Source organism: Microtus oregoni, unplaced genomic scaffold (assembly GCF_018167655.1).
Source record: "Microtus oregoni isolate MIOR12 unplaced genomic scaffold, Mior012 000011F_ref0000422, whole genome shotgun sequence".
NCBI lineage: Eukaryota > Metazoa > Chordata > Mammalia > Rodentia > Cricetidae > Microtus > Microtus oregoni.
This window is the reverse complement of record NW_024543070.1, coordinates 50,630,379-50,691,326: the sequence shown is the minus strand read 5'-3', so window position 1 is coordinate 50,691,326 and position 60,948 is coordinate 50,630,379. Positions and strand designations below refer to the sequence as shown.

General features: G+C 42.7%; 2 protein-coding genes and 1 non-coding gene across 4 annotated transcripts in view; 2 read left to right on the top strand and 1 right to left on the bottom strand.

Moving 5' to 3' along the window:
* The first annotated feature begins 260 nt into the window (after positions 1–260).
* On the top strand, positions 261–45,017 carry Ddx46 (DEAD-box helicase 46). 2 transcript variants are annotated; one of them, XM_041659892.1, is made up of 23 exons: positions 261–463; positions 4,247–4,435; positions 5,490–5,633; positions 8,025–8,121; positions 10,741–10,906; positions 12,765–12,916; positions 13,723–13,836; positions 14,921–15,086; positions 15,641–15,761; positions 17,513–17,688; positions 18,528–18,649; positions 22,358–22,436; positions 24,086–24,168; positions 26,404–26,568; positions 27,005–27,167; positions 28,512–28,705; positions 34,112–34,249; positions 34,827–34,976; positions 37,141–37,314; positions 38,592–38,810; positions 39,621–39,765; positions 40,322–40,395; positions 42,356–45,017. In XM_041659892.1, exons 1-23 carry the CDS (start codon positions 447–449, stop codon positions 42,401–42,403), a joined length of 3,096 nt encoding a protein of 1,031 aa, XP_041515826.1. In that variant the 5' UTR covers positions 261–446; the 3' UTR covers positions 42,404–45,017. The 2 variants fall into 2 exon arrangements, with proteins under 2 accessions (XP_041515826.1, XP_041515825.1); XM_041659891.1 differs by having other exon boundaries at positions 37,141–37,317.
* Positions 40,028–40,133, bottom strand: LOC121453730. The gene has a single exon (XR_005975051.1). It is a non-coding gene; the product is annotated as a U6 spliceosomal RNA (small nuclear RNA).
* A 7,501-nt stretch (positions 45,018–52,518) lies between the features above and the next one.
* Positions 52,519–60,948, top strand: part of CUNH5orf24 (chromosome unknown C5orf24 homolog) — a 10,735-nt gene continuing 2,305 nt past the window's right edge. Inside the window, exons 1-2 of the mRNA XM_041660077.1 lie at positions 52,519–52,876; positions 59,005–60,948. The exon at positions 59,005–60,948 is cut by the window's right edge and continues 2,305 nt beyond it. Coding sequence (XP_041516011.1) covers positions 59,008–59,574 — 567 coding nt within the window. The 5' untranslated portion in view covers positions 52,519–52,876; positions 59,005–59,007 and the 3' untranslated portion in view covers positions 59,575–60,948. The remainder of the gene's footprint in view (positions 52,877–59,004) is intronic.

Sequence of the window (60,948 nt, the reverse complement as noted above, 5' to 3'; positions counted from 1 at the left end):
CTCAGTCTGTGGAACTTGTCACACATAATCTACTGGGGTTGGTGTGGCAGTAGAGGGATCACAAGAGTAAAGTTCTGGCGCAGGGCTACTCAGAAGTTTCTGGCAGGGCTGACCTGGCTGAGGTCCCACTCCATCGCATCATCCAGATTGCACGAGGAATCCCGGCGAGCCACTGCAGGCGCGGCAGGCGTCGCGCGGCCTCCAGCCGGTGGGCGGCGCTGTGGGGAAGCAGCAACTTCCTTCCGCCTCTGCTTCCTTCCGCGCCCGGCGCCAGCACATCCTGTTTTCGTTGGCCGCACGCTGATGGCGGTCCCTGCCGGACCTCTGGCCAGTGCGTAGGGCCGGTCCTCGCTCGGCACCAAGAGGGCTTGTCGCCCCCCTCCTTTGTCCTCTTGACAAGCCTGCGCATCGTCTCCCAGGGCGCAGAACTTCTCGTGGCCGGCAGCATGGGCCGGGAGTCTCGGTGAGTCCGCGGGCGAGCGGTTTCTTGGGCTCCGAGGGGAGCGGGTGAAGGTGGCGGCGCGGCGGGTGTGGGGCGGCCCCACTTGTGGCCGCTGAGGAGCCGGTCACCTCGGCTGCGAGGAGGAGCTGCTGGCGCGCAGGGCCGCAGAGTCCCCTGTACTTGCCACAGCCGGGTCGACCCCTGACCTGGAGCAGCCTTCCGCAGCTCAGGCCGCCCGGTCACCGACGAGCAGCTTCATCACCTCCGTCAGCCCTGACCCCGGCTTGCACTCCCTCTTCGCTTCGCCTTTGCAAGGTTGCTTACTCCGCTCTATAGTTTACTCTCGTGCGCGCGTCGTCTTCCTAAGTCATTTAAAAGGAGCGTGTGGGCAGACTTTTTTTTTTTTAACCGCACCTGCAATATGTGTAGGACCGACTCTTATTGGGTTGCCATAAACACTTTTTTTTTTGTTTGTTTGTTTTTCGAGACAGGGTTTCTCTGTGGTTTTGGAGTCTGTCCTGGAACTAGCTCTTGTAGACCAGGCTGGTCTCGAACTCACAGAGATCCGCCTGCCTCTGCCTCCCAAGTGCTGGGATTAAAGGCGTGAGCCACCACCGCCCGGCTGCAATAAACACTTGTTTCATGGACATTTACTTCTCAGATAGATTCCGTATTACTTTGTTACCGCTTCTTGTCTTTTTAAAACTGTTCACTTGCGCACCTTATTATAACTATAATTATAATTAAAGATTCTTCAAAACTTTAGGATGTTGATAACAGGTTCAAGACCTTGAGGTTATTATTATTATCTTGAAAGATGACTGAAGTGTATGTAGCCGGTCTGAAAGATACTTTGGTTCAGTGCCTAGGGAGGATGACAATTTTGCATTGTTTTAGTGCTAAATCACTTTACCGGGGTCATTATGACTTAGGTTCAGGAACTGAGCAAAGTGTGAGTGGAGCACCGTGAAATTCTGCGGATATAAAAGCCAGTAGCGGCATCTGGATAAAGGCAAAGGCTGTACCACCTTGACTACAGACAGTTCATGTGACTGTCTTTCAAGTTTCCCGAAGACGCTGTTCTTCATCTGGCTACTACTATACCAGAAATCTGGAAGCAATATTTGGCCCATTCTCACCCACGCTGCTCATTTCTAGTTAGATTCTGCACTGTTTTCCCATTCCTGCCTCTGACTTTTGTTTTTTCGGGACCGTTTTTCTCTGTGTAACTATGGGGCCTGTCATGGAGCTCAGCCTGTCTTGACCAGGCTGGCCTCTGCCTCCCAAGTGCTGGGACTAAAGGTGTGCACCATCACTGCCAGGCACCTGAATTGCCTTTCTTGATCCTGCCATTATAATTATTATATTTGTATTGCTGGAACCAGAGTGACCCTTTAAAAATAACGATAAGAACTTGCCATTTTTTGCCTTAGTTTCCATTGGATCTTTAGAGATGAAATTCTGGCTCCCCAGACCTTTCCTACAAAGGCCCATTTCACCCATCTTACTTTTATACTGTTATTTTTTTTTATTTTTTATACTGTTATTTTTTATGCCATACTTGGCTGATGTTCTTGTTTGTTCAGGGAGCAGTGGTGGCTCAGAGGTGAGGGAGAGCAGGGTGCTCGAGAACAGCACCAAGCGCAGTTTTTGTACATACCGAGCTTTCCTGAAAGATTGGAGAGAGGTAGGAGGAGATAGATCCTGAGAAGGCCCAGAAAGTGAATGGATTAACTCCTGTGAATGGCAGCCTCTTGAGGAAGCTGCTGTGAGTTGATCTTGGGGCCTCACACATGTCAGGGGTGGACCACACAGCCTGTGCACCCAGCACAGCCTCAGTTTTCTGCTTATTCTGTTCAAATGTGAAGACATCCAGCTCTTCCTGGTGCCCTCATACTTGACATTCAGTTCATCAGTAAATCTAGTCAGTGCTCGTGCTCTGGGCTGTGTTTTTGTTTTCTTTGCAGATCTTGATATATCTCAGCAGTTGTCATTGTCTCTTAACCTGGATGGTTAAATGGGTTCCTTTCTTCCTTCCTTCCTTCCTTCCTTCCTTCCTTCTTTCCAGGGTTTCTATGTGTAATCCTGGCTGTTGTCGAACTCACTGATGTTTGCCTGCTTCTGTCTCCCACCTCCTGTGTTTAAAGGTGTATGCCACCAATGCCTGGTTTAAATTTTTTTAAACTTTTTTTTTTTTTTTTTTTTTTGACACATGGTTTCTCTGTGTAACTGGCTGTTCTGGAACTCACTTAGTACACTAGGCTGTCCTCGAAACTCGCTGAGATCTGCCTTCCTCTGCCTCCCAAGTGCTGGGATTAAAGGTGTGCGCCACTTCCTTCCAGCTTATTATCTATTTTCTTGTAAGAAAATTTATTCATGGGTCTGGAGAGATGGTTGAGTGGTTGAAAGCACCTGTTTTTCACCCAGGGGATTTAATTCTAGCCCCCCCCCCCCCCCCCATGGCTCACAGATGCCTATGACGCCAGTTCTGGGGGATCTGATTCCTCTTTCTGGTTGCTTAGGTACCTGCACAGATGGGATGCACACACACATACTGAGGCACATGAATATACACATACATAAATTGAAAGTGTGATATACGTGATCTTTCCTCAGTCTTAGTAGCTGGCACTGCAGGAGTCTGCCATTGTTTGTGGCCCAGTAGCTTTCCATCGTACTCAATAAAAGACGTAATCATTGTAAGACCCTCTGACTACTTCGTTATTTCTCTGATCTCCTGAGTGGTTTTTCTTTTTTCTTTTTCTTCTCTTTGAGACAGAGTCTCACTATGTAGTCCTGGTTAGACTGGAACTAATGCTGCCTGTTTCTGCTTCCTAGTTGGTGGGATTAAGTTGTGTGCCGCTACACTAGACTACTGTCTTAACTTGTTTAACCATATTCCTTGCTGCTATTCCTTCATGTGCCAGTCCAGATTCCTTCCCATGAGTTTACTTGTGTGCCGTTTGCCTGGAAGGTCTCCCCTGTATGTCCACATGATTCCTGCTTTCATTTCCTTCGAGGATCTCTAAAAATGTTACTTTATTAGTGACATTTATTAGTGACAACTCAAGTTGTCTGATAGAAGATGTCAGTGTCGGGGACCAGCTTCAACAAAAATACAACTTGCCAGGTTAGGTGGGTGGGAATCAGAAATATAAGTAAATAGCACTGGGAGGGAGTTTTAGTGAATATTAAAATCCTTGCATTGAATTTTCCTTACACTTTTATCCCCCCCCAACACGGGGGGGGGGGGGGGAGAAGACAACAAAATACTTCTTTAACATGATACAAAGGACAACTCAACAGTTAATTGCTTTAACACTTTGGGACATTAAGTCAATAGCATTTTGTTGTTTAGGTGGTGAAGCCATTCTAGACAAGTGTCCTGAAGGCAGCCACTCCCAGTGTCATACTTCCTATTCACTTTCTTTTATTCTGAGCAAGTTGTCTGTCTCCAGTGCAGTACTTGACACGTGGTGGTGCACTTCTTCACTTGCCTGTGGTCTCTTCTTTTCCAGAATATAAACTCCTCTGAAGAGCTGCCATTCCAGCCCTTTTGACAGGTTTTTATGTTGTAGCCCAGATTTCAAACCCTGACCTCAAACCCCTGATAGTGATCCTCCTGCCTCAGCCTCCCAAGTGCTGTGCATGAGGTACTGTGTGTGGCATCTTTCGAGACTTCCCCTGCATATGTACTGTGGCGTAGTTCATTTTCTCCTAATCAAACATGTTTTAATTTGCTACACATAGAAGTAAAATACAAGCTGCTTGCTAAGTTTACTCTTTGGTTCGGTACAATTCTAGCCACTACCGCAAACGCTCGGCATCACGAGGACGGTCTGGAAGTCGGTCTCGGAGTCGTTCACCCTCTGACAAAAGAAGTAAACGTGGAGATGACAGACGCTCTAGGAGTAGAGATAGAGACAGGAGGAGAGAGAGGTCTCGCAGCAGGGACAAAAGAAGATCACGGTCCAGGGACAGGAAGCGCCTGAGGTAAGACATTCTTCTGAAGACCACTGGTTCCTGACAGATGGAACCGTTGAAATCAGAGAGTTTCCCACATTCAGTCAATACATATTAACTGAATTGATCATTTAACTTTTTGTTTTGTTTTGTTTTGGAGACAGGGTTTCTCTGTAGCTTTGGAGCCTGTCTTACAACTAGCTCTTGTAGACCAGGCTGGCCTTGAATTCACAAAGATCCACCTGCCACCTCCTCCTGAGTGCTGGGATTAAAGGGGTGCACCACCACCGCCGACCTTTTTTGTTTTTTTTGAGACAGGGTTTCTTTGTAGCTTTAGAGCCTGTCCTGGAACTTACTCTCTTCTGTAGACCAGACTGGCCTTGAACTCTCAGAGATCTGCCTGTCTCTGCCTCCCAAGTACTGGGATTAAAGGCATGTGCCACCATTGCCTGACTGATATTTGAGTTTTTATATGAAAATAAAATAGTAAGATTTTTAGATCAAGAACTTTGAAGCTGGGCATGGTCGTATACGCCTTTAATCCGAGCACTAGGGAATCAAAGGCAGGTGGATCTCTTATGTTCCAAGCTAGTGCGATCAAAAAAAAAAAAAGATATAGTGAATTGTCCATATTTTCTAGATGAGGAAGTGGGGTGCGTGGAGTTGGGGTGCACGCAGTGACCAGCAGCTCACTGGTCTTTTAGCACAGGTTCTGTGCATCTTCTTGCTGGGCTCGAGCTTCCCCCGCTGCTGGGGTTAAGGTCTTGCACAGCTCATTGAGTGCCCCAGAGCTGTGCTGCAGTCCCAGCTGTGTGCTGTCCGTGAGAATTGGCTTTGCTATAGTTGGTGGATTTAAAGTGTTTATTGTTATAACTTGTTATGTTTGTTAGCAGATATCATTGTATCCTCACGTTTCCATTGATCTTTGTAAGAACTAGCCTCACTTGTGTCCTGTTTAGCTGAATTGAGAATGTTGCTCTAATGTTGATTCTAATTTTAAGAAACTGTTTTCAGTTTGGGACAGCCATAATCTGAAATAATAACTCCCTTTGGCCACAAAACAAATGAAATTTCTTCTTTTCAGGCGCTCCAGAAGTAGAGAGCGAGACAGAAGCCGAGAGCGAAGAAGATCTCGGAGCCGAGATAGGAGGCGCTCAAGGAGTAGAAGCCGGGGCCGGCGATCCCGGTCCTCCAGTCCTGGCAGCAAAAGCAAGAAGGCTGAGAATAGGTAACACTGTCAGTGGCCCTATCTGCTGTGTAATTGTACAGTTCATCCTTATCAGTAATGCAGAGCCTGACTCTTGATATCAACTGTTGGCAGAACTTTTATTTATTAGGTCATGGGGCTTATAATTCAGCTGGAGATTAGTGGATTCTGCTGGTTTTAAACACTACAGTGTACCCTTATTTAGTATATATTATTAATGGTGAGAACTTTTGTAAATATCTCTGTGGGAATTGAGTGTCTTTTGTGGAGGCAGCGATGAGTATTGAAGTGGGTGTGCTGGTTGCCAGCTAGGCAAGCCCTCGGTATTTGTTACATCCTTGGCATCAGTTTCTGTGCCTTGGAGATTGCTTTCTCAGACAGTTAAGATGTTTGTTGACAACTTTTTAAAAGATTCTTATTATTCCTGTATACTCGTGTGTGTGCCAGTGGAGGCAGGAGGCCTCCTGCTGGGGGTGTGGGAATAGTTTTTTCTCTCTTCTATTTTTCTTTTTCCTGAGACAGTGCAGGATTGAGGCACATGCCACCACTTCCAAGCTTTTTTTCTTAATGTGGGGATTGTGTGTGTGTGTTGTATATGTTCATGTGTGTATACTTGCCTGTGTGTGCACATGTGAAGAACTGTACTTCCTCAAATGTCTTATTTATTTTTTAAGATTTATTTATTATGTATACAGTGTTCTGTCTGTCTGTATGCTTGCAGGCCAGAAGAGGGCACCAGAGAACTCAGTACCTCTGGAAGAACAGTCAGTGCTCTAAACCTCTCTGGCCCACCATCTTTTTTTTTTTTTTTTTTTTTTTTTTTAAGAGAGTGCTTTTCTGAATGTGCTGTGGAGGTTTTCAGTGAGTTCCTGGGAAACTAATCTCATGTCTAACTTTCCCTGGGGTGTGGACCCATATTCAGGATCTCAGGCCTGAGCAACAAGCAGCAATTTACCCACTGAGCTGTCTCCCCCCCGATTTTATTAAATTTAACATATCTATGTTTTTGAACTTCTTAGCAGACGTGAATAGAAGGATATTTTACAAATTTATCGTAAGACTAGAAATAGGGCTGAGCGATGGCCGTCAGTACTCATATTTGAGATTTTAGTCCAACCCCAAGCCCTCAGGTTAATAAAGTTAGGGCATGGTGTGCACTTGTAATCCCAGAGATAGGGAGGAGACAGGCTTACCAGTGGGTCTTGCTGTCCAGCCAGTCTAGCCCAAATCTAGCCAGTGAGAGACCCTGTCTCAACAAATAAGGTTGACAGCTTCTAAGGCATGCTACCCCAGATTGTCCTTTAGACTCTGTTACACACATGCATGCACACATATGAACACATGTACAAACATTCCTGTACTAAAGAACATACACATTAGAAAGGCAAAAGACAAATTAGATGGCAAAAAAAGTTAACTGGTCAATCTTATAGTTTTTGTTGGAAAATGTCTTTTCGTCTCTGAGTATGTTTGTCAAATTTGAAAGGCTATCCAGAAATTACTCAGAAACACCAGTCATGAATAGAGAGGAGAGATGGGATATTTGAGTTTTAGGTATATGAATGTTTTGCCTGCATATGTGTCTGGATTCCTGCATACAAGACCTGCGCAGACCAGAAGAGACCCGCTTCAGCTGGTGTCACTTCATGTGGCTGCTGGGAACTGAACTTGGATCTTCTTCAAGAACACAGCGCACCTTACAGCTGAGCCAACTCGTTAGCCTGATGTCAATTAATTTTTTTATGCCATTAAAATTAAGCCATTTTACTAGAGGCATAGGTCAAATTTTAAATCCATTGTGATTGTATTATTACATATATGAATTACTAAAATTTTGCAATCCTAAGTTTTTTATTTTTTGATTTTTCGAGACAGGGTTTCTCTGTGGTTTTGGAGCCTGTCCTGGAACTAGCTCTTGTAGACCAGGCTGGCCTCGAACTCCCAGAGATCCGCCTGCCTCTGGAGTGCTGGGATTAAAGGCGTGCACCGCCACCGCCCGCTAATCCTAAGTTTTGTAATTGTTTTTCTTAGACAGATTTCCTCATGTTTAGTAATGTTTTTTATTAGTGTTAAAAGATTACTTTCTTCTTATTCCAGGTATTTTTTGTTGGACTATGACAATGTGCTGATTATTGGAGAAATAAGAAAATGAGATCCAAGTCTGTTAAATAGTCTAAAATGAGTATTGCAGGACCTTCAGCCGGCTCAGTGGTAAAGATGCTTGCCGCTGAGGTTTGAGCTGACTTTGATCCCTCATTGCCAATGGAGGAGAGATTTGACTCCTGCAAGTTGTCCCCTGACCTCCACAGGCATTGTCACACATACACATTACTAAATATGTCATACAGTGAAGAAGAAGTGATGCTTGTGTTTCCCAGTGCTGATATCTTACTCTCTTTTGTTCTTTGGTAGGTCTAGATCCAAAGAGAAAGCAGAAGGTGGGGACAGTTCTAAAGAGAAGAAAAAGGACAAAGACGACAAGGAAGATGAGAAGGAGAAGGATGCTGGGGTATGTTCAGCTTGGAACAGGTCTGCAATGGCAGTCTTGTTTTCACAACAGACCAGGCTGGCCTCGAACTCACAGAGATCCTCCTGCCTCTGCCTCTCGGGTACTGGGATTAAAGATATGTGCCACTACCACCCAGTGAAAAAATTTAGTTTTTTCCAAATTGGTTAAGTGTATTTATTTATTTATCGGTCTTCTGCCTGCATGTATGTTTGCAAGCCAGAAGAGGGCACAAGATCTGATTAGAGATGGTTGTGAGCTACCATGTGGTTGCTGAGGACCTTTGGAACAGCAGGCACTGCTCTTAACCACTGAGCTCCCTGGAAAATAATTGTTTCTTATTCTTTTTTTTTTTTTTTTTTTTTTTGGAGAGGGGTTTTGAGACAGGGTTTCTCTGTGTAACCGAGCCTTGGCTGTCTCTCTGTAGACCAGGCTGGCCTTGAATTCACATAGATCTGTTTGCCTCTTTCCCATGTGCTGGAGTTATAGGAGTGTGCCACTATACCTGACTGATAATTTTTCCTTTTCTTTTCTCTTCTCCCCCCCCCCCCCAAAAAAAAAAACAGGGTTTCTCTGTAGCTTTGGAGCCTGTCCTGGAACTAGCTCTTGTATACCAGGCTGGCCTCGAACTCACAGAGATCCCTCTGTCTCCCGAGTGCTGGGATTAAAGGTATGTGCCACCACTGCCAGCTGATAATTATTATCTTAATGATATTCTTTTTCTTAAGTTTTACTTTTAAGTAATTTATAACAGTAATATAAAATAAGCAGATAAAAGTCTTGAAGAATACTTCTGAAAACATTGCATATTTATGTTACCTGTTTTTACTTAGAAAATGTGATCAGTCCATATAAAAAGTATCAAATTAGCCTAAAAACTATATACAGATTTTAGTCATCTGGGACCAGCACAGTGGTTTAGCTGGAAAAGCAGTTATTATGGAAGCCTAGACCTGAGTTTGAATGAAACCCACATGAAGGTGGGAAGAAAGGCAGACGACACATTGTCTGCTGCACCCATGCTGTGGTGTGTGCAGCCCACTGTCATGCATATGTAAATAAATCAAAATGAAAAGGGTTAAGGCACACAATGGTGTGCTTTCCTTTCTCATATCCTTGCCAAGGTTGGGATGTCATTTTTATCAGTCTAATAGGACATAATTATTTTTAAGATTTATTTATTTATTAAGCATACAATGTATTGCTGGCAAGGAAGGCATCAGGTCTCATTACAGATGGTTGTGAGCTACCATGTGGTTGCTGGGAATTGAACTCGGGACCTCTGGAAAAGCAGCCAGTGCTCCTACCTTCTGAGCCATCTCTCTAGCCCCAGGACATAATAATTGTATGGATGTAGTCGGACTTTCTTTAACAGATAATAGCACAGAGACTTACTAATTAGGAAAGCTTGGCCTTAGCTTAGGCTTTTTCCCTAACTCAGATTAGCTTGTTTCTAGTGATCTGTTCTGTCACCTGCCTCGGTTACCTCTCCTCTGTACATAATGGCCAACTTTCAGTGCCTCGCTGGTGTCCTGTCCCCTTCTCTTCTTCCCATAATCCTCTGTCTCTCCCCTGGAAGTCCTGCCTATTCTCTCCTGTGCCTAGCTATTGGCCATTCAGCTCTTTATTAAAGCAGTCAGAAGGCCCCTTTGGAGAGACACATCTTTACAGTATACAGAAAGATTATCCCATAACATAAGTGTTTTTTTAAATTTTGGATTATTATTTTATATTATGAGTATTGTGTGTGTGCCTGCTGCCTGCATAGGCCAGAATAGGGTGCCAGATCTTTAGGAACTGGTGTTAACTGATGGTTATAAACCGTTAGGAGTCAAACTTGATCCTCCTGGAAGAGCAGTCATTGCTCTTAACTGCTGAGCTAACTCTCTAGTCTCATTTATTATATTTCTTTATTGAACGTGCCTTTTGTTATGACTCTTCCTTGTTTTCTCTTTTCATCGCTCCTTCCCTCACTGCCTTTCTTTCTCAGGGTCTTGCTATATATCGCTCAGACTGGCCTGGAACTAACCCTAGCCTTCTGCAGTTATAGGTGCTAACGACCAGGAGTAACTTTGTAATTCCAAAATTATATTATATTTTGTGGGGGTTACACACATGGCGTGCCATGGCACAAGTGTAGCCCTCAAGTTAACTTTTAAGAGTTGATTGTCTACTTCCACTATATGAGTTATCCATATTGAACTGAAACGATCATTCTTGTTAACAGGTGCCTTTATCTCCTGAGCCATCCATCCCACTGGCCTTGCTTTTAATATAATAGGAGGGTTAATTATAAAGATGGGTGATTACTAAAGCTGGTTTGCATTTAGGAATGTATACACACATCCATTTTTCTTTTTTTATACTTTTGAGAACTTATTAAAACCTCATATAAGCTGTGCAGTGGTGGTGCACGCCTTTAATCCCAACACTCGGGAGGAAGAGGCAGGTGGGTTTGAGGCCAGCCTGGTCTACAGAGTAAGTTTTAGGAAAGACTTCGTAGCTACTGAGAAACCTGTTTCAGAAATAAACAAAACAAACAAATAAAAATCTCATGTGGACTACACTTGCTAATTCTGATTTTGGTTTTCCCTCTTTCTTTTTCTCTTTCCCTCCCCAAAGAACTTTGACCAGAATAAGCTGGAGGAAGAAATGAGAAAACGAAAAGAAAGAGTTGAAAAATGGCGAGAAGAGCAGCGTAAAAAGGCCATGGAAAACATAGGGGAATTGAAGAAGGAAATCGAGGAAATGAAACAAGGGAAAAAGTGGAGTTTAGAAGATGATGATGGTATATTTGGGAAGTGGGTGATGTTCGTTTTTAAAATTGTGGAAAATGTGCCAATGTTGTATTTACATTTTAACATTTTTACCCGTCTTCCCTGTTGAACAGAGAGAGGGTCAAAGCCAGGGCTTTCGGCATGTCTACCTAATGCTCTAGCCCTGAGCTAGTTCCCTAGGTCTACTTTAACCCTCTCAGGCACAGAATGGTAAGTCTAGTTATTTGCAGTACATTCGGTACTGCATAGCCCTCATCACTGTCCATTTCCAGAGCTCTTTAATCATCCCGTGTGGAAACTCGACCCATTGAAGATCTCACCATCCTGCCTCCACACTGCTTTCTGTCTCAGAGAAGTGGCCTATGTTCCTCCATATGCAGCCATACTATTGGTGTTTTTCTGTGTCTGGCTTTTTAGTTTGTCATATTGTATTGAAGTTTCATTCATATTGAATTATTACTCTACTTCTGTGTGGCCTGAGTATATGTACATGACATGGTCTCTCTATATTATCCACAGATGGCCTAGAATTTTCTGTATCAACCAGGCTGGCCTTGAACTCTGCTTTCCAAGTGCTGCAATTAAAAGTGTGGCCATTATTCCTGGAAATATTTTCTTTTCCTGTTTAAGACAGGCTTCCTCTTTCTAACCTTGGCAGGCCTTGAGTTTGTGAGTCTCCTACTTCAGTCTCCCAAACACTGGGACTGTGTACTGGGCTGGTTTATTTTTTCACTGACTGTTGATGCTTGAGTTGTTTGCACAGAAATAGTTGACTTTCTTTTACAACTTTTGTGGGTTTTTTTTTTTTTTTTTTTGTAACTCTTTGTACCTAGAGGCAGATTTTCTGGATACATACTAAGCTAAGGTTATTGTAGTTTTAGTCATAGGGTCTCACTGCTGTTGTAGCCAGCCTGGAGCTTCTGTACTCAAGTGACTCTTCCCTTAATGCCCTGAGTAGTTGGGACTGTAGGGATAAGTCACTGTGCCTGGCCATATTGAGATTTTTAAAGACCTCCTTCAATTACAAAGTAGCATCCAGTAAGAATCACTGATTTTACTTGAGAACACACAGTTGTCACTTGCAGAGTTTGTAGATGGCGCTAGAGTATTTTCCCTCAGTGCAGCTGTTAATGAGAGTAAGCGCCCCCTCATGGTTCCCAATCATCAAGAACTCTAGCCAAGAATCCAGCCCACTCTTCTGCTCTGTGAGAAAAGAGCACCAAGGCACATACGTGTATACATTCACATGTTTGTCTTTAAAAAGAGAAGTACACTTCTAACTTTTTATGATTTAAGAGAGAAACATTTCTCCTGCCTTGTCTTGTGCTTCTGAGGCTTAAACCCAGGGCTTAGCAGGTGCTGTCAGTGCACTGCCCCACTGCAGTAATGGAAGTAATAGAATGGAAGTGGCATGTCTCCTCTTTAAAAAAGAATTGTAAATGGGCTGGAGAGATGACTCAGAGGTTGAGGGCACAGACTTCTCTTCCACAGTTTCTAAGTTCAATTCCCAGAAACCACATGGCTCACAACCATCTGTAGTGAAATCAAATGACTTCTGATGTTCAGAAGGAGATAGAGCGCTCATGTACATAAATGAGTATATCTTAAAAATTTTTAAATTATTTTTATAATTATTGAATTATTTAAAATCATTAGTTTGTGCTTATGTGTAACTGCATTCGCATGCTTACACACACACAGAGATCAGAGCACAGCTTCCAGGAATTAGTTCTCCTTCCATCATGGGATGTGGACTTGGCCTCGGTTGTCAGACTTATGCAACACAAGTTTTTCCCCACTGAGCCTGTCACTGGCTGTGTATTTCCCTTTGAAATGTGTGTACAAAGAAAATACGCTCTGCCGTTTTAGATGATGAAGATGATCCTGCAGAGGCTGAAAAGGAAGGGAATGAAATGGAGGGCGAGGAGTTAGATCCATTAGATGCCTACATGGAGGAAGTGAAAGAAGAAGTGAAGAAGTTTAACATGAGGAGTGTGAAAGGCGGTGCGGGCAATGAGAAGGTATGCGGCTAGCTGCCGGGAGCGCTGCCTTTATTGCTGTTGTTCTCTTGGCCTGCAGGTTTGTTATTGGGGATTCTAACATCAAGTGATCATGGGGTAAAAAAGCGGGCTGTATTGCTGGGGTTGTTACGTGAAACCACCTGAGTCTGTTAAACAATCTTAAGAATTTATTTAGGTATAAAGTGGGGTAAACACTCACTGATAGAGATTAGACTCTGCCACGATCCAGCTGCTGTGTCCTGCTGTTCTGTCCAGGGGAGCTGGGGTCCAACCTCCTGAGCAAGAAAGTGAGAGTGCATTCTCCCTCCCCATCAGCTTCTAAGGGTCACTACTCATATCAGACAAGGCCTTGCCCTATGGCTTTCTGCCCCAAGGTCATTGGCTAAATGGATCGAAATTCTACAACAGTGATAGCAGCAAGCCTTTAATCCCAGCACTGGGAGGCAGAGGCAGGCAGATCCCTGAGTCTACAAAATGAGTTTCAGGATAGCCAGGGCTACAGAGAAACCCTTTCTCTAAAAAGCAAAAAGCAAAAACAAGCAAAAAATTGTTGTATAAACTTACACATATAAACTTATATGTATAAACTTACAGTTTTGTATTAGTGTATCTATAAACTATTGTGTAGACACATTGACAAGTTTGCAGAAAACCAAAGCTTTCTTGGTCTTCTTAAAACCTAAATCATGTTAGTTTCAATTACATTTTGTAGGATTGAACATTGTCTTTTATCTGGTGTCCACATGTTTTAAAATCTATTTTTTTTTTAAACTTTTGCAAAGTATGGTAATCCTTTTTTATTTTAGAAGTCTGGACCAACCGTCACCAAAGTGGTTACTGTGGTAACAACCAAAAAAGCAGTAGTGGATTCTGATAAGAAGAAGGGAGAGCTGATGGAGAATGACCAGGATGCCATGGAGGTGAGTCTTCAGTCTTGACTTGGTTATGCTCATGTCCTAGGAGCATTTATTGCAAACCGTCGGAGTTGATGTGCTTCGCAGTTAGTTACCAGGGCAGGATCTCAGAGTAGAGCAGCGGTGTAACTGTGTTGTGTCCTACATTTCCATTCTCTGCTTTATCAGCTCGTCTCAGGCATGCAGCAGAAAGACAAGTGAAGCAGTAAAGTGAATGGCATTTCTTCCTAGTAACCTCTAATGTAAAGGTCTAGATAATGAAAACAGCAGCAAAACCTCAGTGGTGTTTCTGAGAATTATATAGGTTTGTATTACTATTAAAACTTTGAATAGGGCTGGAGAGATGGCTCAAAGGTTAAGAGCACTGACTGCTCTTCCAGAGATACTGAGTTCAATTCCCAGCAACCACATGGTGGCTCACAACCATCTGTAATGAGATCTGGTGCCCTCTTCTGGTGTGCAAACAGAACAGTGTGTATGTAATAAATAAATAAATCTTTAAAAAAAAAACTTTGAGTAAAGAAAAAGATACTAAGTTGAAAACTTTTTTTGGTTTTTTTGAGACAGGGTTTCTCTGTAGCTTTTTGGAGCCTGTCCTGGAACTAGCTCTCGTAGACCAGGTTGGCCTCGAACTCACAGAGATCTACCTGCCTCTGCCTCCCGAGTGCTGGGATTAAAGGTGTGCGCCACCACCACCCAACTCTAAGTTGAAAACTTTTATTTATTTTTTTAGTTATAAACTGATGGGCCCATTGCTCAGGCTTCTTATTAACTCTATAACTTATATTAGTCCATTATTCTTATATATGTTAGCCATGTGGCTCAGTACCTTTTTTGGTCAGGCAGTCACATCTTGCTTGCTCTGTGACTGAGTCCTTCTTCCCAGAATTCTCCTGTTCTCCAATTGAAACCTTTTTAAGGAGTTGATTTACCTATGTTAAAAATCATGGGCATTCTTACTTGAGATTTTTAGGTTGTGCAATCTTAATTTCGTGCCTAAGAAAGAGGAGGGCTTTGATAACTGGGACTGTTTTCTTCTGGAAGGAGAAATTAATAATGGACTTCCTTTTTTTGTTCCTGAAAATTCAAGTATTCTTCAGAGGAGGAGGAAGTTGATCTTCAGACAGCCTTGACAGGCTACCAGACAAAACAGAGAAAACTTCTAGAACCAGTTGATCATGGAAAAATTGAGTATGAACCATTCAGAAAAAATTTTTATGTTGAAGTTCCAGAACTAGCAAAAATGTCTCAGGAGGGTAAGATGTTTCTGTTTGTTTGGTTATGTTATGGTGGCCTCCGGGAGAGTGTGTTCTACTCCACAGGGGTAGCGTGCATAGGCTTGGGAGCTGGAAGATGTTTTGGAAGTATCTTTAAAAAGAGCAAAATGATAGAGTCACATAGTTGTTCTTAGGGGTAGAAGTAATGTCCTTGTCATATTCGGATAGTGTTTCTGTTGGCCCTGCTGGTGTGTGAGGCAGTTGGTATGACTGCTCACCATCAGCCGGCTGTAAATGCAATCTGGGAAAATCATGCCACACCAGGTGGTTGTGTTGTTGGGCATTTATTATTCTGCTACAGTCGAAGAAAACAGGAAAACCAGAGTGTTGAAACTGGGGTATTTGCGTTGTTCTTGATTTACTGCAGCAATTGTTGCTTGGTCTCTCTGAGCTTTAGTGTTTCTCTGTAGCTCAGCTGTGGGATTTCTTTAGATAGCACTTAAACAAAGGTGAGGATGTTTGACCTTTGACCGCCTAGTGAACACAGCTGGATGGTACCAGCAGAAGAGTTTCTAACAGGCTTTGTTTTCCAGAGGTGAATGTGTTTCGATTGGAAATGGAGGGCATTACAGTTAAAGGAAAAGGTTGTCCCAAACCAATTAAGTCGTGGGTCCAGTGTGGAATTTCCATGAAGATACTAAACTCCCTCAAAAAGTAAGTGGTTGATGGTTATGTACAGTTTTCAGTGTCCTGCTACTCTCCATGTTCCTTTCACACAAATATCTCTGGATTTCAGTTATATTCGTAACTTAAAATTTTTCTCTTAGGTGGAAGTTCCCATCCCAGGTAGTTGACTGTGCTGGGGAACTAGTCTACCGTTGAGCTACATCTTAGCCCGAGGCTTTTAAAGAAATTTGTAAACGTCTTTAATGAGCTGTTGTGTAAGTGTAGAGTTGACCACTTGGAGTTTATGATCCAGTGGTATGTTTATGGGTTTGTGCAGCCATCTAGTTATAGACATTTTCATCAGTCTTCCCTGTCCTTTATCAGTCTTCTTCCATCTCCTTCACCCTAGGCAACCACTAGTGTACTTCCCATGCCTGTGGTCTGGCCCCACTGGACAGTTGATGCAGGTGGAATTACATAGTGTGTCGTCTTTCCTGACTGCTTTTTTTTTTTTTTTGTCACTTGGTAAAATCACTATTTTCAGGGTTTCACCCTGTGGAATTTCTTAGTGCTTCATTCTTTCATTGTCAATTTAAAAAATTATTTATTTTAAAAACTATCAATTTTTTGTTGTTGTTTGTCTCTTTATGTAGCTAGCCCTGGCTCTCCTGGAACTCAGTGTGTAGACAAGGTTGGCCTTGAACTCACAGATTCGTTTGCCTCTGCCTCCTTGGTGCTGGGATTAAAGGTATGCACCACCATGCTGACTTTTAAATATTTTTTTTATTTGTTTTTCATTTGTATTTTATTTTGTGCCTGGCTGCATGCTTGCTGGAGCACATGCACTGTGGCTTGTGTGGATGGAGATGAGAGGATAACTCTGGGGAGTCTGCTCTTTCTTCTGCCTTGCAGATTCCACATATCTACTCAGGTTATCTGGCCTGAGTGCAAGCACTCAATAAGCCTTCATGTCAGCCCAGCAAGATATAAACGGGGGCTTCTTTTATTCTGCCCAGTCTGAGGCTTAATATTAATTACAGATTTTTTTTGCTTATTAGCTCAGGCTTATCATTAACTAACTCTTACAACTAATTAACCCATTTCCATTAGTCTCTATATTTTTTTGTTTGTTTTGTTTTTCGAGACTGTTTCTTTATGAAACAATCCTGACTGTCCTGGAACTCACTCTGTAGACCAGGCTGGCCTCAAACTCACAGAGATCCTCCTGTCTCTGCCTCTGGAGTGCTGGGATTAAGCATGTGCTGCCACCACCTGGCCTTATTGCTCTATATTTTACATTGAGGCTTGTGACTTGTTACCTAACATCTTACTTCCCCAGAGGCTATTGGCATCTCTCTGCCTTTGCCCTTCTTTACCATGTATCTCTGCTTGGATTTCCTGCCTGGCTCTATTCTGCCTGGCTGTTGACCACATTAGCTTCATTATTAAGAAATGGTAATAAAGCCGGGCAGTGCTGGTGCATGCCTTTAATCCCAGCACTCGGGAGGCAGAGGCAGGCGGATCTCTGTGAGTTCGAGACAAGCCTGGTCTACAAGAGCTAGTTCCAGGACAGGCTCCAAAACCACAGGGAAACCCTGTCTCGGGGGAAAAAAAAAAAATGGTAATAAAACATATTCACAGCATACAGAAAGACATCCCTGCAGCACTTGGCTTTTTCTGCTGTCCACCAAATAATGTTTTATCAGGTGGATATATCACATTTAGAAGAAGTAATGTTTGTGGTTCCCTGAGAGTAGTTAATGCTCATAATTCTTGTGTTCTTTTTGTTTCTTTTTAAGGCATGGCTATGAGAAGCCCACACCAATCCAAACTCAAGCAATTCCTGCTATAATGTCTGGACGAGATTTAATTGGCATTGCCAAGACAGGAAGTGGAAAAACCATTGCCTTTCTTTTGCCCATGTTTAGACACATCATGGATCAGAGATCTTTAGAAGAAGGAGAGGGCCCAATAGGTACAAATCTTCTCATCACATCATTCTTAGAAGTGCTGTTGTTACTTCAGAAAGACCTGATTCTTGCAGTTATTAATTATGACAATAAAGATGTCTTTATGTGCATTTCCTTTATCAATATGGCAGTTTGGGGCTGATTTCCCCATACCAGCAGGTGGAATGAGAATCTTCAGAGCTCTGGAGTGACATCTTAAGAAGTACAAAAACAAGGCTGGCACAGCTCAGTTTTAAAACTGACCTGGCAGGTAGACCCCTCATGCATCTCTCTGTTTATTTATGTTGAGGTGTGTTCTCAGCCCTGTATCACTGTATTATGAAGTCGGCGTAGGAGAAGGAGAAGTGTGCTTTCCCAGTGTGCCAGGGTTTCATGTAGGATTAGGTCTTCAGATTCAGATTTCTTCGCATTTTTGCAGTTACTACTTGCATATTTGATTAGGGAAAATTACTCAGCTCTTTCTGTGGAAACACACGGCACGGTGCATTCTCTGTACCTCTCAGAGCGATGTGCTTTGGGCAGCAGCTGTGGATTCTGTAGCACAGAGTCACTTGATTCCCTTTACCCTGTGATTTGCTGTTGGAAACTATGTTGTTTTCGAGTATATTTCTGAGGTTTGAGTATGCTGTGTAATTGTTATTTCCTCATAGCACGTTCTTAAGAATCCATTTGCCCTTTACCTTGGTTTCTGCCATTACTAAGTTTTTGAAACACAGTTTTCAGATTTCCATAAAGACCAAACATTTTTCACTGAGACATGGGCCATCCTGCACAGGTCTACTTTAGTGTTTTGAAGCGTCTTCTGAAGGGTTGGGGTTAGCCTTTGACATATTTATCTTTTCAGCTGTCATCATGACTCCAACTCGAGAACTGGCTTTACAGATCACTAAAGAATGTAAGAAGTTTTCGAAGACCTTGGGACTCAGAGTGGTCTGTGTGTACGGAGGGACAGGAATCAGCGAGCAGGTAGTTAGAATAAACCACTCAGCCTTTCTATCTTTTTCAGATTGAATGTTCCAGTGAGTTAAGTAATTCTTTCATTTTAGTGTTTGTATGTAGGTAATTCCCCTTAAAATCTTAAAGGGTATTTGGTGTGAAATAATTAAAAGATTTATAAGTATAATAATTAAACAATTATAAGTGCCTGTGGTGTGCCTGTGATTCCCACATTAAGAAGACTGAGGAAGGAGGATCCCTAGCTTGAGGCCTGAGAACCATATAGAAAGAACCCTGTCCTGAGAAGGGTGCGTGTGCATGTGTAGATGGGGCATCCCTGTAACCCCAGAACTCAGAAGAAAGCAGACGCAGGAGGACCACTGCAAGTTTGAAACTGGCTTCCTATACAGAGCAAGTTCCAGGCCAGCCAGGTGTATGTGTCAAGACCTTATCTTATACCCTTGCTCCTAAGAATGCATGATGTCATGCCGGAAGCTTATGTTCTGTAGAGACTAGGCATGATGTGGCTGAATAAATAAAGCCCTTATATATTTAAATCTTGATAGCAGAGTTGAACTTAAATATTCTTTCCACAAAACACAAAAATTGATGGCTCTGTGATAAAAGATGGAACTTGATTGTGCTGATTATCTTGCCAATGTGTATATAGACCAGAAAACATCATTCGTGTTTCTAAACTCCATTCTTTTTGGTGTGTGCTGCGGATTATTGACCCAAGGGTCTGATGAATGCTATACGGGAGTTTTGGTATCAGTGAGCTACAGTTCTCTGGCTCCCAGTATGTGCACTTCATTGTTACTAATTGTTTCTCAAAACCTGGGGAATGAAGAAAAATAATAAATCTAATAAAGAATTTTGAAGTCTTTTTTTGGGGGGGGAGGTGCTGTTTTAGACAGGGTTTCTTTTTGTATCCCTGCCTGTCCTCTTTTTTATTTTTATTTATTTATTTATTAAAAATTTCCACATCCTCCCATTTCCCTCCCCCTCCCTCCACTCTCCCTCCCCCTCCCCCTCCAGTCCCTGCCTGTCCTCTTTGCGGACTGGCTTTGAACTCACAGAGATCCATCTGCCTCTGAAGTGCTGCGATTAAAGTTGTGCACCAACACTGCTGGGCTTAAAGTAGTTCTTAGCATTAATATGTGCTATGCCTAAGAATGCAGGTCTGTTTTTCCATTTTATAAGTGAAAAATTATGCAGAATGATGACATAAGTTGATCAACTAGGTTAATTAGAGCTGCAGTTTGCCTTAGGACATGGTCCTGTAATTCCCAGACCAACAGTTTCTGTCTCTGATCCATGCTGGCTTCTTTAGAAGGTGCTAACTAATGCTATGTGTTAGTGCTAGACTTTCATCTTCGTTCATAATGATATATAGCAAAATTTTAGGAAGCTTTGACTGTCTTTGATTTAGCATTTTCTCATGACAGGATCTGTCTATGTAGCTCTGACTGTTCTTTGTGGACCAGGTTGGCCTTGAACTCAGAGATCTGCCTGCCTCTGCCTCCCAAATGCTGGGATTAAAGGCATGTGCCACCACGCTTAGCAAGAAAGTGTATTTTAGAACAAGTGTTGTATGAACATGCCTTGAGAATTTTTTGCATTTTTGCTATTTTAAATATTTGAACTGTTCATTTTTGCCAGTTTATTTGACCATACAGCCTGTAGTAAGAGATACATGTATAATTTTTTTCTTTTGATTTTTTTGAGACAGGGTTTCTTTGAGAAAACCCTGGCTGTCTTAGAACTTAACTCTGTAGACCAGGTTGGACTTGAACTCAGAGAGATCCACCTGCTTCTGCCTTCCAAGTGCTGGGATTAAAGATTCCACCACTGCCCCGCTATAAAACAAATTGTGTGTATTTGTTTGTGACAGATCTTAGCCCAGGAAGGCTCTGAACTTGCTGTGTAGCTGAGGATGACCTTGATATTTCCAGATGGATCTTTCTTTCCTGTCTTCCAAGTGCTGCGCTTACTTACAGGCCTGTGTCACCACATCTGGCAAGAAAACAAACATCTTAGAGCCTTTGCAGTGAGAATGGGTTGAGCTCTGCCACAGGGGCTTTAGACAGGCAGGCAAAGATGCTGCTGCCAGGCTTACCTTAGCTTTGAGATCAGAGAAGCATCTCAGGGCTCTGTAATAGAAGAAACAAAAAAAGTTAAAACATTAACAATAGTCTGTGTGTGAGTGACTGTGTTGGCTCTGTCAGCCTTAGTTCTATTGGAAAGGAACCATTACATTTTTTCCTTTTTTTTTTGTTTATATTTTATAATTATACCTGTGTTTGTGTGCACACGTGTGCGTGTGTGTGCACGTGTGGGTCATGTATGTGTTTGAGTTTGCTTATGTGCTTGCCCACGTGCACATGCAGCACTTGAGTATAGTCAGAAGATGGATATAGGAGTCGGTTCTCTCCTTTTACCATGTGAAATCCTGGGCAGTGAACCTAAGTTGTCATCCTGGCAGCAAGCACCTTTACCACAGCCCTGTACTTTCTTAAATACTAAAACACATATAGGAAGCAGTATGTCATCTGGAATATTTGCCACTCTTGCTGGTACCTGTGCTGTAGGAGATGACTTTCAGGCCAACCAACATCCCAGAGTTGCAATTGCTTTAAGGCTGGAAAGATCATTCAGTGGTTAAGAGCACTGTCTGCTCTTCTAGAGGACTTGGGTTTGATTGCCAGTGCCCCAAGGTAACTTGCAGCCATCTGTAACTCCAGTTTCAGGAAGAGCCAGTGCCCTCTTCTGGCCTCTGCCAGCATTGTATGTACGGGATGTAGTAATGGGGCAGCAGGGCTGCGTCCCCAACACCCCAGCTGCCTGCCCGGCTAGCTTATGCCCCGAAATAATTACACGGACACTGTATTCTTTTAAACACTGCTTGGCCCATTCTCTTCTAGGCTAATTCTCACATATTAATTTAGCCCATTTCTAATCATCTGTGTGTAGCACCCCAAGGTGCGCTTACCGGGAAGATTCTAGCCTAGTCCATCCTGGGTTGGAGCTTCATCCCGGGAGTGGGGCATGGCGTCTCTCTCAGGCGTCTGCTCCAAAGAGGAGAGCTGTCGAGACTGAGCTCACTTCCTCTTCCTCCCAGCGTTCTGTTCTGTTTACTCCTCCCACCTATCCTCTAACCAATAAAATGGGCCAAGGCAGTTCCTTTATTAGCCAATGACCTTCCCCCATCAACGGGATGCATAGACGATCTTACAGGCAAAACACTCATACATGCAAAATAAAGGGCGGTGCATGCATTCAGTATAACCTGGTGCATCCATGTGTGTTTGTATAGAGATCAGCAGAGCTTCCCGAGTCCCGTGCGCTGTTATTGTGTTTTCTATTGGGTAAACCTGCTGGTGTGGCTTAGAAGACTGATGTCATGGTTTCCTAAATTTGGAAAGCATTGATCTCTGTGTTAGAATATGTATTTTATTGTTTATTTTGACCTCCTGTTCTTGGTTTGCGAGAAATAGTTGCAAATTAAAATCTGGGAAATTCTTGAGTTTTATTAGTTTCAAATTTCTGGCCCCAGTTGTCATCCTGCTGCTCCCTGTCCTTCAGCACGCTGGCAGCCCCAGGGCCACATGCCAGCCTCCAGTCTTGTATTCAGACTTTGTCTTACCTGTTAGAGCCGTGAGTGGGTCAGCTGCTGTTTTCATATCTGTTGGAGAAGTCCTGATGACTATACTATGAAATTTCATCCTGTTTCATTAGATCGCTGAGCTGAAAAGAGGTGCTGAGATTATTGTTTGCACACCTGGTCGAATGATTGACATGTTAGCTGCTAACAGTGGTAAGTCACAGGTATTTTTTTTTAATTTGTTTTTTTTTTTTTTCCTTTTTAAACTTGACACATTTTTGTTAAAACAGATGTTGGAAACCAACAAATGGTTTCTATGTTTCTTCTTAAAGCTGTAATATCTTAAAGTGAATATTATTGTTGAAAGTATTAGTTAAGTTTTGGCAGTTCAGTTTCTTTTCACAACTAACTTTGCAGTATCTTATAGCATTTAACTTGACTTTTTTTGGCTTTTCTTTGCTTTTTAAAAGGGTGACATCATAGTCTTTATTATAAAATTCTCCACAGGAGTTAGTATTTTATAATAATAGACAAATTAAGTTATTGCAGCTTCAAGAAATGTGTCTTTTGTAAATACTGCATGTTTTTAGATCAAATGTTATGTTTTGTTAAAATATTCCCTATCAAAACTGATACTAAACTGTTGACATTATTTAACTTCTGTGGAGAAAGGCCCTGAGGATTTATAGACCTGGGCTTCCGAGATGGTAACCGTCAAAGGTAGGTGACTTAATGCTCTTTCCAACCTTGTGAGACTCTTGGCGGCTGGAGATGTTAGTGTGAACACTGTATATTTAGTTTTTGAAGAAACAGCTGGTTAGAAGTTTCCATTGCAGCGTTCAGACTATTGTAACTGAGTGCTGGAACCGAGGAGTGCATGTTTGTACTAGTGTCCGCCTGAGCTTGGGGTAAACTTAATTCTCCCTGAGGCTGTTTGAGGCCTTGCGCTTGTGTAGCAAGTGAAGGTTTGGGGATGAGTGCTGACTGTATAATTCCTTGTTTTTTCTCACTGTTATATTAATTAAACCTCCTGAACTTCATCTTGATTAATTTTACCTTTTTCCTTTATTTGTCTTTTTTTGTTTACCTTTTAATAACTATTTAAATAACATATTTTTGCCAGGTGGTTGATTCTGCAGTTGATAGAAATACTTACTGATCTTTGAGAAAGGATTTTTTGTATTTTTAGTTTTTAACTGGTTAAGAAGCCAGGGCTGTTTATTAAATCAGTGGCAGCAATTAATAATTTACTGTATATCTTTGCATAGAAAAGTGTATTTATCTGTAATGCATTTGTTATTTAAAGTTTGTGTAATACATTGTTCCCAGTGATTTTGAGCAGTTTGTCAGTGGTTTGACATGCCCATTTAAGGTGCTTCTGACTGTATGGTAGTAGGCTGTAAAGTGGCAGAGGCTCTCTGCCTCTGAAGTAGTTAGCACTGGAACCTGCTTTCCACACATACGCTGTAATCTCTAATATGTTTTTTTCTAGGTGATGCTGTCAGATAATGGCTGATGTGGCTCGATGCTTCATCTCAGTCTTAGTTTTATGATGTGTTTTGGAGAGGGCTGTTTTCTGAATTTTACAGGTTCTTCAGGCCCTATGATGGTATGCAAGAGGCGAGTTTGACAAAATAAAGGGCCTCATGTACCCACTGTCAGAAAGTACTTGCCACTAGATTAAGACTTTTATACCAAAGTTTCTTTTCACTGTTTAAAGAAACCTAACCTTCCCCTCTGCTTAAGTCAGGCATTTTAGTTCCCTTTATGGTTTTTTTAAAGTTCTTGGTTGTCATCATGAATTGTGACTGATAGTTAGTGTTGTTTTTTTTTTTTGTCTTTCTTTTTTCTTTTGACCTTAGGTCGAGTCACAAATCTCCGAAGAGTGACATATGTTGTTTTAGATGAAGCAGACAGAATGTTTGACATGGGGTTTGAACCACAGGTAATAATTCCATTTCTTTGTAATTTTAAAGGTTTATTCTACCTTTAATTGTGTGTATGGTGTGTGCCTATGTGGTGTGTGCACATGAATGCCAGTGCCTGCAGAGGCTGGAAATGTCAGCTCATCCTGGAGGTGATTGTGCGCTGTTCCATGTGGGTGTTCGGTGGGTGCCTGGAACTGGACCTGGTTCTCTGAGAGCTCTCTCCAGTCCCTCACTAAGGCTCTTAAGGTTTTGAAGTGTAGAGGATTTGGTGGCAGCTGTGAGAATAAGACATCTGCATGGTCTGGGAAGGGACAGCAGAAGCATAGCCCCAAAGAGACATCATCTGCCATATACTACCATTGTATTTAGATTCAGAAACTGAACTCTTTTTTTTTGGAGACAGGGTTTCACTGTATAGCCATGGCTGTTCTAGAACTCCTTCTGTAGACTGGGCTGGCTTCGAATTCACAGAGATCTGCCTGCCTCTGCCTCATCAGTGCTGGGATTAAAGGTGTGCTCTGTCAACGTCCTGTTAGAAACTGAATTGTGAATGAGATATGAGTAGGTGGGCCTAAAAATCCAGGATTGTGGAATCCATGAACCATTTGGGGAGCAGTTAAATAGATGCAGTCCAGTTCACACGGAGTAGAGGACTTCAGGTTCTTCATGAGCTGTCACAGTCTTACAGTCTCAGCGAATGGGGCTGAAGGACTGAACAGGATCTGCTTCTAGGTAAAACTGGCTGCTTTGTCAGTGAGGGTCATAATCAATAGTGTCCCCTCCCCCGCCAGTATTTAATATATATTTTGGACATGGCTGTATGTATGTATGGGGCTGAAAGTCAGATGATGACTCGCAGTGGTCAGTTCTTTGCTTCCAATCCTGGTAGAGCCCAGGGATTGAATTCAGGCAGTCAGATTGGGTGGCAGGTTCCGTAATCTACTGAGCCAGTGTTGGGTTTTTGTTGTTTTTTTTTTTTTTTTTTTTCCTTTTTTAAAAGTTTTATTATAGCCCGTGGAGAGGAAAATTAGACAGAGTGATGATTTTTGTGAGCTTTATTGGTTAAAATCATGGGGTAAGTAGGGCTTCAGGTCATGGGCTGCTATTTAGATATTGGTAAATCACCATGACTAATACAGCTTCAGGAAGCGAGAGTTTATACTCTAGGATAAAGTTTATCCTCTAGGATGGCTCTGTTTGGATAGGATTAGGAAAGCAGTAGTATGCGTCTAGGCAGAAGTCTATTGATGGGCTAGAGAGGTGACTTAGTGGTTCTTCCAGAGGATCCAGATTTGATTTCCAGCATCCACATGGCAGCTCACAGCTGTCTGTGACTCCAGTTCCAGGGAATCTGAAATCTTCACACAGACATACATGGAGGCAAAAACATGAATGAGCATAAAATAAAAAAATAATTAAAGAAAAAGAAGTCTATATTGAAGAAGATAAAGAGCCAGGCAGTGGTGATGCATACTTTTATTCCCAGCACTTGGGGGACAGAGGCAAGCAAATCTCTGTGAGTTCAAGGTCAGCCTGGTCTATAGAGTGAGTTCTAGGACATCCAGAGCTACACAGAGAAACCCTGTCTCAAAAACAAAAAGGAGAAAAGAATGTAACACGAATTATAAAAACACAGAGACAGATATTGGGGTTGAAGCTGAAGATAAAAAAAGTAAAGCAGCCAACCACTAGAAAGACCTTTTACCTCTACCAGATCTTGAGATTGAAGGGGTGAGATAGATCCTGTCCTCACACTGCCTCCTCAGACTGCTTCAGACTGCTCCTCAGACTGCATGCAGCCTTGGATTACAACCATCTCCAACAAACCTCAGACTGCATTCAGTTCCTGTCTCCTCCTACCTTATATTCTTCTCTCCACCCTACCATATCCCTTCCCGTTTCTGCCTCCCTAGTGCTGGGATTAAGGCGTGGGGCTCCCAAGTACTGGAATTAAAGGTGTGAGCCACCATTGCCTGGTCTCTAGCGGCTTAACTCTGCACGCCAATCTTCAGGCAAGGTTTTTTTTGTTAAAACACAAACTATCACTACACTTGCCACCCTAGCTTAGCCTGCCCTTTCTTGACAAGATGAAACCGAGAGCTACAAATTCTGGTATAAGTTCGGAGTTTTTAAGGTAATGAATTTAAAGTAACTGAAGTAGTTCTCCAAAGTTCCTTCTGCTTGATTTGAGGAATGGGTAGGTTTTTGGAGACTCATTGTATTTATACATATATACTATATTGTTTTCTCAGGTCATGCGCATTGTGGATAATGTTCGTCCTGACCGACAGACAGTTATGTTTTCAGCTACTTTCCCTAGAGCTATGGAGGCTTTGGCCCGCAGGATCCTGAGCAAGCCCATTGAAGTTCAGGTTGGGGGCAGGAGTGTGGTTTGCTCAGATGTGGAACAACAAGTGGTAGGTACTGTTTTCAGGAAATTGTTAGTTTAGACAGTGTGTGTGTGATCCTTTTTATATCATAGTTGTGAAATAGGTAGATAACTTCTAAAGTTAAATATTACGCATCAGTTATAACCTTCAGTCTGTTGCCAGGTACATGGAACTGACTTAATAAAGCTCTTTTTAGTTCTCCCCACCAGCAATGAAGGCTAACAGAAATGGGATACATCTTTCTTGTCTTTAATTAATGGAATTGAGGTTAAGGGTCAGAGTGAGCCAGTGACCACAGTGGCTGCCACAGTTACAACTCTACCAGTTAAAAGTCCGCATTTGCTTAGCCGATTTAAGGTCTAGGAAGCTATTATTTTCTCCTCATTCAATACAGATTAAACATTTTTGTTTTAAGACACATTTGTGTTTTTTACGTTAACTTGCTACAATGTGTTGTTTTCAGATTGTGATTGAAGAAGAAAAGAAATTCTTGAAATTACTCGAGCTTTTAGGCCATTATCAGGAGTCGGGATCTGTCATTATATTTGTTGACAAGCAGGAGCATGCCGATGGTCTCCTGAAGGACTTGATGAGAGCATCTTACCCCTGCATGTCTCTTCACGGCGGTAACATTTGCTTAACTTAACTTGCCAACAGCTGTCTTGTGCTCTGAATAGTACCTGCTTTGTTTTCTGTAATGTGGGTAGAAGAAATCTGACAGGCATTTGACAAAATTCCAACTTCATGCCCTGCTATCTATTGCTCTTCACGTAATTGCCTTGAGATAGTGCCTCACTGTCCGAGCTGTCAGAATCCGCCTCTCTCCGTGATCCAGTGCTAGTTTGGTCAGAGGTATAAGGAGACTGTTTACATGACCATTAGAGACTTGATTCGTCGGTCTTCTTTTTTGCATAGCAAGCAAGCAAGCAAGCACTGTTTCCCTGTGAAGCTTCTCCCTCTCTCCTTGTACCTAGAACTTTTCATCATCCACATGAAGACTACTGGTTAAGCAATTATTCTCTATGTCTTCCTTTCACCTGTCCTTTATAACTTTGATACTTCCGTACTATCTTATGCCTTTATGAATTTCTTATCCTTTGTGTTGTTTATTGGGAATTAATACATTTCATATCCTTTTGTGTTTGTTCTGGTTCACCCAGTCATGATTTTATGATTCATATTTTAACATGTATTAGATTTTCTTCTAAAAGCTGGATAATACATCCTTTTGTGTATATTTATTATCTTCTTTTGATTCATTTGTTGATAGAGACTGGTTGGTTTTATTATTATTAGACTCTTGTGTATGATGTAACTATGGTATGTGTTCATCTTAACAGCTGTTAGTTCCTCTGAGTAATGGAGTTGCTAGAACCAGAACTCAGACTTTAAGTTTTTGAGAAATCATCAAATTGATTTTTTTTTTTTTTGATTTTCGAGACAAGGTTTTTCTGTAGCTTTTGGTGCCTGTCCTGGAACTAGCTCTTGTAGATCAGGCTGGCCTCGAACTCATAAAGATCTTCCTGCCTCTGCCTCCCGAGTGCTGGGATTAAAGGCGTGCGCCACCACTGCCCGGCAAATTGATATATTTTTAAAGATTTATGTATTTATTTATTATGAATGCAGCGTTTTTCCTACATATTTGCCTGCATGATAGAAGAGGGTGTGGTTGCTGGGAATTGAACACAGATTTCTGAGCCATCAGCCCTGAGTCTTTTTTTTGGATTTTTTTCGAGACAGGGTTTCTCCGTAGCTTTTGGTTCCTGTCCTGGAACTAGCTCTTGTAGACCAGGCTGGCCTCGAACTCACAGAGATCCGCCTGCCTCTGCCTCCCAAATGCTGGGATTAAAGGCGTGCGCCACCACCGCCCGGCTCCTGAGTCTGTTTTTTATTTCTGTGTTTAGGACTTTCTTAGTAGGAATGGAAAATTTCAACATGTTTTTCTGTTTGTCTCTTTAATTTACTTACAGGTATTGATCAGTACGACAGGGACAGCATCATAAATGACTTTAAGAATGGAACCTGCAAACTTCTCGTAGCCACGTCAGTTGCTGCTCGAGGTCTAGATGTGAAACATTTGATTCTGGTAGTAAATTACAGCTGTCCCAACCATTATGAAGATTATGTGCACAGAGCTGGACGGACTGGAAGGGCAGGCAACAAAGTAAGTCTTTACAGTCATGTCTTTACTACAGCACAGGTGTTTGGTTTCAGGAATAGATAGCAGAGTAACATTATGATGTTATTTTGAAAGTCTTTAAATAGCTGAACATTGACTGGATGTTGTTAATCACATATGTATTTATGTCTTCATATTGTTAAAATGACCAGTTTTGGGGCTGCAGAGATTGTGCTTCATTTGAGAACACTGGCTCCTTTTTGTGGAGTCCTGTGCATAGGCAGAGTTTTCCTGACCCAACCACCTGCTCCTAACTAACTGGCAGCTGCTTCCCAAATAACTGACTCGGAGACTCAATATAAATTATAAATGCTTGACCAATAGCCAGGCTTGTTACTAACTAGATCTTACAACGTAACCCATTTCTATTAATCAGTGTGCTGCCCCGAGGCTCATGGTTTACCTCTGTCCCATTTTGTGTGACCAACCTGTTCATCATCTTACTGGCAACTCCTTTGACTCCTTCCTTCTTCATCCAATCATTCTCAGTTTGGCTTTCCCACCTAACGATCCTGTTCAGCTATTGGCCAGACAGCTTGTTTATTAAACTAATCATAGCGATATATATTCACACAGTGTACAGAGGATTATTCCACAGCACTTGTGTTCTGTTTACAGTACTCACTGTTCACAACCATCTGTAGCTCTAGTTCTAGGGAATCTTGATGCCCTCTTTTAGCCATGATAGGCAGCAGGTGTGTATGTGGTGCACAGACATAAAAGCAAATACCCATGCATATTTAAAACAAAATTAAGCCAGACAGCGATGACACGAGTCTTTAATCCCAGTACTTGTGGGCAGAGGCAGGCAAATCTGTGTGAGTATGAGGCTGGCCTGATCTACAGAGTAAGTTCCAGGACAGCCAGGGCTACACAGAGAAACCCTGTCTTGAAAAACCAAAACCAGAACAAAGCAGAATTAAGATTATCAGGTACCTTTGTGGTTTCTAGTAGGTAGTGGTAACAGTTTATATTTCGCTCTTGCCTAACATGTTCTCCACATAGAGACACGTAAATTCAGGATGTTTCATTGCTTTTTAGTGCTTGTTTTCTTTACTTGATGTTCTATAGTCTAAAGCAGTGGTTCTCAGCATTCTTAGTACTGCTCCCTTTAATACAGTTCCTCATGCTGTCATGACCCCCAACCATATATTATTCTGTGGCTACTTTATAACTATAATTTTGCTACTGTTATGAACCATAATGTAAATATCTTATATGTAACTCCCAAAGGGGCCTAAGACCTCTTGCTACTGTTTTATTTGGGGGATGATGCCTTTGTCAAGTCTGTCCGCAAACTGTAGGTGTGCCACTACACACAACAAAAGTTCTTTCTTTTTGTTTTTTTTATTTTGCAATGCTGGGGATATAGCAAGTGTCTCATCACTGAGCTGTATGCCCAGTCAGTCATTCCTTCTAAAGAAAATAATTATTTAATTAATTTTTATGTGTATAGATGTTTTTCCTGCATATATGCCTATGCATACATTGCCTATGGAGACCAGTGTTGGATCCCCTGGAACTGGAGTTAAGACAATTGTGAGCTGCCACGTTGGTGCTGGAAATCAAACCAGGTCTTCTGGAAGAGCACACAGTGCTCTTAATCACCATGTCATTTCTCAGTATTCCCTGCCCCTAATGATTCTTTAGGAAGGCATGAGGGTATTTCATTGTTAGAAATATTAATAATGATATATTTGATTTTTCAACCTTAGATGTTGCATCATGATGTAACAATAGTACTAACAATAGCTTACTTTTCTGCTAAACTTCTGAGTTCTTTACATATAGGGTTTCATCCTCAGTATCCCAATGAAATAGGCATGGTTCATTTTATAGTTGAGAAAATTCGAAGCACATAAAATCTGTGTCTTAGGTTCTGTAGGAATAGCACCTCCTTAACTGAGGTATTCTGAGGAATCTGGAAGCATGTCCTATAGAGGTTAAGGAGTGGGACTGGAGAGATGGCTCAGTGGTTAAAATTACCTGCTTAATGTTAAAGCCCAGATTTTGTTTCCAGCACCCACATGGTACTCCCAGCTGTCAGGGGAACCTGGGTCCTGTGTCTTCCATGGGTTCCTGCACACATGTGGCACACAGGCATACCTCAAAAACATACACATAAAATGTGTATGATTAGGAGTAGTGAGTATGTTTTAGGGGCCACATATACTCTCTCATCATACCCTCTTATTTGCACATGCGTGTTTATAACCGTATAAAATGGGATTGTCAGCTCATGGGAGGCAAAGCTGCAGAGCCTGGACAGCAGGTGACTTCTCCTGAAATTAGGTTAGAATGTATGTGAAGATGATAACCTGATGGTTTGTCCTCTTTCCTGCCCCTGTCTTCCTCTTACCTGGACTGAAGAGTAGCTGGGGCATCTGAGTGCTCACTTTCCAGATTCCCAGGAAGATGATACAACTGATTTCATTTTTGCAAAATAGTTTCAGAAATACATAATTATGTAAAGAATGTGTTTGTGTACATAATCAAATACAAACACGCACTTTGTATTCTGAAAACATGAACAGAGCTTGAAGATACATAACACCAGCACTTAGGGAGCAGAGACGGCACTCAGCTACACTGAGCTACAGAACTAGACTCTGACTCAGAAGATAAACCAAAAATGGCAGGTTTTATATATATATAAAATCCCAAAAGTAAGATGCTAAAGCTGAGCATAGGGGTTCATGCACATAAACCAAGCACTTGGAAAGCCGAGGCAGGAGGCTTGCCATTAGTTGAAGGCCTGTATTGGATAGTGTGAGACTGTCTTAAAAAACAACAAATAAACAAATTAAAAGAGGCTAGAGTGATGACTCAGCGGTTAAGAGCACTGACTGCTCTCATGGAAGACCCATGGTTGCTCACAATTGCCTCTTAACTCCAGTTCCAAGGGCTCCAATGTCCTCTTCTGAGCAAGTGCACATTTGTGGTGCACAGACATGCATGCACTTTCTGTGGAGGTCAGAAGAAGCTTGGCCTATAGTTTAGGCTTGTTCCTACCTGTTTTTTATAACTTAAATTAATCCATTTCTGTTAATCTATATCCTGCCATGTGGCGTTAGCTCTCTTCCATCTGTCCCTCTTGTTTCCTCTCTCGTCTCTTGGTGTCTTCCTCAGGTACAAATAGCTTAGGTTCCTTCTCCTCCTTCCTCTCTCAGCCCAGAAGTCCTACCTATACCTCCTACCTACCTGTTGGCCGTTTCAGCTTTTTATTAGACCAATCACAGCGATACACCTTCACACAGTGTACAGATATCCCACGACATGTCTGTGTGGTACCATGTGTGAGCTTGGTGCACGCAGAAGTGAGAAAAGGCTTTGGATGCTCTAGGCCTGGATTCACAGGTGGATGTGAGCCACCGTGTGGGTGCTTAGAGTCAAACCTGGGTCCTCCGCCAGAGCAGCCAGCTCTCTTAGCTGTCAGCTCTCTATCCCAGAATTCTTTCTTAAATTATGATGGTTTAATATGTGTTCTTATTTTCATTCTCTCCCAGTGTTATTCCTACCATGTGGGTCTTCTTCTTTCCGTAGCCTCCCTTCTGCTCTCATATCAAGTATACCCCGTTCCTTTCTTTCTGATTTTATAACCTACATGTACCCTAGATGTATGTATATATATTGAAAAATTAAAATGTAGGGTCCATATGTGGTATTTGATCTTTGAAGTCTGTCTTATTTCACTTAACCTAATGATTTCTTATACCATTTTCTACAAATGTTTTGATGTAATTTTTCTTTTTTTTTTAAGATTTATTTATTTATTATATATACAACATTCCTTCCATGTATGCTTGCATGCCAGAAGAGGGCACCAGATCTCATTATATATGGCTGTAAGCCACCATGTGGTTGCTGGGAATTGAACTCAGGACCTCTGAAAGAGCAGTCAGTGCTCTTAACCTCTGAGCCATCTCTTCAGCCCCGATGTAATTTTTCTTTATACCTGTGTAAAGTTCTGCTGTGTGTCTGTGCCACATTTTCATTATCTGTTCACCTGCTGATGCATCTGTGCTGGTTCTATTGCTTAGCAGTTGTGAATAGTGTAATATTTTCTGTCATTTGTTGTCTCCCCCCACTCCCCCAAGATAGGATTTTTTTTTTTGGTTTTTTTTTTTTTTTCTGTAGCTTTGGAGCCTTTCCTGGAACTCACTCTATAGATTAGGCTGGCCTCGAACTCACAGAGATCCACCTCCTCTGCCTCCCAACTGCTGGGATTAAAGGTATGCGCTACCACTGCCTGGTGTCATTTGTTTTCTTAATGTTAGCCATTTTGACTGGGATGAAATGGAGTATCAATGTAGTTTTAACTTGTCTTTCCCTGCTAACAATGTTGAGCTGGGAGATGACTCTTGTCATTGTGGACCTGAACTCAATTACCAGAACCCAAATAAAAAACTGGTGTGTGCAAGCCTAGGAGTGGACTATCTCTATGTGACAGTGTGGGAAGAGAGCAGTGAGACAGAGGCTGAAAGTCAATCTCCTCCAGCAGAGTCTGGAATCGAGAGAATGCATTTCATCCATGGAATGGCAGAGAGAATGACCTGAACTGGGAACTGCAGCCAGCTGCCTCTGCTTCCCCAGTATCCGCTGGTTGTTTACAAAGCTCAGTTTATGGTGTTAAAAAAATGTGTATTGAACTAAAGATAGAATTATGATATCTAAATAATTGTTCTTCTTAGTATTGCTTTGGCTGCTTGCCATCCTCTGTTTCCATGTGAATTTTAGTATTGTTTTTCCTAGGTCAATAATAAGTGTCATTGGAATTGTCTGGGAATTATATTGAGTCTGTTTATCATGTCTCAGTAATATAGCAATTTCACTTTATTAATCCTTCCTGACAGGTCTTTCCTTCTTGTATTGTCGTCTTCAATTTCTTCTTTTTGGAGACAGGGTCTCATACCTTAGGTGTGCCTAGAATTGATTGTGTAGCTGCCTCTACCTGTGTGGTGGGATGGAACCCAGGGTTTGTGCACACTGGGCAAGCACCATACGAACAGAACGCTTCTTCAGAGTTTTAATGTATTCAATGTAGAAATCTTTGCCTTTTTGGCTAGGCTTATTTCTAGACTTTTTTTTTTTTTTTCCGAGACAGGGTTTCTCTGTAGCTTTGGAGCTTGTCCTGGAACTCCCTTTGTAGACCAGGCTGGCCTCGAGCTCACAGAGATCCGCCTGCCTCTGCCTCCTGAGTGCTGGGATTAAAGGCGTTCGCCACCACCGCCCGGCTTTTTTTTTTTTTTTTTTTTTTTTTTTTGGGATCTGTGGATGAGGTATTCCTCATCTTCTTGTCAGTAGGTTTGTTACTTGTTTACAACTAAGGTGCTGGGTTTTTGTGTTGATTTTAAATCATCTTATTTAATTCTATTTCCTCATTTTCATTAGGGCTATGCTTACACTTTCATCACAGAAGATCAAGCTCGCTATGCTGGTGATATAATTAAAGCTCTTGAATTGTCAGGGACAGCAGTGCCTCCTGACCTGGAAAAGCTCTGGAGTGACTTCAAAGATCAACAGAAAGCAGTGAGTCTTAAACTTCCTTATATGAGTCATTGACGTGACTGGTAATTGTGTTCACTTATAGCTTAGCTTTTTTTTTTTTTTTTTTTTGCTGTTTTTGCTCCCCCCCCCCCCCGCCCGTATTTCTATGTAGCTCTGACTGTCCTAGTACTTGGTATATAGTACCAAGTACTCGGCCTCAAACTCTCAGATGTATATGAGCCTCACGAGTGCTCATATTAAGGGTGCACATTCAGCCACTTGCATTTTTATTTATTTATTTTTTTTAAATTTTTTTATTTTTTTGGTTTTTTTTTTTTCGAGACAGGGTTTCTCTGTGGTTTTGGAGCCTGTCCTGGAACTAGCTCTTGTAGACCAGGCTGGTCTCGAACTCACAGAGTTCCGCCTGCCTCTGCCTCCCGAGTGCTGGGATTAAAGGCATGCGCCACCACCGCCCGGCTCACTTACATTTTTAGAAGGGAAAATAACGAAACTAGAATCTTCTCTTTTGCTTATTTTTTGTTAAGTTGCTATATTCTACTTTGAAAATATTTAATAGTTTTTACTCTAAAAATTATCTTTGTTAACTTTTCTTTAAAAGGAAGGAAAAATAATTAAAAAGAGTAGTGGTTTCTCTGGCAAGGGATTCAAGTTTGATGAAACAGAACAGGCGTTAGCCAATGAGAGGAAGAAGTTACAGAAAGCTGCTCTTGGCCTGCAAGATTCAGATGATGAGGACGCTGCAGTTGATGTAAGTATCAAGGTCCCTGCGTGTGTGCCGTGGAGAAGTTTGTGAACGTTGAGAAGTAGTCAAGGGAGCCTCTTGAAGTTTCCAGCATGCTTGTTCGTAGGAGGACATTTTTTACACATCATAGTAAATTATTCCAAGCTAGACGTGGTAATCTGTGACTTTACCAGCTGCTCAGAGGACTGTGGCAGGAGCAGTGACCCCAGAGTACAAGGTCAGCCTGGGCAGCACAGCAGACTTTTTCATATAACCACAGATGACCTCTGTTGAGACATCGTCTTGTAAGTAGGTTTAGCCTGACCAGGCTGTTGAGAACACTGAAACCAGTGAGAGTATTGGTTCAGGACTGGACACAGACAGGGCAGGTTTCCTGGGTCAAAGTGTCCTTTTTTGTTTTGTCCTTTTTTCAATTCTATTCTAAAAGTTAATTTTGTGTGTGTGTGTGTTTATGGCATGTGTGTTGGGGCCTGAGGACAGCATAGGTGACCCCGTTCTCTCTTCCCTTGTAGATTCTGGAGCATCACTCAGGTCAGCAGGCCTACATGGCAAGTGCCTTGACCCCTGAGCCTTCTCACCAGCTGTTTTTGAGACAGGATTTTGATGTGTGTCACCAAGCCGTGCTCAAAGACATTTAAAACAAGACAAGGGAGCTGGTGAGATGGCTCAGATAAGGCCCTTGCCATATAAGCCTGGGTACTTGAGTTCTATCCCCAGAACCCATGTAAAGATGGGAGGAGGGAGCTGACTCTATGTGTTGTCCATTGAGGCACACACACAGTTAATAGCAGGTGATTTTCCTTTTTCTTTTTGATTTTCCAGACAGGGTTTCTCTGTAGCTTTTGGTTCCTGTCCTGGAACTAGCTCTTGTAGACCAGGCTGACCTCGAACTCACAGAGATCCGTCTGCCTCTGCCTGGGATTAAAGGCGTGCGCCACCACCGCCCAGCTGATTTTCCTTTTTTTAATGGCAGTATAGATAACTACGCTAGGGTTCCTGGCTTGGAGAATTGAAAGCTTCATTGTTTCTCTTGCGTCATAGGGAAGCCTTCCTTTCCTTCCTTGTCCCTTTTCTTTCTTGTTTGTTTGACAGGTTGTTGTTATGCAGCCTGCTCTGGCCTCCGACTGTTGATCCTTCTATCCCAGTCTCTATAGAGTGCTGGGATTAGAAGTATATGCCTCTCTGCTGACCCATTTTTCTTCATTTAAAAGAAGGACTCAGTTATTAGAGTGCTTTCTGGCAATTGGGAGCCTGGTATGATCTCCAGCAGTGCAAGAACTGAGTGTGGAGCTGCAAACCTGCAGTCCTAGCCCTTGGAAGAGGGAGAGGAGAAGGTTCAGGAGTTCACGGTCAGGATAAAGATAGGACTCCGTAGTTGAGAGCACTTGTTGCTCTCCTGGAAGACCCAGGTTCAGTTCCTCCAGTGCCTGCATGGTGGCTCACCACCCTCTCTAACTGCAGTTCAGGGGAACCAAAGTCCCCTTCTGGCCTCCTCAGACACCAAGCATATACATGGTACATATATATGCAAGCAGGCAAAACACACATCAAATAAAATGAATAAATTAAAAAAAAAGCATTGAGGGTGATCCTCAGCTATTCAGTGGGTTTATCTGACTGAGCTACATGACAGCCTGTCTCAAAAGAAAAAGAAAAATCCTCGTTTCAGGAGTTAGGGGTGGGAGTCCTGCTTAGGAGTGCACTGCATCATTCCTTCTGAGACTCGCGGGCTTTGAGTGACAGCCCTTCCACCTTCTATCATCATAGAACAATTTGGGCTCAGTGCCTGAGCCCTGGAACAGTTCAGTGCATCATTTCTGCTGCTCTGACTTGAGAACCTGTGTTTCTTCACTGACAAGATGAGGATGGATTTCTTTTTCTTTTCTTTTTTTGCCTATCAGAAGTCTGATTACTGCAGTCTTATAGTATGGCAGATTTCTTTGTTTTTGATTTTGTCTTTTTTTTTTTAATTTTTCTATCACAGACAATAAATTTTTGAAAGAAAAGATAGTGAAGAGTTGGTTTGTTTTTTCTGTTGATTCATGTATTTGAATTTATGTAAATTTAACTAATTCTAACCTTTTGTGGAAACATTTCTTTTTGTGTAGGTGCAACTAAATTAATATTTCTAACCCAGTATTTACTAATTCTTCGTTTTCTCTTGTTTTAGATTGATGAACAGATTGAGAGCATGTTTAATTCAAAGAAGAGAGTAAAAGACATGGCTGCACCTGGCACATCTAGTGTGCCTGCCCCCACCGCAGGCAACGCTGAGAAGCTAGAGATTGCCAAGAGGCTGGCTCTTAGAATCAACGCTCAGAAGAACCTAGGCATCGAGTCTCAGGTATTAAGTAATTTGTTCCGAGTCTTAGTCATTCTTCCTGTTGCTGTGACAGGAGAATCTTTAGAGTGATGGTTCAAAGTGGAAAGTGTCTTTCGTTTTTAAAGAAGCAGGGTTTTTTTGTAGCTTAGGCTGGCCTCGAGCCCTCTGTGTAGCCAAGGGAACCCTCTCCTGGTCCTTCTATCTCTGCTTCCCATGTGCCAGGATGACCAGTGTGCCCCACATGCTTCAGACCCCACTTTAGTGTGGGTCCCCTCCAGGAGCATCTCTGTGTGCCTCTTGTAGAACCCCATAAGGCACATGAGTTGTGGACAGCTCATAGAGAGTAGATGCGCATCCTGATCCCGAATGCTCCATAATCGGAAACTGTTTTTCTTTGGTGACCTGATGTTGAGTGTTTTTTTGTTTTTTGTTTTTTTGAGACAGGGTTTCTCTGTGTAACCCTAGCTGTCCAGAAACCCACTATGTAGATCAGGCTGGCCTCCAATTCACAAAGATCCCCTTGTCTCTGCCTACCCTACCGAGTGCTAGGACTAAAGGTGTGTGGCACCATGCCTAGCTGAGGTTGTGTTTTTTAGACACCGGGTCTGTATTCTCAGCCAACCCAGAGCTGACAGTTTCTCCTTTCCTGCTCCTGAGATTATAGGAGTGAGCCATCGTGCTGGGCACTGCTTACTACCAAGTAAAACAGAAGGTTTTGATTTTTTTTGGCTTTGGCTTTGGTTTTTCGAGACAGGGTTTCTCTGTAGCTTTGGAGTGTGTCCTGGCACTTGCTCTGTAGATAAGGTTGGCTTTGAACTCAAAGAGATCCACCTGCCTATGCCTTCCAAGTGCTGGGATTAAAGGTGTGCACCAACACCACCCAACAAACAGAATTTTTATAGCATGCCCAAAGAATGATAAGTTATTGCGTTTTTGGTTGGTTCATTGTGGGTAGGGGAAGGCTCAGTCAGTGATGATGGCCACACAGGCATTGTAACGAAGTAGAAATGGCACTCGTCACAAGGTATGCGATTTTAGAAAAGCCGTGTTATGTTCTGCGTGCTGCGCCTTAGCTAATGCTCCGTATCTACAGTGACTGTCCCTCAGTTTTCTCATCAGCATGAGAGGAAAGTGACAGTATCAGTTATGCACTCACACTGTGTGAGGGATTGCTTTAGAAAGATACTTTCTGTTTATTAAGTGGAATTAGTGGCTTTGGGGAGAATCATTTATGGTGAGGCCCTTGGCCCTCTCTCTTCTGCAGCTGAGGTTTAACTGGAGGTCTTCTTAAACCGCAGGATGTAATGCAGCAAGCCACCAATGCCATTCTCAGAGGGGGCACCATTCTGGCTCCCACAGTGTCGGCAAAAACCATTGCAGAACAGCTTGCTGAAAAGATCAATGCCAAGCTCAATTACGTGCCTTTGGAGAAACAGGAAGAGGAGAGGCAGGAGGGTGGGCAGAGCGAATCTTTCAAGAGATACGAGGAAGAGTTAGAAATTAATGACTTCCCACAGGCAAGTAACAAATATAAAGGTTTTTATATTGTGAAGTAGAAATGCTTCTTTCAGAACCCTTTCCTTAAAACACATGAACTATTGGCTCTGTTGTTCTTAGTTTGTTTCTTTCTTTTCTTTTCTTTTTTTTTTTTTTTTTTTTTTTTGAGGTAGGGCCTGACCTCACAGGTGCTGGGTTGACAAGTGCACACCTCTAGTCCTGTCTCTTATTTTTTCCTGCACTAGAGGAGAACCTAGGACTTTGTACACACAGACAATACTTCAGTGCTGATCTGGACCTCCAGCCCCTGAGACAGGATTGTTTCTAAGTGAACATTAAATGCCTGACTTTTACCAATATAGGGGAGAGTAATAGTGAATCTGTGATCTGTTCTCTTTCTTTTTTTTCCTTCCTTCCTTTTTGTTTTTGTTTTGAGACATGGTTTCTCTGTGTAGTCCTAGCTATCTTGGAACTCTGTAGCCCAGGCTGGCCTCAAACTCACAGAGATCCTCCTGCCTCTGCTTTCCAGTGCTGGGGTTAAAGGCGTGCACCGCCACTGCCTAGTGAATCTATTCTTTTTCAGCCCAGAATTTTAGATTAATTGTGTGATATTATGTATTGGGAGTTGGAGGAGCACAGGGATTAGGATGGGCGTGTCAGTCAGAGGACAGCTTGCAGGAGTTGGTTTTCTCCTTCCACCAGGCAGGTTCAGGGCTTGAACTCAGGTCGTTAGCCTGGGTAGCGGAACTCATATCCACTGAGCATCTATCTCACCTGCCCTCAACTCAGACTTCTGTGTTGTGATTTGAGTCTCCAAACCTTCTTTTTAGACGGCGAGGTGGAAAGTCACCTCTAAGGAAGCCCTGCAGAGAATCAGTGAGTACTCGGAAGCCGCCATCACCATCAGAGGCACCTACTTCCCTCCTGGCAAAGAGCCCAAGGAAGGAGAACGGAAAATTTACTTGGCGATTGAAAGTACGTACCGTTGCTTTTGTGTGACACCTGAGTTAGATCAGGGTTGGTGTAGGTGTAACACGAGTCAGTATGAAGTTGATAGTAGGAGAGAACTGAAAATAGGGACACCTCTAAGAAATCCGTGACCATGTGTCACTTGAGGTCTTAGAAGTTCGGAATATGGTTGTATACATTTAAAGCTGACAGACCTATTGTGGGGATTACGTTTGAAAATTGCTTTAAAGAAGGTACAAATTTTAAGGACATACTCATTTTCTTTTCTTTAAATACTGAGCACTTCATGATTTTGTGTGTCATCCTTGTTCAGGGGCCGTGTTTCTCTTCTCTGCATCTTCATAGTTTAGTGCATGTGCTGTCCAAGTGAGCACAGGCTTGACACACTTCTGTTAGGTCAAATACTTTGGTCAGCATTTAAGTTAGAAAGTAACCCAGCTGTTACCAGTTCACTATCTTGGCAAGTAGTACACTTCCTAACATTACCTGAAGCATGGTCTCCTGGACCTCCTTTCAGTGGAGAACAGTAGAATGAACCATACATTTTCTACTCAATCATCAGGTGCCAACGAGCTGGCTGTGCAGAAAGCAAAGGCAGAAATCACCAGGCTCATAAAAGAAGAACTGATCCGACTGGTAAGTGAAACCCTCGGGCCTTATTTGTTTCAGTGACTGTTTATCGAACTTTAATACACACAGGCATAGAAATCATAAACACCTGTCTTGCCAGCTGAACACCTATAATCCCGGTGTTTGGGACATGGAAGCAGTTGAGTTTCACAGCCAGCCTGGTGGGATTTGAGACCCTGTCCCAACACAGAAGTCTTTTTTTTAAAAAGATTTAGTTATTATGTATACAGTATTCTATCTGCATGCATGCCTGCATGCCTGCATGCCAGAAGAAGACACCAGATCTCATTATAGATGGTTGTATGTGAGCCACCATATGGTTCCTGGGAATTGAAATCAGGACCTCTGGGAAATCAGCCAGGGCTCTTAACCTCTGAGCCATCTCTCCAGCCTCGCATAAATATATCTTGATGAAATTTTGGAGTAGGCACTTGAGTGTAGTCACTATCTAAATGAAGAAATGCAGATCATTGCTCCATCTAGAATAGAAGCCTGGCCTCTGGCTTCCATTAGTTTTATGTGTTTTTACCTCTGCATAGTGGGGCTACATGCTGTCTACTCTTCATGCCTCAGCATTATACTGAGGAGGCCAGGCTATTGTTGCAGGTAGCAATAATGCATGCCTTTTCATACCTGCATGCTATTTAATTGTTTACATACATTGCAGTTTACTTACATACTGGACTTGAGAGTATTCTGCTTTTGACTTTTATGAATAACATAACTGTGAACCATCTTTGACTTTTTGCTATACATTAATGCATCTTTTTATTGAATATACACTTTGGAATAGAATTTCTATTTTTAAGTACCATATAGTCATTCTATTTAGTAGGTGTTATTACCACATTGTTTTGCAAAAGGATTTACCAGTTTTTACTCATTGGAGCATCTGAAAATGCCAGTTATTCTGTGTCCTGACCAACCCATGGTGTGGCCAGTATTTTAAAGTTTGCAGTGAGTTAAATTTGGAAAAAGAAAAACCTACTAAAGATAACCTTTCTAAGGGAGCCACAGATACATCATTGATCTTAAGTACCAGTTATGGGCTATAAACTCTCCATGCAGCAGCTTCTGCGTTTGGGGGGCTTTTCTGAAATTCCATTTATACAAAGAAATCTTTTGGGGGGATTTTTAAGTTTTTATTTTTTAATTTTTTGGAGGCAGGTTTTCTCTATGTAACTCTGGCTGTCCTGGAACTCACTATATAGACCAGGCTGGCCTCAAACTCACAGAGATTCACCTACTTCTGCCTCCAGAGTGCTGTGATTCAATGCCAGTGCCCAGTTTAAGGCAGGGAATATTTTTTGTTAACAATTTTTTTTTTTATCTTATGTGCATTGGTGTTTTTCCTACATGAATGAATGCCTGTGTGAGGCTGTTAGATCCCCTGGAACTGGAGCTGCAGTCGGTTGTGAGCTATGTGTGGGTGCTGAAATTGAACTTAGATCCTCTGGAAGAGCAGCTAGTGCTCTTAACTGCTGAGCCATCTCTCTAACCCAGGGAAATAGTTTTTTAAAAAGAAGGTATACAAAACAAGAGAAAATACAAACAAGCTTTAAGTCAAGGGCTCAAGCCAAGTATGGTGACTCATACTGGTAATCCCAGTGCTTAGCAGGCTGGCCAAGAGGATTTTGTAAATTCAGGGTTAGTCTGGGCTATTGAATGTGTTGTTTCTTAAAATGTATTAATAATATAGTAGTGTACAAAGGTTTTGAGATTATTTCACCTAACAGTAATAGAAAAAGAACTTCATGCTTTGAGACTACAGAGTTATCAGGGAAAGAATGCGGGGTGAACAAAGAGAACAAATTCTTTACTGAGCTATCCCTCTGCCTCCACTCAGTAACAGCCTTTTTACTTTGGCTATGAGATAATGTAACAAATTGTTAAAAAGAAAATAATCTTAAACATTCACCTTTTTTATGTGTGCTTTTTCTAATCTTCCTTTTATTTTCTCTCATAGCAAAATTCGTACCAACCAACAAATAAAGGACGATACAAAGTATTATAAACCACTCGGAGCCACTTTGTACCTGTGCTGGTCTGTGACATTTACAATGTATTGTAAAGTAAGACCCTGAAAGTTCTGTCTTGCTTATTTTTTAAATACAAGAAACTAGTTGTTTGTTACAGAAGTCGCCTGTCAGTAAGTACTGCCCCACACTGGTCCAAACCCCATTCCAATCAGACCTCTTTTCAGAGTGCGATACTCCTTTATGTCAACCTTTGGTACCAATATTTAAGAGTCTGGAAACAGTGGGGTGTTGTATTGAATGTACTAATAAAGTCTGTCAGTCACTGAGGGCCACTGACCTCTCCTCTGTCACTGAAAATGTGATGTGATCATCTAAGAAAGGTGAAGTCCTTGTCATGTTTGTTGCTGCCTTTTAAGCTTACCTCCTCTGTTTGACTGACTGGAACTCATAAACAGGATCAAAGAATGTTACAGTAGACATTCACAAAATAGGTTCAGAGTTTTTATTTTAATTTTTTCATCAGAAATGAGTAGTAGTTGGTTTGCCTTTGGTTTTGTAAAATTAAACATAAGCAACATGATGAGATTTTTGCATTTCTTTCTTTTATTTTCCCTCCTTTTGAGAGAGTCCCTTTGTAGCACAGGCTGGCCTTGAACTTGTGATCCTCTTGTGTCTACCTCTCTAGTGCTTGAGATTGCCACCCTCAGCTGCATCAATGTTACTATTTCAGGTTCCCTCTCAGCTCTGACTGTGCCTGAGTGCTAATTCGTCCTTGCCTACTTTTAGAGAAAGTGATTGTGGCCTTATTATACTAAAAATATGATTCCTTTCCCTCCAAAGTGTTTCTTTAGACAGCTATACTGTGCTATATATAAATACCTTACTGCTTTTAGTCTAATTTTCCTTCAGACTGATTGAGTAGGTTATGAATTTTTCCCCATTACAACATGACAGGTGGTGAATGCCTGTAATCCTAGAACCCAAGATGGGGGCAGAAAGATGATAAATTTGAGGCCATCCTGGGCTTACATAATGAAACCTTGCAGGAGGCAGAGGCAGGCAAATTTCTGGGAGTTTAGGCTAGCCTGGTTTACAGAGCTAATTCGGACAGCCAAGGCTACACAGAGAAACCCTGTCTTGGAAAACAAAAACATAAAACAACAAAACAACAAAAGAACAAGGCTGGGGATCTAGGTCAGTGGTAGTGCACTTGCTTAAGTGTGCCCCAGGTCTAACACAAGGAAAAAGCAAGTGCTGGTTCTTAGGCAGATGAGGTGACTCGGATGACTCAGTTGGTGAGGTTTGTGCTACCAAATCTGGTCACCTGAGTTCAACCCTATGATCCACATAGCACAAAGTATAAGTTGTTCTTTGTCACGCATTATGTGCGCATATATGAGCACAAGCGCACATATGCACACAAATATAATAAAAGAAAACAAGCAAATTACATGAAATACTGGTATTTGAGTTTCAGGCTACAGTCTCTCTTGGTAAAATTTAGTGCACAAAACCCCCCAAGATTTGTACTTTAGAACTTTTGGGGTCTGATTCTGAGTGGTGTAATTGGATAACCTAAAACTACTTTCAATACTCCTGATATATGAAAACTTCATATTGTCATCAGAAAAAAAGCTTTCTCAGGTATTTAATAAATACTTCTTAAATTAAGAGGTAGAAAGTTTCTTTAAGCATCCTTGACTTAAACCCACACAGGTAATCCCAACCTTTAGGAGGTAGAGGCAGGATGATCCCTGGGTTCAAGGCCAACCTATTTTACATAATGAGTTTCAGGCCAGTCAGTACTATACAGTGAGACCCTGTCTTATAAACAAGAGAACAAACAAATATATATGTATATATTCTTGATTTAGAGGTTTTTAAGTCAGAGTATACTAGAGTTGTTAAATACTTTTAAGGCTAGAGCAGTGCTCTGTAGTGAGGAGCCGCTTGTTCATCCCGGCTGCCCAGAATCTCAGCATACCGAGGGGAATCCCACATCAGCGATCCATTCCTTAAGAGCGCTTGGTGCTCTTGTAGAGGACCCAGGTTCAGTTCCCAGCACCCACATGGCAGCTCATATCTGTCTGTAATTCTAGTGATTAAATCTAAAGAACAGTCAAACATTTTTAATATAGTTAATAGCCGTATTGACAGGTGAGCATTCTGTTTGTTAAGTATAAGTGTCTTTGTCCTGGAAAGGTAAAATATAATTGGGAAATAATTTTTATACCTTCACATATCCAGTTATTTCTCTTGAAGGAAGAAAGTAGAAGAAATACCTATAACAATATCATGAAACTCAACTTCACACCAGAATTCTGGTCATCACACTTGTTCCCGCCTTAGTTTGTTACCTTACGAGTACATGGCAGTCACACTGGTTCAATGGTGCTCCCCGAAACTCGCCGGGTCTCGTTGAGGCCCAAAAGTTATATCATTTCGAATTTTCTGTTTGTGGATCTCGCTGTGAAGAAACACTGATAGTATTTTGTTCGCAAATGAAATATTGCTTAGTACATTTTTTTAGTATCAATACTGACTTGATTTTTAAAGTTTGGATGATGTACAAATTTTGTTTTTAATGCAATATCAATATTTGCTCAAGGTCTCTAAATTCCTTACAGAATAAAGTTAATTCAGTCTGGATTGGTCTCAGATTATTATCTTTTCTTGAATACATTGTTTTGCTTTTTCTATACTCCTTTTTATATTGTACACATGTAAGAGAAGTATTGCTGGTGTATCTTTGTGAGTTTTTTAAGACAGAGTCTCATTGTATAACCCAGGCTCTCCTGGAACTTGCTTTGTAGACCAGGCTGACCTTTGAACTCTCAGAGAGATCTTCCTATCTCTGCCTCCCAAGTGCTGGGGGGCATACATATAGTGTGCATCTTTTTAAAGTTTACAGAATAAATTTTATGTATTTTAATGTGTATTTATTTATTTGTCTGCATGTAGTCTGTGTGTCACATATGTCCCTGGTGCCTGCAGAGGCCAGACTAGGGCATTGATTACCTTGATACATGAAAAATTAATATTGTTACCAGAAAAAAAGCTTTATCAGGAATTAAATAAGTGTTTCTTAAATTACAAGGCAGAAAAGTTCTTTAAGCATTCTAGACTTAAGCCAGGTGTGGAGGCGCACACGTAACCCCAGCTTTCAAGAGGCAGGATGGTCCCTGTGTTCACAATCTTGTCAGTCCTGTATATTCGTTTTAGGAAAAGATTTATTCTTTTTCTTCGTTTTATGTTGTTGTTTTGTTGTTTGTTTTGAGACATGGTTTCCCTTTTTAACCCTGACTGTCCAGTCCTAGAAGTCACTTTGGCCTCAAACGCAAAGATCTACTTGCCTCTGCTTACTGAGTGCTGGTATTAAAGCAGTTCAGTACTAGGGCTATATATTAATACACACACACACACACACACACACACACACACACACACACACCTCTGTGTTTTGTGCTCAGTTTGCTTTGCAAGAGGTCTGGGTCTGAACTTCAGCATTGCAGAAGAGGAAAGGGAGAAAAGAGACAAGGACATGAAATCCCACGGCTACTGGGTTCCCTGCAGCTCCTTTCACACACTTCACTATCCCCTGTATAACTGGCCTTGTTGAGGACAGTCTGGGATTGGTCACTACATGCTTGTCGGACTTCTGAGTCTTGAGGATCTCCTGTGGAGGCCTGTGAGTCCCCCTCTGCTCTGCAAGGGAATGTTCATAGGTATAATCTCAGATTGTCCCGTGTGGAAACTCAGAGCTATTCTTGAGGCAGAGAAGGAAACAGGGTGTAAGAAAGTAAAGTCAGCCGTGCAGTGGTAGCACACTCCTTTAGTCCCAGCACTTGAAGTCAGAGACTGGAGGACCTGTGAGTTGGAGGCCAGCCTGATCTACAAAGTGAGTTCCAGGATATTGTGGTGGCACACACCAGGAGGAGAGGTGTCAGCCAGCCAGCCACTGAGGAAGCAGTATATATAGAAAATGAGGTAACAAGCCATGAGCCACATGGCAAAACATAGATAAGAAGCATGGATTAAGTGTAAGAGTTAGCTAGTAACAAGCTTGAGCTATTGGCCTAGCATTTAGAAGTAATACTAAACCCCTGAGTGGCTATTTGGGAACTGGCAGTCAGGAGAGAAATGTCTGACTACACTCCAGAGTCAGGTTGGCAGACCTCTGTAAGTTTGAGGCCAGCCTGGTTTACAAAGTTGAGTTCTGGGATAGCCAGAGCTCTTACACAGAGAAACGCTGTCTTGAAAAAACCCAAACCAAAAAAACAAACAACAACAAAAACCCCACAAACCCTAAAAAAGAAGGAAAGCAATGTAACTCCCAGCACTTGGGAGGCAGAGGCAGGTGGACCAGTCTGGTCTACAGAGTGAGTTCCATAACCGCCAGACTACACCAAGAAACCCTCTCTGGAAAAACAATAACCAAAAAGCAAAGTATATTGCCCTGTCACCCTCAAGTCTCATTAAAGTCTTTAGCTGAGAGCAGAGAATTCCAACACAACCAGCGTTTGTTGTGAAGACTGCCTCCAGGCATGATGTTCTGTTCATGTGGAGATGCTCCAGGCACAGGACTGGAGAAATGGCTCTAGTAAAGATGATGGTGCCAAATCTAAAGACCTGAATAAAGGTCTCAAGACCCAGATAGTGAAAGGAAAGAACTTGGTTCCATATGTTGTCTTCTGACCTTCACACAAACTCTGTGATGTGCACCTCACAGCCCCCCACATTAAGGTGTAATAAAATTAGAATGCGATATATCCATCTCAAAAATCTGATAAACCTTTTTATCCTGACATGTCCTGAAATCCTTCTAGCCTTTACCCCAGTGGAGCTCTCTGAAAAAGAGTCTGCTACTAGTGGCAGTGTGGGCTGCTTCTCTGCTGCTTCTGACTTTGACCATGTCAACCTAGAGGAAACAGCTATCCAAACACTGGCCAAATCTTTTTATCAGTGATGGAATTTATTGGACTAATCAATTTGTTTTGTTTTATGTTTTTGAGATGGGGTTCCTCTGTGTAGGCCTGTCTGTCCTGGAACTTGCTCTGTAGACCAGGCTGGCTTCAATCTCTCAGAGATCCGCCTGCCTCTGCCTCATGAGTGCTGGGATTAAAGGTGTGTGCCACCATTTGGAGGCTCTAATCTTTTTGGTAGCTCTGTGTACATACTTTAGAAAGTTCTCACTAGGCACTCTTTGAGGCGGGTATGGTGGCAGATGCTTATACTCAAAGCACTCTGAGGGTCAGGATATCAAGTCCAGCCTCAGCTGATCTACTTGAGACTCCTTTCTCCCAAAAACACTGCTTTGAGGTTCTTGATACACAAGAGTATGATTTTTGTTGTTACTGTTTTTGGTTTTTCAAGAAAGGCTTTCTCTGTGTAGTCCTGGCTGTCCTGGAACTGCTTAGTAGACCAGGCTGGCATGGAGCTCACAGAGATCTGCCCGCCACTACCCAACTTTGTTTTTATAAATTTAATATCCTTTTTATGGGAGTTTCACATCATGCACCCAATTTCTGTTCACCTTCCAGTTCCCCCATGTTCTTCCCACACCCCTGAAGCACCCCCACAAAATAAAACAAAGCAAGCAAACAAAAACAACAACAAAACCTCAAAGCACACACACACAATATAAATACAAATGTAATATGGTCTGTTTATTTTTTGGGGACAGGATCTTTCTATGTATCCTTGGCTGCCTAGAACTCACTCTTGTAAGAGGAGAGAGCTGCTTGTTGGTTCCTGGCCACTTAGCCCCAGAATAATCACACAGAAACTATATTAATTAAAACACTGCTTGGCCCATTAGTTCTAGCTTCTTATTTGCTAACTCTTACATCTTAATTTAACCCATCTCCATTAATCCGTGCATCAACACAAGGTCATGGCCAACCAGCAATGTCTCAGCACATCTGTCTCAGGTGGCTCCAAGGCTTCTCTCTGACTCCACCTCCTTTCCCCAGCATTCTGTTTAGTTTTCCCCGCCTAGCTCTGTTCCCCTATAGCTCTGCTATAGGCAAAAAGCAATTCCTTTATTAACCAATGATATTCACAGCATACAGAGGGGAATCCCACATCACCTCCCCTTTTCTGTTTAAATAAAAGGAAAGTTTTAACTTTTTTTAAAAAAATTTTATTGATATTTATTGAGCTCTACATTTTTCTCTGCTCCCCTCCCTGCCTCTCCCCTCCCCCCTTAAATCCTCCCCCAAGGTCCCCATGCTCCCAATTTACTCAGGAGATCTTGTCTTTTTATACTTTCTACTTCCCATGTAGATGAGATCTATGTAAGTCTTAGTGTCTGCGTTGTCTCAGTTCTCTGGGATTGTGGTTTGTAGGCTGGCTTTCTTTGCTTTATGTTTAAAAACCACCTATGAGTGAGTACATGTGATAACTGTCTTTCTGTGTCTGGGTTACCTCACTCAAAATAATGTTTTCTAGCTCCATTTTCCTGCAAAATTCAAGCTGCCGTTATTTTTTTCTGCTGTGTAGTACTCCATTGTGTAAATGTACCACATTTTTCTTAACCATTCTTTGGTTGAGGGACATTTAGGTTGTTTCCAGGTTCTGGCTATGACAAACACAGCTGCTATGAACATAGCTGAGCACATGTCCTTGTAGCACGATTAAGCATCCTTTGGATATATACCCAAAAGTGGTATTACGGGTTTTGAGGAAGGTTGTTTCCTAATTTTCTGAGAAATCACCACACTGACATCCAAAGGGGTTGTACCAGCTTGCATTCCCACCAGCAATGCAGAAGTGTTCCCTTTTTTATTGTTGTTTTGTTTTTCCTGTTTTTGAGACAGGGTTTCTTTGTGTAACCCTGATTGTCCTGGAACTGTCTACACCAGGTTGGCCTGAACTCACAGAGATTCACCTGCCTCTGCCTCCTGAGCGCTGGGATTAAAGGCATGCACCACCACTGCCCAGTTTATTCGGTTTTTACTGTAGGTCATTTAGACAGATCGCTGTCCACGTGGTTGATCTGTCTCCAGTTCCTTTGAAGGTGGTACTGATACCATGCAACTCAGTCCTGTGCTGAATCACTTTGATAGACAGATGTGACTCTCAGGTCCCAGGCCAGTACTAACACCATGGAGCATGGCATAGAGATCATATCCAAGTTCCACTATAGTTGGAAATTACCTCCAAGTTCCACTGTAGTTGGAAATCTAGAGTCACTGTACCTATGTAAACATCAGAATGAAGTAGTTGTTTTCTGGAAGGACTTGGACCTTGAAGAGTCACAAGACAGTCCTGGCAAACCTGGAATCCTTGCATTAATGAGTACTGCAATGGTGCACAATAAGGGCTAAATCTGCAAGGGTGAGGTACTCCTTCGAGAAACATGGTGATCAGCTGGGTGGTGGTGGCGCACGCCTTTAGTCCCAGCACTCAGGAAGCAGAGGCAGGCGGATCTCTGTGAGTTTGAGGCCAGCCTGTCTACAAGAGCTAATTCCAGGACAGACTCCGAAAGCTACGGAGAAACCGTGTCTCAAAAATAAATAAATACATAAATAAATAAATAAATAAATAAAATGAGAAAAGCAGCATGGAGATTAGATCTGTGTTTTGGTATGAGGAACTTGCTTTACTCTAAAAACTTTGGTGTGACAATAAATATGCTTCTGCATGGGCTTTTGGAGTTCAGTTCATCAGAAACTGTGCATCTCCGCTGCCTCAGAGCCTGGTTACACTCTAGAGTGACCCTCTTTGATGGTCTGGTGTAACACAAAACACTGACACTTCGTCCTGAGCCAAGGGTCCTTTTGCTCTATTCAAAGGGAAACTCACTTAGAGTCAGCAACTCCAAATGCAGTGTGCCAGGATATTACTTTCAAGTGTGGCCTTCTAGTGCCAGTGGCCTAGTTTCCAACCTAAGTCCAGCTCCTAAACAAGCAGAGCCAGCGGTTCAATGCCTTCCTCTTTCACGCACAGGACTGATGGCTCCACAGTCTCGCTTCTCAGCTCTCTGACCCCCAATCCCTGCAGTCTAGCTGTCAAAGTCTAGCCACCTCATAGCTGTTTCTGGGCTGCTTGGGATTGGTAACTCCTAGTCACCTGCTTTTCCTGCAACCCCCATGGCCCACTCCGCCAGCACTCAGAAGCCGCCAGCAGACAATGCGACTGCTGAGACTAGTCTTCAGAGGTCCACACCGCTGCATAGAAGCCGTGCCAGGAAGGAAGTTTCAGAAACACGAAGGGAGTGCTGTTTGTACAGCCGAGTCATTTGTGTGCACTGGCTGTCATGGGCTGGGGAGATGTTCCTGTCTGACCAGATTGAAGACTGCTGCAGGAAGATCCAGTGTATCTGTGAGCAGGGTCATCTGGGGTGACAGTAGGCTGGTTCATCCAAGGGACATCTTGAGTTGCGGCCAAAGCAAGGCCCATTGGAGCAGCCACGAGCACCATTGCGGTAGTCCTTTCTGCCGAACAGGTAGGTGTCTTTTCGGCAACTCTGGGATTTGTGGCTGTTTTGCTTTTTTTCATTTTAAACAAATCAAAAATACCCAAACTATGTTGTTGCTGACAGCTCAGGGGTCTTTGGAGGGAGGGGCTGTTTGAGTAACAGTTCTCTAGTTTCCGAGAGGAAGATAGGTTGTTGCCTCCAAGGTGGGCTTTCTGTCACCATCCTGCTGGACAGCTTTTGTTTTTCTCCTTGGAAGCGTATGTGGGTTTGGAGTATGGGAAGACTGCTAATTAATTTCATGTTATGTATTTATGGTAAGAACTCTACCAGAATCCAGGTAACTATATAACAAAGTGACTCAGAATGAAACTGTAATCAGACCCCTTTCTGGGCCGCCAGCTCACAAATGACGACCAGAGACTTATTTATTGTGAAAGCTTGGCCTTAGCTTAGGCCTTTTCCCAACTAGCTCTTCTAACTAAAATTAGCCTGGTTTTATTAACCTATGTTCTATCATGTGGCTTGGTTACCTCTCTTCTGTGTGCGTCCTGCTTACTCCAAGTCTAGGCACACCTAGATTCATCTCTGCACCCCAATCCTGCCTGTCCTCTCTGCCTAACTATGGGTCATTCGGCTCTTTATTAAACCAATCAGAAGGTGCTTTAGGCAGAGACCCATCTTTACACTGAATGGATTCTGCAACAGAAACAGTTACAGCCAAAGTGGAATGAGGCTAGCGGCTCAGCTCTATAGTACACTCTAGAGATGCCAGGGATTTTAAACAACAAAAACCTAAGTACTATTGGGCATCCCACAAAATGCTTTTAATTATTGCATATCGTATGTCAGAAGTTCCTAATGCCATTATCATCTGAATATTCCCATGTTGTTTGAAAGTTGGGCATCTCACCCTAACCACTCAAAGAAACTGAAGGACAATGAGTCTTTTTGTTTTTCAAGATAGGGTTCTCTGTTTAGCCCTGGCCGTCCTGGAACTCACTCTGTAGACCAGGCTGGCTCCGAACTCAGAGATCCGCCTGCCTCTGCCTCAAGAATGCTGGGATTAAAGGCATGCACTGGACAATGAGTCTTTCTCACATGCGTGAGAAGTCCCTAGCACACTTGGTCAAACATTGTTTACAAACAGCGGTGAAAAGCGACTTGTGGAGCACAGCCGCAGTTACCAGCAGAGATTAGATGAGGAGAATGGGTGAACCCAGAATGCAGGGATGTTTAGTAACTCTATCTAACGGTCCAGAATGTCAGCTACTTTCCCTTGAAGGCTGGCTCTTTCCTGGGCCGGGCCACCTGTTCCAAGGTACTGCTTTGTCAGATACTACCTGCCCTCTTTGTGATTTATATATATAATCATTGTCCTTGCCTATGGAGTTTTCCAACTGTGTCTGTAAAAACTAGAAACCTCGTGGATATCAGTCCTTACTCTTCTTCTCCTGGCTACTTCTTCTTCCCCTCACTCTCCTCTTTCTTCTGCTTATTCTTCCCCCTATTCTTCTTCTTCTCCGTGCCCTTTCACTCCACTTTCTCCCCTTGCACGAAAAATAAAGAAGACGCAGAGGTAACGTATTTGAGTTAATGTTTTACCCTCAGATCCTCGGCTGCCGCAGACATCCAGTTCTGAGCCCTGAGGGGGTACTGAGGCTGGTACTCAAGGCCTCCGATAACTGACAAACCTGGTGAGTAGACGTTCTGACACCACAGGGTCGGAGTGACAAACTCCCCTTGGCGGGAGTCTAGATCAGTCCAGGCCGCGTGTCCGTCAGCGGTCCCCCACCCCGCGCACGCGCACTCTGGCCGCGGGCCAGGCGACCGGTCTCGCGATAGCGAAGCGTGCGCGTGTACGCGCGCGCGGGGCTCACGTTCCGGGGCTGTGGCGGCCTTTTCCTCCGGTGTCTCGGGCCCGCTGCAAGGACTCTTGGGAGTCGGGCGCTGGCGTGGGCCTCCCCGCCGCCGCCGGCCCTCTGCCGTGGACTGGACCGGGCCGGCCGGAGCGAGCGGAGCGGGCGGGAGCTTTCCTGCCTACGGTCGGCCCCTGGGCGCGCTGAGGGCCGGGCTCCGAGCGGCCGAGGTAGGGCGCGGGGCGGCGGCAGGCGAGGGGCCCGGCGAGCGAGGCGCGGGATGCGGCGGTGGGCGCAGGCGCCTCCTTCCTCCCAAGCGGCCGGGATCCGCGGCACTTCCGCCCGGGCGCCCGCCGGCCTCGCGGGAGGCGGAAGTCACGGCGCGGGCCCCACGGCCCGGGCTGCAGGGTGGGCGCTGGGCTGCAAACTTGTCCTCGCGCTGCGGTGATCGCCGCTTCCCAGCGCATCCCGGCCTCAAGGTGGTGAGCGCCTCGGCTCCAGTTAGGCTGCTGGCTTGGGGAACTGCCGCGGGGCACAGTTGAGGAGTGCAGAGAAGACAAAGGACACCGTTATTTTTGTTGTGTCTTAGTATCCAAACTTCCCCGGGTGAGGCCAGGAGCGGAGCAGGATCTCCAGTTATTGCCACGGCCTCTCACACACTTGTTTAGGATTATAAAATCATATGCATTTATATATAGTGGTAGCCAGATTGTAACAAAAGTCCGACAGTTATGTGATATTTGATTTTTGGAGAGCAGAATGGGGGCTTTTGAAGCTTTGCTGTATTTACAAAGCTTCATAGGTGCCTTGCAGAGTTACTAAAAATAATTTTGTTGGCCATAATGTCTGCCATATTCGAGATGCGATTGTTTCATGGAAGGACAGCAGCTTTAAAACTCCACAGTAAACCTCCAGGGAGAGTAAAACTCAGCATACCTTCAGAACTAATAATTTAGTCGCAGCCCAACTCCTCGTTGGCTCCCTTAAACTGTCAGTGAATCACTTACAAAGGTTTTTCTTCATTGGCATGTGCGTGCAAGGCCCTGGGTTCCACCACCCCCCCACACACAAACAAAACAGAAAAAACAGCTGGAGCTTTTGCTAGGCACACAATTTGTTCAGTAACTCCTAGCTTGCCTTCCACCCACATCTCAGAGGAATTCTCAGGACTTTCTTAAATGTAGCCTACATCATCTTAGTGAGCTTTGTATGGAAAGAGTACAGGTCTTGAGGAGAGGCTGGGTCCCTGCACCTAGTCAGTGCACAGCTGGAAAACCAACTCCAACTACCCACACTCACGGGTTCTCGTGCACACAAACAGCTGACCAAACATGTTGGTTAACACCTTTACACTCATCACTTGCTTGGTGAGGCAGGAGGATTGCTGTGAGTTTGAGGTCAATGAAACCAGGTCTTAAAAACTAAAAAAACAATAGAATCATTAGCAGGCAAGTTTTGGAGTAGAAAGAAGGGGACATTTTGAAGAACATGGTTAATGCTGAAATTTATTGTACATGTAAATATATATACAGATAAACATACACACACACATAAAGGTTTTCATAGTGCTGACATAGGTTGTAAGAATCTTTTTTTTGGCAGTTCCGTGTGTGAGAGAAAACTATTAACTTACTACTTTCATCTATCGCCTTCAAACTGGGAATCTCTGACGTCACCCTTCCCAGTGATAGACAGGCATGTGTGTGTCTTCATGTCTACATGTGTGTGTGCTAGTATGGCCAGAAGTCGATGCCAAGGGTCTTCTTGAGGGATGCACTCTGTCTTATTTTTGAGACAAGATCTCCCACCAAACTTGAACCTGGAGCTTCCAGATTTGGCCACCCAGTGGGTTGTAGGGATCTGGTGGCAATCTACTACCTCCCCATGGGGGTTCCCATCACAGGGTGCTGTGCTTGTCACCTTTGTGTGTGCTGGGGATCCGAACAAGCCCAGGCGCTGTGCTTAGACAGCAGCTGGCCCTTTACCAACAGCCGAGCCACTGCTGAGGTTCTTTTTCAGGAAGGGTCATTTGTTATGTAGCTTTGACTGTCCTTGAGTTTGCCGGTAGATCAGGCTACCCTTGGAACCTTTTGAGATTTGGTGGCCTCTCCCTCAGAATAAAGGCTTGTGTCACCACACCCGGCTCCGGTTTCTTTTTGTGACAGCTTTCTAAATAATGACTGAAGAGGGTTCAGTTTTCTTACAGGTGTGTGTGTTTCTCCTTGAGTTTAGTAGACGCTAGTCCAAATTCATTGGCTACAAACAGCTCTTGAGATTCCTACTTAATTCATATATGTATGTATGTATATATGATGCATCTCAGATGCATTTATTAATGCCCCTTCACAAACAGCACTTAGATAAGTGTACGGCAGTGTTCCAAGTTTCCAGCTAATACAGTTTGCTTATGTTTGCAGGCCGACAGGTTCATCTTCAGTGAATTCTGGAGTTGGTTAAAGAGGTTCATGAGCAGAACTGGAGTCTTTCCAAGCTTGACTTCTTTTCTTTGCACTACTGCTTTTGTAAACAATGAAGGTCATTAGCCCTATTCCTACCCAAATTTCCTGATGAATCTGGGCATAGTGGGGCGTCCCGGGGACCTAGACATTTAGTATATAGCTTGGAGAGAGAATATGATTGTTTCAAGAAGTACAGTACTAGCTTTTCTTCCATTTGGATAATTCATATTTCTAACAGGAAGATTTTTGTGGATATTTATGAAGTTAAGGGCTAAAGAGATACTTTTTCTTTTTTGGTGTGATGAGGGGTTGAACCCAGGGATCAGCACATGAACTACATCCTACCCCAGAGGTGAATGTGCTAGACTGATGCCTGTTAGGGCAATATCTGGGGTAAATTTTGGGGGAAAGCTGTATTCCTGTCAGCCATTGGGATGCTGCTGAACACCTTCAGTATTCTATACGTGAACTGTTGACTCTATTCAGAATAGCTGAATTCCTATTTTGGCTTTGCATTCTCCTAAAGAATATCTCTAATAGTTCACTTAAAGTCAATTACCATGTCTTAAAAAAGAAAAAAAAAGGTTCATGTGTGTGTGTATGTGTGTGTCTGTCTGTCTGTGTGCACACACATGTATCTGTATGTAGCTATTTGTGTTGATGCAGAGACCAGGGTGTTGAGTGTCCTGTCACTCTTTTTTTTTTTTTTTTTTTTGAGGCAGGGTGTCTCACTGAACCTGGGCTTTTGTTTTCTCAGTTATGCTGGAAGCCAGAAAGCTCCACTGCTGGCAGCAGGCTGGGGTTGTAGACAAGACTAGTCTGTAGATAGGTGCTGATGGCCAAACTCTAGTCCTTGCAGCTGTGCAGCAGCAGTACTGTTGCTGTTGAGCCATTCTCTAGCCCTGTTCCCATTTCCTTAGCAGCATGCCCTGAGGATTGTGTGCAAAGGCCTGGCCCAGAGAAAATGCTCAGAAGCTAACTTGAGGCTAATGTGTTTAAACTTAGCTTGATGGTCTCTATTTCTGATCTGAAATAGAATTGTAGCTAGTGAAGTAAAGGTTAATAGTTAGCTCATATTCGGAAAGTGACTAAAAATTACTCCTTTTAGGGGCTGGAAAGATGGCTCAATGGTTGATAGCACTAGCAGCTTTTCCAGAGGACCTGCACTCAATTCCCAGCAACCACACTGTGGCTTACAGCCTTCTGTAATGAGCTCTGGCACCCTCTTCTGGCCTGCACACATACATGCAGGCAGAACACTGTATATAATAAATAAATCTTTTTAAAAATTACTTCTTTTGCCGGGCTGTGGTGGCGCACGCCTTTAATCCCAGCACTCGGGAGGCAGAGGCAGGTGGATCTCTGTGAGTTTGAGGCCAGCCTGGTCTACAAGAGCTAGTTCCAGGACAGGCACCAAAAAGCTATGGAGAAACCCTGTCTCGAAAATCCAAAAAAAGAAAAATTACTTCTTTTAATACTTTGTTTTGCTTTGACTTCTTTCATAATTTCAAGTCTGTGTTGGTTGCTCTGACCATAAGTGAGTGACTTCTCAGTGTATGTTTTTACTTCATTATTGAGCCTTTAAACCACTTGGGCAGCAACCCTGTTGATTCTCAGCAAATACTTAGTTCAGGAGCGTGTGCGTCTGTGGCCCATGTCCTATTTTCTTGTGCAGAATTCTATGAGCTCAGTAAGTTCCTTGTTTGAGATCTCTGGGAGTAGTTGCAGTTGTATGTGCGTGAAGGACATTTCAGGAGGACCTTAGTCTGAACTGGAGTGCATGGCTTTGTCTTTCTTTGTCATAGTGCTGCAGCCTCAAAGTCAGTGCTCATGTGAGATACAGCCTTATGTAGAAAGAGAATCATAGCAGGGTCTTCAGACAAAACAGTGACTTTTGTCTTGTTTAGGGCTCCTGTAAGCCAAGAAGACGGCATACCCTGTATGTGATCTGTTTGACACAGCTTTTGTCTTCAGAGTAGATGGTATTTGACTGTTATCCATATTTTTGTTGTTTAAGTCTTCACTGTTTGTGTATGTGCTCATCTGTTTTAGCTAATAGAAACCTTCGTTAATTCTGTGTTGATACTGCCTTTGTTTGGATAGAGGCCATTGGAAGGGATTCTGTGCTGGGCCAAGACATTGTGTTCCTTGCTGGCACTATCTGACTTTTGAAAAGTGTAACACACACTCGGGGTTCTGCATAAATAATAGATGACCGTAATGACTGAGTATCCATCCTGTGGAAATTGATCGGGTTAAGAGTATACACGTGAGAGTGTACTATAAGATTCAACGGCACATTCTAAGGCTAGGCATGGAAAATCATTTTAATAAGAGTTCTGGGTCCTTATTTTCGTTTACTTATTTAAAATCTGTTTACAATGTATAGTGTTCTGCCTGCATCGATGCCTGCAAAAGTATAAGAGGGCACCAGATCGCATAGATGGTTGTGAGCCACCATGTATTTGCTGGGAATTGAACTCAGGACCTCTGGAAGGGCAACCAGTGCTTTTAACCACTGAGCCATCTCTCCAGCCCTTGTTTAAATTTTAAACGTGTGTGTGCGTGTGCGCGTGCACGTGCGTGTGGTTGTGTCAGAGGACCGCTTGTGGAAATTGACTCTCCTACCTTTTGGGTCATTGAAATTGAACTTAGAACATCAGGCTTGGTGGCAAGTGCCTTTACCTGCTGAGCCATCTCTTTGACCCTTGTTCTGTTTTTTTACTATTCTTTTTCTAGAGTTTAATAACTTAAAAGGGAAAATAAAAGCCTATAAAATACTCATTTTTCTACTTCAGCTTTAACCAGACTATAGGTATTAAATTAGTGCTTTGAGTTATTTTTTTAAAAAATTTAGATTTTTGGGCTGGAGAGATGGCTCAGCCGTTAAAGGCTAGGCTCACAACCAAAAATATAAAAATTTAGATTTTTAAGAAATTTTATGTGTCTGGGTGATGGCGCACTCCTTTAATCCCAGCACTTGGGAGGCAGAGACAGGCAGAGGTCTCCATGAGCTTGAGTCTAGCCTGGTCTACAGAGAGTGTTCTAGGACAACCAGGGTTACACAAAAATAAAACCCTATCTCAAAAAATTAAAAAAAAAACAGACAAATTTATGTGTATGACTGTGTGGCCCACATGTGTGTATGTTTACCATGCAGATGACCATGAGGTCAGAAGAAGGTATCAGTCCCCTGGAACTGGAGTTGTGGATACTGTCAGCCACCATATGGGTGCTGGGACCTGAACTAGGGCTCACTGCAAGATCAGCAAGTTTTCTGTTAATTGCTGAGCCATTTTCCAACCTCTAATTGAGTGATCTTATGGCATCTCTGTTCTTACCTGTAATTGAGAAACCCAGGACTCTAATGCTGTTTGTTTTGTGACTTTTTGCGGGGAGACATGGACAGCATTCTCTGTTTACCCTAGACAGGGCACCAACGAAGAATTCCAAGCAAGGCTAGCTTAGTGAGTCAGTTTATTAGGTTGTGGTCAGATGTATGGATAACAAAGGCAGCTGTATCCCTGAACAGACTTCGCAGCATGGTCACAACTCCTGTCCACTGGAGAGGCTTTCTCTCCCTAACTTCTTTCTTGCTTTTATAAACTTGCAGGGTGAGGGAGAGTGAATCTCCTAACTTTTTGGAGCTTTCTGATCCTTGTACATTTCACTTACTTATTGAATCTTCTGGGTCTCTATCCTCTGGGAAGAAATGTTTTGGTTGGGTGGGGGTTGTGGGATTGTCATGGAACACTGCTCATGTGTGTTTGTTTAAGTGTTTTGGAGTCTACCCTATTGTCCTAATTTCAGGTAGTCTTCATAGTTGTTAAAGATGGTTTTTCCACCGGATGCTGTCATACAGATAGATATTTATATGCATTTGTCTTTATTTTTGGTAGAAAATGATGCATCCTGTCGCCGCCAGTAATCCAGCGTTCTGTGGGCCTGGCAAGCCTTCCTGCCTCAATGAAGATGCCATGAGAGCTGCTGATCAGTTTGATATATATTCATCCCAGCAAAGCAAGTACGGCCACACAGTCAGCCACAAACCAATGGTTTGTCAGAGGCAAGACCCATTAAATGACACACACTTGCAGCCTACCAGTGGCAGAAACATAGAGATAAAAGATGAACTAAAGAAAAAGAAAAACCTCAATCGATCTGGTAAGCGCGGCCGGCCTTCAGGAACCACCAAGTCAGCAGGATACCGGACCAGCACGGGCAGACCCCTGGGAACTACCAAAGCAGCTGGATTTAAGACGAGTCCAGGCAGACCTTTGGGTACAACCAAAGCTGCAGGGTACAAGGTCAGCCCAGGGAGACCTCCAGGTAGCATTAAAGCTCTGTCCCGACTTGCAGATCTTGGTTATGGCTGTGGTACTGCTGCCTTCCCTTACCCTATGATGCATAGCAGAGCAGTTCATGGGGTTCAGGACACCAGTGGTGAAGTGAAGCCACCCAGTGAGTGAGCGAGGCAGGAGAGCGTGTGCTAGGAGCAGACTGAGCCCCAAAGCTTCTTGCTTTACTCTGACTTCCCACCTGGACTTCCCAGTCTCGTTTTTCTGTTTGATCTCCCTCACTCCCCACTTGATTTTCATTTCTTTCGTTTTTGCTCAGAAGCTGCCACTAGTTGGGCAGGAGTAGTGCGTTGTACCTGTAGTGTCCAAGGTTCAGACAGCGCTCAGCTAAGTCCTTGCTTTCCCTTTGGGCCATTCTTAGTGGACGCGTCACAGGCCAACGAACTGCCACGGTTGACTTTGAGTTGTGAGTAAACCTGTGTGTAAGGTTTACCCGAGGCTTCTAACTGACAGGGTGGAACAGCAACTAGGAGCAGATCAAAGGGCGTGCCTGTGTGAGTTTAGAACGTCCTTGAAGTAAGACACAGCTCTTTGGATGCTTGGGAATTTAAAACACAGCTTCTTATTTATTGATTCACATGACATTAGATGATCATGATTTCTAAAACATTGTCTGATACTTGCCTTGCAGAGATTATAGTTACAGGCTATATGTTTTTCAGTTGCTTAAGAGCATATACACCATACACTACGAATAATTCATTCTTACAGCAAAATGCTTAAATACTTCATAAGCCTGCACATTATATTTAATATACAAGAAAGAGAAACCTTAAGGTCTGCATGTAACTATAATCATTCTATTTTGTCTTTCATATACTTAGTGAGTTTCAAAATATATTTAAAAACATTTATTACTAGTGCTCATTTAGAATGGTTTTTTAGTTTTTCTGAGTAATTGTTATTATATTGCATTAGTACTTAACTGTATCTTCAGGTTTATATCTACCAAAGGACACAAATTGAGTGGTAGACTGCAGAACTGGTCTAAGAAAGCAGTTTCCTGCCTATATTAAGACCCAAATACCAAGAAATAGAAGAACTCAGTATGCATGAACCCTGTAAAATGAGCGCTGATTAGGTTAAAAATGGCATTGTGGCTCCAGGAAGACTGCTTTTCCAAAAGAAATCTCTTTTCCCTAGCGAGGCTTGCTTTCAAAGTAATATAGAAAAGAGAAAAATACTGGGCACAAAGGTATAGTTACAGAGGGAAATCTTCCTTTCTGTTAAATTTTATTTATTTTGAGTTTTACATAAAATATTATGAACTTTAGAATTGAAAAGCTTCACTGGGCAGAGGTGGCGCACACCTTTAATTCCAGCACGTGGGAGGCAGAGGCAGGCGGATCTCTGAGTTTGAGAGATTTGCATAGTGATTTCCAGGGCAGCCAGCTCTAAGTAGAAATCCTCTCTTAACAAACAGAACAAAAAACAAAATTACTTTTTTTAACTTGCATTTCAAAATGCCTTTGATATTAAAATGTA

What these genes read in the sequence shown, in the direction of transcription:
- Ddx46 (XM_041659891.1), top strand. An exon ending in GGACAGGAATCAGCGAGCAG is followed by an intron (nt 18,650 to 22,357) that starts GTAGTTAGAATA and finishes CTGTTTCATTAG; the next exon opens with ATCGCTGAGCTGAAAAGAGG. An exon ending in TAGGCATCGAGTCTCAGGTA is followed by an intron (nt 37,318 to 38,591) that starts TTAAGTAATTTG and finishes CTTAAACCGCAG; the next exon opens with GATGTAATGCAGCAAGCCAC.